Source organism: Stegostoma tigrinum, chromosome 1, assembly GCF_030684315.1.
Source record: "Stegostoma tigrinum isolate sSteTig4 chromosome 1, sSteTig4.hap1, whole genome shotgun sequence".
NCBI classification, from domain to species: Eukaryota; Metazoa; Chordata; class Chondrichthyes; order Orectolobiformes; family Stegostomatidae; genus Stegostoma; species Stegostoma tigrinum.
Window position 1 is genome coordinate 191,107,677 of NC_081354.1, and position 64,866 is coordinate 191,172,542.

At 48.7% G+C, this 64,866-nt stretch overlaps 1 protein-coding gene across 1 annotated transcript; it reads right to left on the bottom strand.

Moving 5' to 3' along the window:
- Positions 1–18,119: 18,119 nt before the first annotated feature.
- LOC132209521 (uncharacterized) lies at positions 18,120–60,670 on the bottom strand. The gene is made up of 10 exons (XM_059645120.1): positions 60,629–60,670; positions 59,378–59,449; positions 56,266–56,337; positions 54,888–54,959; positions 48,619–48,847; positions 43,958–44,029; positions 41,798–41,869; positions 35,226–35,382; positions 33,467–33,536; positions 18,120–19,228 (listed from the first exon to the last, which is right to left on the bottom strand). The coding sequence occupies exons 1-9, from the start codon at positions 60,668–60,670 to the stop codon at positions 33,479–33,481; spliced, it is 846 nt and encodes a 281-aa protein (XP_059501103.1). The 3' UTR covers positions 18,120–19,228; positions 33,467–33,478.
- Between the last annotated feature and the right edge of the window lie 4,196 nt (positions 60,671–64,866).

Genomic DNA, 64,866 nt, shown 5'->3' on the forward strand with positions numbered 1-64,866 from the left:
GAAGGATGGGTCAGCAAGTTTGCAGATGACACAAAGGTCGGAGGTGTCGTTGACAGTATAGAGGGCTGTTGTAGGCTGCAGCGGGACATTGACAGGATGCAGAGATGGGCTGAGAGGTGGCAGATGGAGTTCAACCTGGATAAATGCAAGGTGATGCATTTTGGAAGGTCGAATTTGAAAGCTGAGTACAGGATTAAGGATAGGATTCTTGGCAGTGTGGAGGAACAGAGGGATCTTGGTGTGCAGATACATAGATCTCTTAAAATGGCCACCCAAGTGGACAGGGTTGTTAAGAAAGCATATGGTGTTTTGGCTTTCATTAACAGGGGGATTGAGTTTAAGAGTCGTGAGATCTTGTTGCAGCTCTATGAAGCTTTGGTTAGACCGCACTTGGAATACTGCGTCCAGTTCTGGTCGCCGTATTATAGGAAAGATGTGGATGCTTTGGAGAGGGTTCAGAGGAGGTTTACCAGGATGCTGCCTGGACTGGAGGGCTTATCTTATGAAGAGAGGTTCACTGAGCTCGGACTGTTTTCATTGGAGAAAAGGAGGAGGAGAGGGGACCTAATTGAGGTATACAAGATAATGAGAGGCATAGATAGAGTTGATAGCCAGAGACTATTTCCCAGGGCAGAAATGGCTAGCACGAGGGGTCATAGTTTTAAGCTGGTTGGAGGAAAGTATCGAGGGGATGTCAGAGGCGGGATCTTTACAAGGAGAGTTGTGAGAGCATGGAATGCGTTGCTAGCAGCAGTTGTGCAAGCAAGGTCATTGGGGTCATTTCAGAGACTGCTGGACATGCATATGGTCACAGAAATTTGAGGGTGCATACATGAGGATCAATGGTCGGCACAACATTGTGGGCTGAAGGGCCTGTTCTGTGCTGTACTGTTCTATGTTCTATGTTCTATGTTCTATATCTTAAATGACGCTACCGTGTCTGCATCTACCACCTCCGCTGGCAATGCGTTCCAGGCACCCACCACCCTCTGCCTAAAGAACTTTCCACGCATATCTCCCTTAAACTTTCCTCCTCTCACTCTGAACTCATGACCCTGAGTAATTCAGTCCCCCACTCTGGGAAAATTAGTAGCCCACTGACCACAGCAAAAAACAAGGGTTGAGGGAAGTGCCTGGTGAGTAAAGTGCGAGTCTTTGGCTCAGGCGTTTTCGGCAAAGAGGCTCAGTGAGGAGATTATGCCGCTGTTGAAGAGGGTGAAGACATGAATGCCAAGCGGATTCAGTGTGCTGCGTGCATGATGTGGGAGGTCAGGGAAACTGATGATGTTTCTGGCTCCGATAGCTGTGGAAAGTGAGTACACATTCAGCTTCTGAAGGAGGTTGTTGCAGCACTGAAGAAAGAACTAGATGACCTCAGGCTCATCTGAGAGAACGAGAATTTTCTGGACAGGACCTTCAGCGAGGTTATTACACCGAGGATACCTGAAGAGAGAAGGGGAACGTCGATGAGGAAGGAAGACACAAATGAAATACTAGAGACCCCAGGGGAAGCACCGATTGTAAACAGGTTGACTCTCTTGAAAGCTGTTGAGGCAGACAACACTGCCAGTCCGAGAGGCGGACAGGTCTGCGAGTCAGAAATTGGTGTAGAGGCAGAGCCGAGGAGTCAGACATCACGGAGAGCTGTGGTAATAGGGGACTCCATAGTGAGAGGGACTGACAGTGGTTTCTGCGGCAACAGGCGAGATTTGAGGATGGTGTGTTGCCTTCCTGGTGCCAGGATCCAGGAAGTCACTGACAGAGTACAGGGAATACTCAAGGACGAAGATGAAGAGCCAGAGGTGGTGGTGTATGTCGGCACTAATGAAGTCGGGAAGAAAAGGAGGGGCATTCTACAGCGGGACTTCAGAGAACTTGGAAGACGGCTGAAAAGCACAACTTCCAGGGTGGTTATCTCTAGCTTGCTTCCAGTTCCTCAGGCTGGAGAGGGCAGGAACAGGGAGATAATGGACTTGAAGGTGTGGCTGAGAGACTGGTGCCAGAAGCAAGGATTTAAATTCTTGGATCACTGGGGTATGTTTTGGGGTAAGAATAAATTGTACCAGAGGGACGGTTTGCATCTTAATAGATGGGGCCCAGTATTCTGGCAGGCAGGTTTGCCACTGCAACACGGGTGTGTTTAAACTCAGTGATGGGGGGAGGGGCCAAACTGGAAATTTAAGAATCAAGTTAAAGGGAAAGTGAGAATAAGAGAAGTTAAGAAAGACAACAGAATCAACAGAAGCAGAAAACTCAAGAAGGGATCGTACAGTATGGCCAAGTGAAATAGGGATTGATAGGAAGGGTGAGGGGAGAAACAAATTAAAAATATTATATATGACTGCACGAAGCATAAGAAATAAGGTGGATGACCTTGAGGCTCAGTTGGAAGTTGGCAAGTACGATGTTGTGGGGATAACTGAGACGTGGCTTCAAGTGGACAGGGCCTGGGAAATGAATATTCAAGGCTATACGTGCTATCGAAAGGACAGACTGGTGGGCAGAGGGGGTGGGGTGGCCCTGTTGATGAGGAAGGATATTCAGTCCCTTGCAAGGGGGGACATAGAATCAGGAGATGTAGAGTCAGTATGGATAGAGCTGAGGAATTCTAAGGGTAGAAAGACCCTAATGGGAATTATCTACAGGCCCCCAAACAGTAGTCAGGATGTAGGGTACAGGTTGAATCAAGAGTTGAAATTGGCCTGTTGCAAAGGTATCGCTACAGTTGTAATGGGAGATTTCAACATGCGGGTAGACTGGGAGAATCAGGATAGTACTGGACCCCAAGAAAGGGAGTTTGTGGAGTGCCTCTGAGATGGATTCTTAGAACAGCTTGTACTGGAGCCTACCAGGGAGGAGGCAATTCTGGATCTGGTGTTGTGCAATGAACCGGATTTGATCAGGGACCTCAAAGTAAAGGAGCCATTAGGAGGTAGTGACCATAATGGAATACTGCGTCCAGTTCTGGTCGCCCTATTATAGGAAAGATGTGGATGCTTTGGAGAGGGTTCAGAGGAGGTTTACCAGGATGCTGCCTGGACTGGAGGGCTTATCTTATGAAGAGAGGTTGACTGAGCTCGGTCTCTTTTCATTGGAGAAAAGGAGGAGGAGAGGGGACCTAATTGAGGTATACAAGATAATGAGAGGCATAGATAGAGTTGATAGCCAGAGACTATTTCCCAGGGCAGAAATGGCTAGCACGAGGGGTCATAGTTTTAAGCTGATTGGAGGAAAGTCTAGAGGGGATGTCAGAGGCAGGTTCTTTACGCAGAGAGTTGTGAGAGCATGGAATGCGTTGCCAGCAGCAGTTGTGGAAGCAAGGGCATTGGGGTCATTTAAGAGACTGCTGGACATGTATATGGTCACAGAAATTTGAGGCTGCATACATGAGGATCAATGGTCGGCACAACATTGTGGGCTGAAGGGCCTGTTCTGTGCTGTACTGTTCTATGTTCTATTTTCTATGTTCTATAATATGATAAGTTTTAATCTGCACTTTGAGAGGGAGAAGGGAGAATCGGAAGTGTCAGTGTTGCAGTTAAATAAAGGGAACTATGGAGCTTTGAGGGAAGAGCTGGCCAAAGTTCAATGGCACAATACCCTCACGGGGATGGCAGTGGAACAACAATGGCAGGTATTTCTGGATATAATGCAGAAGGTGCAGGATCAGTTCATTCCAAAGAGGAAGAAAGATCCTAAGGGGAGGCAGGGGCGGCCGTGGCTGACGAGGGAAGTTAAGGTATAAAGATAAAAAAGAAGTACAATGCAAAGATGAGCGGGAAGCCGGAGGGCTGGGAAAGTTTTAAAGAGCAGCAGCGGATAACTAAAAAGGCAATACACAGAGAAAAATTGAGGTACGAAGGAAAACTGGCCAAAAATATAAAGGAGGATAGTAAAAGCTATTTTAGGTGTGTGATAAGAAAAAAAGTGGTTAAGACAAAAATTGGGCCCTTGAAGACAGAAACAGGTGAATTTATTATGGGGAACAAGGAAATGGCAGAAGAGTTGAATAGGCACTTTGGATCTGTCTTCACTTGGGAAGACACAAGCAATCTCCCAGGTGCAATAGTGACTGAAGAACTGAGGGTAATGGACACACTGAAGGGAATTTGTATTAGGCAGGAAATGGTGTTGGATAGACTGTTAGGTCTGAAGGCTGATAAGTCCCTGGAACCCGATGGTCTGCATCCCAGGGTATTTAAGGAGGTGGCTCTAGAAATTGTGGACACATTGGCAATCATTTTCCAAGGTTCTATAGATTCAGGATCAGTTCCTGCGGATTGGAGGGTGGCAAATGTCGTCCCACTTTTCAAGAAAGGAGGGAGAGAGAAAACGGGGAATTATAGACCGGTTAGCCTGATGTCAGTGGTGGGAAAGATGCTGGAGTCAATTATAAAAGATGAAATTACGAATCATTTGGATAGCAGTAACAGGACAGGTCAGAGTCAGCATGAATTTACGAAGGGGAAATCGTGCTTGACTAATCTTCTGGAATTTTTTGAGGATGTATCTATGAAGATGGACAAGGGAGAGCCAGTGGATGTGGTATACCTGGACTTTCAGAAAGCCTTTGATAAAGTCCCACATAGGAGATTAGTGAGCAAAATTAGGGCAGATGGTATTGGGGCAAAATACTGAGTTGGATTGAAAATTGGGCTGGCTGACAGGAAGCAAAGAGTAGTGATAAACGGGTCCCTTTCGGAATGGCAGGCAGTGACCAGTGGGGTACCACAAGGTTCGGTGCTGGGACCGCAGCTATTTACAATATACATTAATGATATAGACGAAGGCGTTAAAAGTAATATTAGCAAATTTGCTGATGACACAAAGCTGGGTGGCAGTGTGAAACGTGAGGAGAGGATGTTATGAGAATACTGGGTGACTCAGGCTCGGTGAGTGGACGGATGCATGGCAGATGCAGTTTAATGTGGATAAATGTGTGGTGATACACTTTGGTGGCAAGAACAGGAAGGCAGATTACTATCTCAATGGAGTCAAGTTAGGTAAAGGGGAAGTGCAACGAGATCTAGGTGTTCTTGTACATCAGTCAATGTAAGCAAGCATGCAGGTACAGCAGGCAGTGAAGAAAGCTAATAGCATGCTGGCCTTCATAACAAGAGGAATTGAGTATAGGAGCAAAGAGGTCCTTCTGCAGCTGTACAGGACCCTGGTGAGACCGCACCTGCAGTGTTGTGAAGAGTTTTGGTCTCCAAATTTGAGGAAGGACATCCTTGTTATTGAGGGAGTGCAGCGTAGGTTCACGAGGTCAATTCCTGGAATGGCGGGGCTATCATGTGTTGAAAGATTGGAGCGACTGGGCTTGTATACACTTGAGTTCAGAAGGATGAGAGGGAATCTGATTGAGACGTATCAGATTATTAAGGGATTGGACACTCTGGAGGCAGCAAGCATGTTTCCGCTGATGGATGAGTCCAGAACCAGAGGACACAGTTTAAAAATAAGGGGTAGGCCATTTAGAACAGAGTTGAGGAAAAACGTCTTCACCCGGAGAGTGGTGGATATATGGAATGCTCTGCCCCAAAAGGCAGTGGAGGCCAACTCTCTGGATACTTTCAAGAAAGAGATGGATAGAGCTCTTAAAGATAGTGGAATCAAGGGTTATGGGGATAAGGCAGGAACAGGATACTGATTGTGGATGATCAGCCATGATCATAATGAATGGTGGTGCTGGCTCAAAGGGCCGAATGGCCTACTCCAGCACCTATTGTCTATCGTCTATTGGAGATGTTCGCTGACAATCACACAATGTTCAGCACCATTGCCTAGCCAGTTTTTTTTATCCTTCTAGCTCGTACATCCTGGACCCCACACAACTTCACTTGCTCCATCAGCACAACATGAGTTTTTTATCCTGGTGAAAAACAACCTTAACTTCCCAGATAATAAAATGTGAGGTTGGATGAACACAGCAGGCCAAGCAGCATCTGAGGAGCACAAAAGCTGACTTTTCGGGCCTAGACCCTTCATCTGAGAGGGGGATGGGTACCTTCCCATCTGTGTGTGTGTATATGTGTGTGTGTGACTATGTGTGTGTATGTGTGTGTGTGTGCAAGTGTGTGTGTGTATGTGTGTGAAAGTTTGTCTGTGTTTGTGCTTGTGTGTGCGAGTGTGTCTGTGTCTTTTGTGTCCGTGTGTGTGGTTGATTGTGTGTGTCTGTGTGTGTTTGTGTGTCTGTGTTTGCGCATGTGACTGTGTGTGTGTGAGACTGTGTCTGTATGTGCGTGTGTGAGAGAGAGAAAGAGAGAATGTGCGTGTGTGTGTCTGTGTGTGTGTCTGTGTATGTGAGAGAGAGAGAGCAAATGTGAGTTTGTGAGACTGTGTGTGTGTCTGTGTGTGTGTGTGAGAGAGATAATGTGTCTGTGTGTGTGTGTGTGTGTGTGAATGTGTGTGTGTGTGTGAGAGAGAGAATGTGCGTGTGAGAGAGAGAATATGTGCATGTGTGCACATGCGAGTGTGTGTCTGTGTATGTGTGTGCGTGTGTATCTGAGTGTTTGTGTGTGTGTGAGAGAGAGAATATGTGTGCGTGTACATGCGGCATGTGTGCATGTGTGTGCATGTGTGCGTGTGTGTGTGCGTGTGTGTGTGCGTGTGTGTGTGTGTGTGTGTGTGGACATTGTGTTGAGTGGTCTCTGGGGCTGTTTTCGGGGGTGTAGGGGTGGTTCCTGGGGTTGGTGTGTGGGAGTGGGTGTCTGGCTTCATTGGTTGTAAATTATAGCAGCAAAAGGTTGAATGACGCTGTAACACGGAACACATTCTTGACATTTACTGAACCAATGATCATTTACTGCTTTTTAATCATTGATTCGACTCCTGTCTTCTCTCTGCAGTTCGGGCATTGCCAAATGGATAATAATGTCCTTGCGAATTATTCCAAATCCCCACAAGTCAATCAACGATTCCATCCAAATCCACTCCATCGACTTTCTCCCTGAACAATGCTGAAGAGGAGTGACAGCTGGAGAATTGATGCCTTCTCACGGAAACCCATGAAAGAAGTTCCAAAACGCTGATCTGATCATCCTCAACTCCACTTTCCTGCCTTTTCCCCATCACTCCCAATCCCCTTCCTGATTAACAGACTCTATCTCTGCCTGGAATATCCTAACAACACAGCCTCGACAGCCTGCTCTGGTAAAGAATTCCACAAATTCACTCCCATCTGAGAGAAGTAATTCCTCCTCATCTCCCCCCTCAGTTGGCGATCCCCTATTCTGGGCTGATGTCCTCTTATCCTTGACTCTCTCACAAGGGGAGGCAGCCTCTTTGCATCTACACCATCAAGTTCCTGCAGGATTTTCATTGTTTCAATAAGGTCGGCTCTCATTCGTCTCATTTCTGATGTGTACAGGCCCACCTTAATCTGCTTCATTGGGTAATCCCTCCCGACCCAGGATCAGCCAAAGTGAACCTTCTCCAGACTGCCTCCAATACCAGTCTATCTTTCCTTAGATATGGGGCCCCGAAACTGTTCACATTTTTCCAGCTGTAGAAATACTCCTATATCCCTCTGATCTGTCGCTTCTTTGCAGTCTTTGCCCATTTCAATAATATTCAGCTCAGATAGTCTTCGAGTCGTACAGCACAGAAACAGGCCATTCAACAAACACCAAACTGCACGAACCCCATGGACTTGCACGCGTCCTGTAGCTGGCTACACTCTGGCATTTTAAGTGGTCACCCAGAAGCTTCTAAAATGTTGGAGATAATGGGAACTGCAGATGCTGGAGAATCCAAGATAATAAAATGTGAGGCTGGATGAACAGAGCAGGCCAAGCAGCATCTCAGGAGCACAAAAGCTGACGTTTCGGGCCTAGACCCTTCATCAGAGAGGGGGATGGGGTGAGGATTCTGGAATAAATAGGGAGAGAGGGGGAAGGCGGACCGAAGATGGAGAGTAAAGAAGATAGGTGGAGAGAGTGTAGGTGGGGAGGTAGGGAGGGGATAGGTCAGTCCAGGGAAGACGGACAGGTCAAGGAGGTGGGATGAGGTTAGTAGGTAGATGGGGGTGCGGCTTGGGGTGGGAGGAAGGGATGGGTGAGAGGAAGAACAGGTTAGGGAGGCAGAGAGCCCAGTTCGTCCCCTCCCCCTGCTGCACCACACAACCAGCCCAGCTCTTCCCCCCCACCTACTACATCCCAAAACCAGTCCAACCTGTCTCTGCTCCCTAACCTGTTCTTCCTCTCACACATCCCTTCCTCCCACCCCAAGCCGCACCCCCATCTACCTACTAACCTCATCCCACCTCCTTGACCTGTCCATCTTCCCTGGACTGACCTATCCCTTCCCTACCTCCCCACCTACACTCTCTCCACCTATCTTCTTTTCTCTCCATCTTCGGTCCGCCTCCCCCTCTCTCCCTATTTATTCCAGAGCCCTCACCCCATCCCCCTCTCTGATGAAGGGTCTAGGCCCGAAACGTCAGCTTTTGTGCTCCTGAGATGCTGCTTGGCCTGCTCTGTTCATCCAGCCTCACATTTAATTAGCTTCTAAAATGTTGTTCCTCTGTACTTCCTGTGGAAGGGAAGGCAAGTGGTGAAGGTGGCACAAAGAGTTTGCAGAGGGATATAACGGGCCAAGTGAGTGTGAAAGGACATGGCAGGTGCAATGTGACGTGGGGGAAGTGTGAGGGCATGCAGCTTGAATTGTGATTATTCTGGTGTGAGTTAAGTGGCTCAGATAGTGGTAAAGGAAGGAAGCCGTTCATACTTCCTGGTATAAGGCAGTACAGACTCTCAGAATTGGTATAGTGCAGAAGGCTGCCATTCAGCCCATCATGCCTGTAACTGTTTTGTCCCCTCGAGCCAACGTCCTGTCTTTCCCCTTATACAGTGCACTGTAATGACCCAAATAATCACCCCATGTCAACTAAGTTTCCTTAACCGAGCTTGTCCCTTTTCCCCTCATTTGGTCCGTATTCCTCTAAACCTTTCCTATCCATGTACCTGTCCAAATGTCTTTGAAATGTTATAATTGTACTCACCTCTCCCACTTCCTCTGGCAGCTTGTTCCATATGTATAGCATGCTGTATGTGAAAAAGTTGCCCCTTCAGGTCCATTTTAAATTCTTCCCCCTTATCTTAAACCTATGCCCTCCAGTTTTCGAATCCCCTACCCTGGGGAAAAGATCTTGACTATTCTTCCAGCCAACATGCCTCACTCCACACTTCTCTGCATTGAACCCATCAGCCCCCTACAACCACCAGCCCCCAACTCCCCCAACCTGTCCATGACCTTTTGAAGTTCCACACAGTCCTTCTCACAGTTTACAATTCTTCCAAGTTCAATGTGATCTCGATGCAGCATGTGGGCACCGTGGTCCTTGTTATGGAGAGAAAATAGATTTTCAAGGAACTTCAACTCAATATCTGAGAAGTCCAAGGAAACAAAGCAGGCAGCAGAGGTCCAGAGAGTTTCCACAGTCAGGGAGGACAGTCTCCGAGCTAAGTCTAGTCGAGGTTTTTTGGGTACTTTGCTCTCCGTTGCTGAAAGAAGGAATGTCATCTTGTGTTCATTCTTGTTTGTTGTTTATGCTGAATAAACCTGATAAGTTTGCTCCAATGTGACAGTTTACTTATTTTTAACATCTGCTTCCTGTAAAGCTCCATCATACATTGTTAATCAAGGAAATTCAGATTGCATTAGATTAAAGGAAAACATCTGTAAAGTTGCCAGAAAAAGCTGTAAACCTGAGGATTGGGAGTTTTATAGGATACAGCAATGGAAGATAAAGAAACAAATAAGGAAAGGTGGAACACAGCATGAATGTAATCTAGTAAAACAGAAAAATGGACTGTAAAAGCTTCTATGGGTACATAAACAGGAAACATTTGGCTAAAATGAATGTGTGCCCATTACAGCAGAGTTAGGAAAGGTACCGTGGGGAATAGAGAAATGGCAGAGAATTGTAATAATTACTTCATGTCTGAAGGGGATACAAGAAACATTCCAGAATTAGAGGTCTAGGTGGCCAATGAGAATGAAGAGTTGAAGGAAATCAGCTTTAGGAAGAAGGTGTGCTGGGGAAATTAATGAGCCTGAAAGTTTAAAAATTCCCTGGACCGAACAGTTTACATCTGAGTGTGTTGCAGGAAGAGGCTGTGGAGGTAAACGCTGTTTTGGGGAATATCTTCCAAAATTCTTCTGATTCTGACATGAGTCCTGTAGATTGGAAGATAGTAAATGTCACTGTTTAATAAGAATACAACCACCTACAGGCCTGTTAGTCTTCCATCGGGAGGAGAAAATGCTGGAATCATCAGCGTGGATTTCTGAATGGGAAATTATTTTCAATGAACTTCTTCAAGATATTGTGGGCAAAGTTGATAAAGTACAGCCAATGAACATAAAACACTTAGATTTTTAAAAGGCTAATAATAAAGTCCCCATGAACGACTGGGTAGAAAGATTAAAGCACAAAGTACAGGAGGTAATGTATTGACAGAGGTTCATGATTGACTAACAGAGACAAGACAGCGAATAACTGGGTCATTCTCACGTAACAGTCTCTGATGAGTGGGACGTCACATCGATCAGTGTTTGGGCCCCCATGTTTCACAATATTAATCAGTGATAGAATTTGAATATAAGCTTGCAGAGAACATAAAAAGTGACTGCAAAAGCTTCTATAGATACATGAAGAGACAAACACTGGCGACGATAAATGTAGGCTCCTTGCAGTTCGACTCAGGTGAACCCATAATGGGCAACAAAGAAATGGTAGACCAGTTGAACAAATACTTTATTGTAAAGTGTGGAGCTGGATGAACACAGCAAGCCAAGCAGCATCTCAGGAGCACAAAAGCTGATGTTTCAGAGCTCTGATGAAGGGTCTAGGCCCGAAATGTCAGCTTTTGTGCTCCTGAGATGCTGCTTGGCCTGCTGTGTTCATCCAGCTCCATACTTTGTTATCTTGGATTCTCCAGAATCTGCAGTCCCCATTATCTCTGAACAAATACGTTAGATCGGTTTTCACTAAGGAGAAATCAAATACCTTTTTGGGATTGGTAGGGCACACAGGGTCAAAATGAAGGAGAAACTGAAGAAAATCTTTATTAGTCAGGAAATGGTATTGGGGAAATTGATGGGATTAAAACACGATAACTCTCCAGGGCCTGATGCTCTGCATCCCAGGGTACTTAAGGAAGTGGCCCTGGAAAAAACGGATGCATTGGTGAACATTTTCCAGTATTCTGTAGACTCTGGAAAAGATCCAATGGACTGGAAGATGGCTAATGCAACCGAGCCCTTTAAAAAAGGAGGGAGAGAGAAAAATAGAGAATTATAAGCCTGTTAACCTGCCATCAGTGGTGTGGAAAATGCTGAAGTCAACTATTAAGGATGTCATAACTGGGCATGTGGAAAATGGTGACAGAGTAAGAGTCGGAACTGAAATAAACAGGCCCTTTTCAGAGTGGCAGGCAGTAAGGCTGAGTTCAGCACTGGGACCCCAGCTGTTCTCAATACACATTAATAATTTGGATGAAGGAATTGAATACAATATCTTCAAATCTGCAGATGACACTAAGCCGGGTGGCAGTGTGTGCTGTGAGGAGGATATGGAGCAGGGTAACGTGGATAGACTGGCTGAGAGGGTAATTACCTGGCAAATGCAATGTACTGTGGATAAGTGTGAGGTCACCCATTTTGGTCACAACAACAGTGAAGGCAGATGATTATCTAAACGGTGGCAGGTTAGGAGAAGGTGAGGTGCAACGAGACCTGGGTGCCATGGTGGAACAGCCACTGAAGGTTGGTAAACAGGTGCAGCAGGCGGTGAGGAAAGCTAATGATATGTGGCCTTCATAGCGAGAGAATTTGAGTATCGGAGGAAGGATATCCTGGTACAGTTGTACAGGGCCTTGGTGAGGCAACAGTCTGAAGAAGGAGATTGATCCACGCCAATTTACTATGTTTCTTTGATATGGAGGTGAGGATCAAAATTAATCTTTTCCAATTTGTGAATGATACATAACTAATGGTGAATATATGTTATGTGGAAAACTGGTCAACTGGTTCAGGAGGATGTGGACAATTCAGTGAATGGTCCAGAACACGGCAAATGGAATATCATGTGAAAACGTGCGAGGTTATGCACTTTGCTTGGAGAAACAGATGTACAGAGTAATTCTTGCGAGGTGAGAGGCTGGAAAGAACGAAGAAAAAATGAAGGAAGAACAAAGAAAATTAAGCACAGGAACAGGCCCTTCCGACCTGCACCAACATGCTTCCCATCACAACTAAAACCCCCTCCCCTTCCAGGGACCATGTATTTGACAAGATGCCCTTTAGAAGTCACTACAGTATCTGCTTCCACTATCATCCCCGGCAGTGTGTTCCAGGCACCCACCATCACTGTGTGAAAAACGTGCCTCGTACATCACTTTTAAACTTTGCCCCTCATACCTTAAACCCATGGTTACTAGTAACTGACTCCTCCACCCTGGGAAAAAAGCCCCTGACTGTCCACTCTGTCCATGCCCTTCATAATCCTGTAGACCTCTATTGGGTTGCCCCTCAACCTCCATCATTCCAGTGAGAACAACGCAGGTTTCTCCAACCTCTCCTTATAGCTTATGCCCTCCATACCAGGCAACACCCTGATAAATCTTTTCTGTACCCTCTGCAAAGCCACCACATCCTTCTGGCAGTGTGGTGACCAGAATTGAACACAATATTCCAAATGCGGCCCAACTAATGTTCTATAAAGCTGTAACATTACCCGCCAATTTTTAAACTCAATACCCTGGCCGATGAAGGTAAGCATGCCTTATGCCTTGTTAACTACCTTCTCCACCTGTGTTGCCACGTTCAGTGACCCATGTACCTGTGCACCCAGATCCCTCTGCCCATCAGCTCTCTTAAGGGTTCTGCCATTTACTGTATATTTTCCATCTGGATGACATCTACCAAAGTGCATTAACTCATATTTTTCAGGGTTAAACTCCATCTGCCATCTCTCTGCCCAAGCCACCAACCGATCTATATCCAACTGTATCCTTTTACGGTCCTCATCGCTATCTGCAATTCCACCAACCTTTGTGTCATCGGCAAACTTACTTATCAAACCAATCACAATTTCCTCCTAATAAACAGCAAAGGTCCTAACTCTGACCCCTGAGGAATGCCACTAGTCACGGCCCTCCATTCAGAAACACTCTCATCCATTGCTACCCTCTGTCTTCAATGACTGAGCCAATTCTTTATCCATCTTGCAGCTCACCTCTGGCCCCAGATAACAAAGTGTGGAGCTGGATGAACACAGCAGGCCAAGCAGCATCTCAGGAGCACAAAAGTTGACATTTCGGGCCTCGACCCTTCATCAGAGAGGGGGATGGGTAGAGGGAACTGGAATAAATAGGGAGAGAGGGGGAGGCGGATAGAAGATGGAGAGAAAAGAAGATAGGTGGAGAGGAGAGTAAGGGTGAGGAGGTAGAGAGGGGATAGCTCAGTCCGGGGAAGACGGACAGGTCAAGGAGGCGGAATGAGGTGGTAGGTAGAAAATGGAGGTGCAGCTTGAGGTGGGAGGAAGGGATGGGTGAGAGGAAGAACAGGTTAGGGAGGCGGGGACGAGCTGGGCTGGTTTTGGGATGCGGTGGGGGGAGGGGAGATTTTGAACCTGGAGAAGTCCACATTAATACCATTGGGCTGCAGGGTTCCCAAGCGGAATATGAGTTGCTGTTCCTGCAACCTTCAGGTGGCATCGTTGTGGCACTGCAGGAGGCACAGGATAGACATGTCGTCTACGGAATGGTTTGGGGAGTTGAAATGGTTCGTGACTGGGAGGTGCAGTTGTTTATTGCGAACCGAGCGTAGGTGTTCTGCAAAGCGGTCCCCAAGGCTCCGTTTGGTTTTCCCGATGTAGAGGAACCCACAACAGGTACAGCGGATGCAGTATACCACATTGGCAGATGTTCAGGTGAACATCTGCTTGATGTGGAAAGTCTTCTTGGGGCCTGGGATGGGGGTGAGGGAGGAGGTGTGGGGGCAAGTGTAGCACTTCCTGCGGTTGCAGGGGAAAGTGCCAGGTGTGGTGGGGTTGTAGGAGAGTGTGGAGCAGACAAGGGATTCACGGAGAGAGTGGTCCCTCCAGAATAGGTAACAGCATGGATGGGTACCTCGGACTTTCATGTTGTGTCCATTTCGGAGACATGGATAGAGCAGGGTCAGGAATGGATGCTGGAGGTTCCAGGGTTTAGATCTTTCATTAAGAGCAGGGAAGGTGGTAAAAGAGGGGGAGGTGTGGCTTTGTTAGTCAAGGACAGTATAACGGTGGCTGAAAGAACCTTTGACGAGGACTCGTGTACTGAGGTGGTATGGGCTGAGGTCAGAAACAGGAGACGAGAGGTCACACTGCTGGGAGTTTTTAATAGTCCCCCGCAAAGTTCCAGGGATGTGGAGGAGAGGACTGGCAAAATGATTCTGGACAGGAGTGAAAGGAACAGGGTGGTCATTGTGGGAGACATTAACCTCCCCAACATTGACTGGAAATGCTATAACTCTAGTACGTCGGACGGATCAGTTTTTGTCCGATGTGTGCAGGAGGGTTTCCTGACTCAGTATGTCGAAGGGCCGACAAGAGGGGAGACCACACTGGGTCTGGTACTTGGTAATGAACCAGGCCAGGTGTTTGATTTTGTGGTAAGTGAGCACTTTGGAGACAGTGACCATAATTCAGTTATGTTTAGTTTAGCGATGGAAAGGGATAGGAACATGCCACAGGGCAAGAGTTATAGATGGGGGAAGGGCAATTATAATGCGATTAGGCAAGACTTAGGAGGCATAGAATGGGTAGCAAAATGCAGGGAATGGGGACAATCGAAATGTGGAGCTGGTTTAAGGAACAGATATTGCGTGTCCTTGATAGGTGTGTCCCTGTCAGGCAGGGAGGAAGCGATAAGGTAAGGGAACCGTGGTTTACTAAAGAAATTTTATCTCTTGTTCAGCGGAAGAGAGAGGCAGGTTCTTTACTCAGAGAGTGGTAAGGGTGTGGAATGCCCTGCCTGCCACTCTCCGCCGGCTGAAGGCATTCCTCCCCATCTCAGTTCAAAAGAGTTGTCCCTTCACTCCAAGGCCTTCGGGTCCTACTCGCTCCTGCTAGTGGAAATATCTTCAAACTCAGCCACATTAGGGGCATTTAAACAGTCCTTGGATAAGCATATGGATGATGATGGGATAGTGTAGGGGGAGGGGCTTAGATTAGTTCACAGGTTGGCGCAACATGGCCTGTTCTGCTCTATTGTTCTGTGTTCTATGAAAGCAGACTATGGTGGGGAGGGAAAATGTCTTTGGTGGTGGGGTCCTCCCCGGACACACCACCTCTGACCCCATGTGACTTTCCCTTCTGTATCAGCCTGCCGTGAGGGACCTTGTCGAAGAGTTGACGTGCAAAGGAACCAGGCTGAGCTGGTCGATAAGCCACTGCAGGGGCTGCAGGTTCCCAGGAAAGAGAAACATGACATAGTTTCAGATACGAAGTAAGATTGGACAAAATGGGATAACGTGCCTTGGAGCAGGGAATATTTAGAGGGCACATGATTGCAATGTATAAAATTATGAGAGATATAGAACACAGAACATTACAATGCAATACAGACCTTTCGGCCTCGATGTTGTGCCAACCTATGAAACCAATCTGAAGCCCATCTAACCTACACTATTCCATTATTATCCATATGTTTATCCAATGCCCATTTAAATGCCCTAAAACGTGGCAAGTCTACTACTGTTGCAGGCAGGGAATTCCACGCCCTCAGTACTATCGGAGTAAGGAACCTACCTCTGACATCTGTTCTATATCTATCACCCCTGTATTTAAAGCTATGCCCCCTCGTGCTCGCCATCTCTATCCGAGGAAAAAGGCTGTCACTGTCCACCCTACCTAATCCTCGGATCATCTTGTATAGACAGTGGAGACAGGAAAGAATCCTTTTCCCTTCATGGAGAGATGTCTTACTCCCCTATTCCAGAATCATCACTTCCATGATCTAGGTATTGCCCAGGCATAAAAACAAAGTTGTTGGAAAAGCTCAGAAGGTCTGGCAGCATCTGTGGAGGAGAAAGCAGCGTTAAAATTTCGGGTCCAGTGGCCCCTCCTCAGAACTGATGGTGGCTGGGAAAATGTCAGTCTATATGCAGAAAATAGGGAAGTGGGTGCGGTAGGGAGTAAACAATGGGATAGGGCCCAAAGAGAGAGAAAGTCAGTTGGACAGACAAAGGAGTTGCTGACGATCAGGCTGGGAGGGTGAATAGCTGTTAATGCGGATAGTTAGTGACTAACAATGTTGGGTGTGGAGTGGCAGGCTATGTGGTAACAAGGGCAGAAATGGCTAGCACGAGGGGTCATAGTTTTAAGCTGGTTGGTGGAAAGTATAGAGGGGATGTCAGAGGCAGGTTCTTTACGCAGAGAGTTGTGAGAGCATGGAATGCGTTGCCAGCAGCAGTTGTGGAAGCAAGGTCATTGGGGTCATTTAAGAGACTGCTGGACATGCATATGGTCACAGAAATTTGAGGGTGCATCCATGAGGATCAATGGTCGGCACAACATTGTGGGCTGAAGGGCCTGTTCTGTGCTGTACTGTTCTATGTTCTATGTTCTATGTTCTAAGGCCTAGTGTGTGGGGTAGGGGGCTGAGACATGGGGGATTTTAGGCCCAAAAATATTGAACTCAATATTGAGTCCGGAAGGCCGTAAGGTCCCCAAGCAGAAAATGGGGCGTTGTTCCTCCAGCTTGCACTAGGCTTCACTGGAATACTGTGGCAAGCCAGAGACAGAGATGTTGGCCAGGGAGCAAGGTGGTGCATTGAAGTGGCAGGCAACAGGTAGTTCAGGCCTTGTTTTGCGAGCAGAACGTAGATGTTCTGCAAAGTGGATGCCAAATCTATGCTTTGTTTCCCCAATGTAAAGGAGACTACATTGTGAGCAGCGAATGCAGTAGACTAGATTGTGGGAAGTGCAAGTGAAGTGTTGCTTCACCTGGAAGGTATGTTTGGGCCCCGGGATACTGGGAAGTGAGGAGGTAAATGTGCAGGTGTTGCACCTTCACAGGCTACAGGGGAAGGCACCGTACGGCTGTGAGGAAGTGTTGAGGGTGAAGGAAGCATGGACCATGGTGCCCCAGAGGGAAAGGTCCCTGCAGAAGGCAGACAAGGGAGGGGAGGGGAATATGTGTCTGGTGGTGGCATCCTGCTGGAGGTGGCAGAAATGGCGTCAGATGATCTTCTGGATGTGGATGCTGGTGGGATGGTAGGTGAGGATAAGGGGGGCCCTATCGCTGTTAGAGGAGGTAAGAGAAGGTGTAAGGGCAGAAGTGCGAGAGATGGGTCGGACCCGATTGAGAGCCCTGTCGACAACGGAGTTGGGGAGTCCTCAGTTGAGGAAGAAGGTGGACATTTTGGAGGCTCCCTTGTCAAAGTTGGCCTCATCTGAACATACGCGACAGAGACAGAGGAACTGAGAGAATGGGATGGAGTCTTTACAGGCAGTGGGGTGTGAGGATGTAAAGTCCAGGTAGCTGTGGAAGTCGGTGGGTTTGTAATGGGTATTAGTGGCCAGTCTATCCCCAGAAATGAAAACAGGAATGTCGAGGAAGGGAAGGGAGGAGTCAGAGATAGACCAGGTTCAAAGTGAGGGCAGGGTGGAAATTGGAGGCAAGATTGATGAACTTTTCCAATTTTTGATGAGGGAGGGAAGCAGCACCGATGATAGCGTCGATGTAGCTGAAAAAGACTTGTGGGTGGGGGCTAGAATAGGACTGGAACAAGGAATGTTCCACATACTCCACAAAGAGACAGGCATAATTCGGGCCCATGCGGGCACCTGTGGCAATCCCTCTTATCTGAAGGAAATGAGAGGAGTTGAAAGAGAAGTTGTTGAGGGTGAGGACAAGCTTGGCCAAGCAGAGGAGGGTGGTGGTAGGCGGGGATGGTTCAGGCTTTTGCTCCAGGAAGAAGCAGAGAGCCCTCAGATCCTCCTGGTGGGGAATGGATGTGTAAAGGAATTACATATCCATGGTAAAGAGGAGGTGCTGGAGCCAGTAAACTGAAAGCTTTGAAACCGGCGTAAGGCGTGTCGTGGAGAAACTACCAGGAGATGCGGAGAATTCTTCAGGAAGTTAAACTTTTATTTGCAAACAAAAGCTGTCACAATCAGAAAATGGTTTCTCGATCACCCCCGATCCTCGTGGCTCGTTTTTTTTATACCTTTTTGCTAACCTATTTTCTTCAAAATTATCAGCAAGCCCAATGATATTAACTGGTAAACAACTTATGTCACTACACTTAGATCATTTTTTTATCTTACGACAGAGAGCCACTGCACCTGCACTTGAAGGTCAGTTAGAGCGGTTAGTAATCCTCTATCTTATCAGGCTACTGCTGTATTCTGAAAGGCGCATTGTCTACTGTCTTCCTTTGCAGCAGTCTGAGGGTTAGTGATTTATGTAACTCTCGCAGAATTAATCAAGTTCGCAGCCTAGAAGCCATTTTGTTGCTAACTTGCATCGAGAAGCCATCTTGTGCCTGTATCCAAATTTCTTATTTATTACCACATCTGCCACAATGGTCCTTCGCCTCGGGTTGTCCCCATTACATCATGCTAGACCTTACTTCTATGTTACATGCTTTAATTAACCTAATTAGGCTGCCGTTAATAGCTAACCTGGGTGTCCTACCATTGTTTTACACTCCCTTGACCTATGCTCAAGCACTTCATTCTGTTAAGGTACAGCATTCTATTGATTATTGTAACACTCCACAAATCAGTACATCATCCTGCTGATCACTGTGAGATTTAACCCTTCGTCTGCCCCTATAATTTTATTTTGCATCATCCCCCGCTTTGAGAGCTTTTGGTCTCACTCAGAGGGAGAAAGAGTTAAGTACAGACCTCCTGTGTGCCAATGACAATCTTGCCGACCCCAACATGGGCCAAGTGAATTTCGAGGTCCGATGTTTAACGGGTTCCTCCCCTGATCCCGGAGTCCCCTGGGCCAAAAACCTGTCCCCCATAGCCTGAACAGGGGAAAAAGACCCATGGACCCTCACAGTCTAAGGACCGCGCATCCCACAGAAGTGGCTTTGGCGTCTTCTTTCGAACACACTTCCTGCACCGTTTCAGACGCTGGGTGGTAGTAGTGGAGTGGTGCATCGCTGGTAGAGGAGGGGGCTGGTCTGGGGGTTGTTGCCGTGTAGTAATGCGCACTAAAAGAGACTTAATAAAAGAGACTTAATAAAAGGTAAGGCACAACAAAAAACAAAAGCGACGAAAAGTAGTACAATACCTACAATAATTCCAACCTTGGCAAAACAAGCTCCCCATGCCCCCAGCATATTATCTAACCAGTCAAAAGCCTGATGACCAAGGCCTGCATTGTCCTTAAGCTCCTGCCTCAGTAAAAGACCCCTCTGGAGTGGTATTAGAACAAAGAACATTACAGCACAGTACAGGCCCTTCGACCCTCGATGTTGTGCCGACCTGCCATACCGATCTTAAGCCCATCTAACCTACACGATTCCATGTACGTCCATATGCTTATCCAATGATGACTTAAATGTACCTAAAGTTGGCGAATCTACTACCGTTGCAGGCAAAGCGTTCCATTCCCTTACTACTCTCTGAGGTATAAAGGTACAACAGTGCTCCCCAAGCATTACACAAACTCCTCCTTTCTCAGCTAATATCCAACACAGAACCTCGTCCTCACCCTCAACAACTTCTCTTTTGACTCCTCCCACTTCCTACAGACTAAGGGAGTGGCCATGGGCACCCGCATGGGCCCCAGCTATGCCTGCCTCTTTGTAGGGTACGTGGAACAGTCCCTCTTCCTCACCTACACTGGCCCCAAACCCCACCTCTTCCTCCGGTACATTGATGACTGTATCGGCGCCGCCTCTTGCTCCCCAGAGGAGCTCGAACAGTTCATCCACTTCACCAACACCTTCCACCCCAACCTTCAGTTCACCTGGGCCATCTCCAGCACATCCCTCACCTTCCTGGACCTCTCAGTCTCCATCTCAGGCAACCAGCTTGTAACTGATGTCCATTTCAAGCCCACCGACTCCCACCCACCCTCCTGCAAAAATTCCATCCCCTATTCCCAATTCCTCCGCCTCCACCACATCTGCTCCCACGATAAGACATTCCACTCCCGCACATCCCAGATGTCCAAGTTCTTCAAGGACCGCAGCTTTCCCCCCACAGTGATCGAGAACGCCCTTGACCGCGTCTCCCGTATTTCCCGCAACACGTCCCTCACACCCCGCCCCCGCCATAACCGCCCAAAGAGGATCCCCCTTGTTCTCACACACCACCCCACCAACCTCCGGATACAACGCATCATCCTCCGACTTTTCCGCCATCTACAATCCGACCCCACCACCCAAGACATTTTCCCATCCCCACCCCTGTCTGCTTTCCGGAGAGACTACTCTCTCCGTGACTCCCTTGTTCGCTCCACACTGCCCTCCAACCCCACCACACCTGGCACCTTCCCCTTCAACCGCAGGAAATGCTACACTTGCTCCCACACTTCCTCCCTCACCCCTATCCCAGGCCCCAAGATGACATTCCACATTAAGCAGAGGTTGACCTGCACATCTGCCAATGTGGTATACTGCATCCACTGTACCCGGTGTGGCTTCTTCTACATTGGGGAAACCAAGCGGAGGCTTGGGGACCGCTTTGCAGAACACCTCCGCTCAGTTCGCAACAAACAACTGCACCTCCCAGTCGCAAACCATTTCCACTCCCCCTCCCATTCTTTAGATGTCATGTCCATCATGGGCCTCCTGCACTGCCATAATGATGCCACCCGAAGGTTGCAGGAACAGCAACTCATATTCCGCCTGGGAACCCTGCAGCCTAATGGTATCAATGTGGACTTCACCAGTTTCAAAATCTCCCCTTCCCCTACTGCATCCCAAAACCAGCCCAGTTCGTCCCCTCCCCCCACTGCACCACACAACCAGCCCAGCTCTTCCCCCCCCACCCACTGCATCCCAAAACCAGTCCAACCTGTCTCTGCCTCCCTGACCGGTTCTTCCTCTCACCCATCCCTTCCTCCCACCCCAAGCCGCACCCCCATCTACCTACTAACCTCATCCCACCTCCTTGACCTGTCCGTCTTCCCTGGACTGACCTATCCCCTCCCTACCTCCTCACCTATAGTCTTCTCTCCACCTATCTTCTTTTCTCTCCATCTTCGGTCCGCCTCCCCCTCTCTCCCTATTTATTCCAGAACCCTCACCCCATCCCCCTCTCTGATGAAGGGTCTAGGCCCGAAACGTCAGCTTTTGTGCTCCTGAGATGCTGCTGGTCCTGCTGTGTCCATCCAGCTCCACACTTTGTTGTCCAGCTGTTGGTTGTTCTCACTGACTTTTCCAGGCACGTTCTGTTGAGTTATTTGTACCTTGCTTGGGTTCCCTACCATATCAATGTGTACTATAATTTTAACATAACCATCATCCCCAGATTTCCTAACTCCTGGTGCTATTATTTGCCAATCCCTAACTGTTGCTGCTTGTTTAGTCACAGGCCCGAGGCCTTTACATTGGTGCCCCCTCACTCACTCTTCGTGCCTCATGAGGTGCGGCTCCCGGCACGTGGTACAATTTTACAAAAAATTCGTTCTTCCTAACTTGTAGCGCTGCTCCTTGTTTTCCTATCATTGTAGCTTCACCCACTAAATGCTGCGGAGTGTCAACCCTACACCGCCCCATTTCTCCAATACTTCAGCCAGAGTCCCATCAAATATTACTGCACAGTGTAACTCAGAGTTCGGTGCTTTCGCCCTCAGTAACATTGTCAATCCTTCTGTCTCCCAATGTTCCCAAACACTCAATGTAACAGGCTATAATCACCCAGCCAATACGCATTGACGTCTCTAGCATCCTGCATCGCTAACTGTGCATTTGCTTTTCCTACACTGAAACCCTGCTGTGTACTTTCTAATCTCAATTCTAATTTCAGTAAAGCATCCCGACCTAACAAATGAATTGGTGTCCGTTTGGACACTAGTATCGGCAAGACTATCTCTTTGCCTTCCATTTCTAAATTCACTGGAGCCGTGAATCGAGTTAGCTGTGCTTTCCCCGAGAACCCTACAGTTTTCATAAATTTGCTTGACATGGGAAGGTGGGAGGCATAGTGTGGCTCCAGTATCTACCATCACCGGCGTCAGCCGTCCCTCGATACTAACCGGTTCAATTGGTTCTTGATCAGCCTCCCACGTAATCGCAGGACACAATGCCTTCCCACCCGGGTTCTCAGGGCAGCCCCTAGCACATCCCACAGGGATCTGTGGGTTCCGCTGGGCTGTCAGGTATTCCTGACGCCTAGGTCCATCATGTGTCGGGGCGGGGCAATTCCAAAAGGGGCAAATCCTTCCGAAGTAGCCCGGTTGGTAACATTCACAGCACATTAATTCGCCCCCTCCCCCTTGAATTTGGTTTCCTGCCGCGTTTTTCGCTCCCCCACCCCTGCGCCCCTCTCCTTGGGGACCCCAGCTCTGTCTGGGTTGCTGTTTAATTTTACCCGTGTCCTGGGTACAGTGTCTGTAGGAAACCTTCCCGAGGGACTTCTATTGTTGGCATGGAATTTCCCAGCCCTTGCCCAGCAATGTAAGGGCCCCCCCCCACCCCCTGCGTCCGGCTCATGTTTGCATCGACCATTGAGTCGGTTCTCACAGACAGTACCTGTTTGTCCTTTTCGATCTGCATTTGTGCAGGTTTTCTCGGCACCTCTTCCTGCTGCTCAGACAGTTTCTCGTTGTCTTTTCTGTACTTTTCAACTACATGGGCTCAGTGGTCTCTGAACACTTGGTGGCCACTGTCGTCAGTCCCACCACTTCCTCCAATTTAGACCTGACTTGAGAGGGCACTGCATCAGTGACAGCGTTTCGAAATATTGCAGTCAGCAACTTATTACTCTCCATGTCTAGTTCCGTGTCCCGCTTCCATTTTCTCAGCTGCTGCCCTAAATAGTCTGCCGGGTTTTCACTGTCTCCCATTTTTTCTCCTTTAGTGCTCGAGGGTCCAATTTTGGTGAATAACAGTGTCTGAGGACCTGCCATACCCTCTGTCTCACTTGATCAAACCCAACGCCGTCCACCTTCGGGTTGTCCACCACATTTTTCAAACCGGCTCGGTCCATTATTTCTTTTAACTTCGGGTACCCCACTATCCTTGACAGCAACACCTTCAAATCTCCCGTAGCCAACAATTGTCCTGTGGTCTCATCTTCAAAAGCTCTGATCCACTTCCCTGCTCCCTCATGTAAACTGGGGAGCGCATTCCTCAGCCCTTCCAGATCCTGGGCTCCCCGAGGAACATATTGTGACTGTTTCTTCCCCTTAATAAGTAATAGCAGCATCTTTCCTTCTGGGGGCTCTACAACGGCAGCATTGTGTTTCCTCCTCAGATGCAGATTCTGAATATGACTCTGTCTCCGATTCCTCCCATCCTTTACTCGCCTTTCCTGCTTCGATCCCTCCTTCCGCCTGTTTCTCTTCTTCCTCTTTAACCTTTATATCACTTCCACTCCCTCCCTGCCGTGCCCTCCTCTGACTATCCAGGAACTCCTCATACTCATTTTGTTCCCTTAATCTTTGCAATGTATTAATTTCTTGTCTTAATTCCTGCTGTTCATGCTGTACAGCTTTCATTTCTTCCTGCCTTATCTTTCTTTCTGCCTCTCTTTCTCCCTTAAGGTATTCTTTTCTTTTTCACCCCTTTCCCATTCTAGTTCTCCCTCTATCTCCACCATTCCCCTTTTTACAGGACATTGCCTCGCATTTTTTCGAGCAGGAGCCAGTCGGGAAGCCTGTGAGTCACGGTTTTTGAATCGTTAAAAAGCTTACCTCGTGAATAGGCGGAGGGACGCTGAGCAGGAGCAGACACGGGACTGGTGAGTGAGTGAGGTAATATATTTGTGTGGTTGTGTTACCCGAAACACTACCCGGGTATTGTCTCCCATCCATCCTCCTCCTCTAACCAAAAAAATGGTTCTGTGAGCCTGATTGGGAAGTAACAAGTTTATTTTTTATTCTTTTAAGTCTGGGGAATTTAGGATAATGGGAACGGAGGTCAGGGCAGTTGAATGTTCCTCCTGCAGAATGTGGAAGCTAAGGGTCACCACTAGTGTCCCTGCTGACTACATCTGGGGGAAGTGCACCCAACTCCAGCTCCTTGAAAACCGCGTTAGGGAACTGGAGCTGGAGCTGGATGAACTTCGGATCATTCGGGAGGCGGAGGGGGTTATTGAGAGGAGTTACAGGGAGGTAGTCACTCCTCAGGGACAGGAAAAAGGCAGATGGGTTATGTTCAGGGGACAGAAAGGGAACCGGCAGGCAGTGCAGGGATCCCCTGTGACCATTCCCCTCAACAATAAGTATACCGTTTTGGATAATGTCGTGGGGGACGACTTACCATGGGAAAGCAGTGGGCACAGGTCTCTGGCACAGAGTCTGTCCCTGCTGCTCAGAAGGGAAGGGGGAAGAGGAGCAGAGCATTAGTCATTGGGGACTCCATAGTTAGGGGGACAGATAGGAGGTTCTGTGGGGACGAGAGAGACTCACGGTTGGTGTGTTGCCTCCCAGGTGCCAGGGTGCGTGATGTCTCTGATCGTGTTTTTGGGATCCTTAAGGGGGAGGGGGAGCAGCCCCAAGTCGTGCTCCACAATGGCACCAACGACATAGGTAGGAAGAGAGATGGGGATTTAAGGCAGAAATTCAGGGAGCTAGGATGGAAGCTGAGAGCTAGGACGAGCAGAGCTGTTGTCTCTGGTTTGTTGCCCGTGCCACGTGCTAGTGAGGCGAGGAATAGGGAGAGAGAGGAGTTGAACACGTGGCTACAGGGATGGTGCAGGAGGGAGGGTTTTGGATTCTTGGATAATTGGGGCTCTTTCTGGGGTAGGTGGGACCTCTACAAGCAAGATGGTCTTCACCTGAACCAGAGGGTACCGATATCCTGGGGGGGAAATTTGCTAAGGCTGTTCGGGTGGGTTTAAACTAATTCAGCAGGGGGATGGGCACCAAATTTGTAGTTCGACTATAGAAAAGGTTGAGAGTAGGGTGGTCCGAAATAAAGTATCAGGGAAGCAAGATGGCACCGGCAAGTATTATGTTGGTTTGAAGTGTGTCTACTTCAATGCCAGGAGCGTCCGGAATAAGGTGGGTGAACTTGCAGCATGGGTTAGTACCTGGGACATCGATGTTGTGGCCATTCCGGAGACATGGATAGAGCAGGGACAAGAATGGTTGTTGCAGGTTCCGGGATTTAGATGTTTCAGTAAGAACAGAGAAGATGGTAAAAGGAGCGGAGGTGTGGCATTGTTGGTCAAGGACAGTATTACAGTTGCAGAAAGGATGTTTGGGGACTCGTCAACTGAGGTCGTATGAGCTGAGGTTAGAAACAGGAAAGGAGAGGTCTCCGAATAGTTCCAGAGATGTAGAGGAAAGGATAGCAAAGATGATTCTCGATAGGAGTGAGAGAGACAGAGTTGTGAGAGCATGGAATGCGTTGCTTTAAATTCCTAAGACTTAAAAATAAAGAATAAAAAATAAACTTGTTACTTCCCAATCAGGCTCACAGAACCATTTTTTGGTTAGAGGAGGAGGATGGGTGGGTGACACTGCCCGGGAAGTGTTTCGGGTAACGCAACCACACAAATATATTACCTCACTCACTCACCAGTCCCGTGTCGGCTCCTGCTCAGCGTCCCTCCGCCTATTCACGAGGTAAGCTTTTTAACGATTCAAAAACCGTGACTCACAGGCTTCCCGACTGGCTCCTGCTCCAAGCTCCTGCTCGCGCTGCTGTTGCAACCAGAAATGGAAGGCACTCGCACTCGAGATAAGCTTTTTAACGATTCAATAACAGTGGTTCCCCTGTTCAAGAAGGGGAGTAGAGACAACCCTGGAAATTATAGACCAGTGAGCCTTACCTCAGTTGTTGGTAAAGTGTTGGAAAATGTTATAAGGGCTAGGAATTACAATCATCTAGAAAAGAATAAATTGATTAGGGATAGTCAGCACGGATTTGGGAAGGGTAGGTCGTGCCTCACAAACCTTATTGAGTTCTTTGAGAAGGTGACCAAACAGTAGATGAGAGTAAACCGGTTGATGTGGTGTATATGGATTTCAACAAGGCATTCAATAAGGTTCCTCACAGTAGGCTATTGTACAAAATGTGGAGGAATGTGATTGTGGGAGATATAGCAGTTTGGATCAGAAATTGGCTTGCTGAAAGAAGACAGAGGGTGGTGGTTGATGGAAAATGTTAATCCTGGAGACCAGTTACTAGATGTGTACCGCAAGGATCAGTGTTGGGTCCACTGCTGTTTGTCATTTTTATAAATGATCTGGATGAGGGCGTAGAAGGATGGGTTAGTAAATTTGCAGACCACACTAAGGTCGGTGGAGTTGTGGATAGTGATGAAGGATGCTGTAGATTTCAGAGAGACATAGATAAGCTGCAGAGCTGGGCTGAGGGGTGGCAAATGGAGTTTAATGCAGACAAGTGTGAGGTGATGCACTTTGGTAGGAGTAACCGGAAGGGAATTTACTGGGCTAATGGTAAGATTCTTAGCAGTGTAGATGAGCAGAGAGATCTCGGTGTCCATGTACACAGATCCTTGAAAGTTGCCACCCAGGTTGACACGGCTGTTAAGAAGGCATACAGTGTTTTAGCTTTTATTAATAGAGGGATCGAGTTCCGGAACCAAGAAGTTATGGGGAAGCTGTACAAAACTCTGATGCAGCCGCACTTGGAGTATTGTGTACAGTTCTGGTCACCGCATTATAAGAAGGATGTGGAAGCTTTGGAAAGGGTGCAGAGGAGATTTACTAGGATGTTACCTGGTCTGGAGGGAAGGTCTTACGAGGAAAGGCTGAGGGACTTGAGGCTGTTTTCATTAGACAGAAGAAGGTTCAGAGCTGACTTAATTGAAACATATAAAATAATCAGAGGGTTAGATAGGGTGGATACGGAGAGCCTTTTTCCTAGGATGGTGACAGCGAGCACGAGGGGGCATAGCTTTAAATTGAGGAGTGAAAGATATAGGACAGATGTCAGAGGTAGTTTCTTTACTCAGCGAGTAGTAAGGGAATGGAACGCTTTGCCTGCAACGGTAGTAGATTCGCCAACCTTAGGTACATTTAAGTCATCATTGGATAAGCATATGGACATACATGGAATAGTGTAGGTTAGATGGGCTCGAGATTGGTATGACAGGTCGGCACAACATCGAGGGTCGAAAGGCCTGTACTGTGCTGTAATGTTCTATGTTCTATTTTCACTGTCTGCATCGGGAGGGGGTCTATCCATCCTCTCCAAGCTTGGGTATAGGGAGGATTTCTTTTCTGGGTGTTCTACTTCTGTAGTCTGATAACCTGTTCTTTAGCTCCCTTCCTGGTCACACCTGGTGCCTGGTAAGCATTTCTCAACTCGTCCCCTTCTTTGCTCAGTAGGTTTAATATTTCCATCTCTTGGTCCTTTTTTCTTTACTTCTTTTTCCCGATTTATCTGTTGATCTGTAGTTCTTAATTAACCCTTCCATTTCCTCGCATATGCTGGTATCAAAGGTACCATCTTTTGACCACTTAGTCAATAACTTCGTTCTTTATGGCCATTTCTGAGAAATTGTACATGTTATTTTTTAAAAATTTGATCACTGTCGAGGCTTTGTTATTAGTGGTTGGAAAGGCCTCACTCCATCTACTAAATGCGTCAACAGTAACAAGACAATACCTATAGCAGTGTACACATGACAATGCAATAAAATCAAGCTGAATGCACTCACATAGACCACCTGGCGAGAGTGTTTTCCTGTTACGCAGAGCACTCCTTGAGCAGTCAATAAGCATTGGTAACAAAGCAGCAGGTGTACACACTTGGCCAACTGGAGTGACCCAGTGGCCTGAGGACGCAAAGCACGAACACCCATGCGTCTTCCATAATCATGTTTCAGAGCCAGGGGCGTTCCCCCTGGAAACGCTGAACAGTGACAATATCTGGCACGCCCGTCGTGTTCGAAGGAGACAAGCAATTTATTGCCTGCTTGCTCATAGAGGGCACAAGAAAAGTTTGATCTGCGGCAGCCTGATCAGCCGGAATGTTACCCTAAGTAACTACAGAATCATCGGAGACATGGTGCAGCGTATTTGGTAATAGCCAATTGTTTCGGGAGGAGGATTGCCTGGAGAAGGGTTTTAACATACAGCGAATTCTGGGTGGGTGTAGCTGAGGAGGTTTTTTAAGGCCTCCCCTGTGAGTTTTAAAGGAATCCTGCACTGCCTCCTTTTGTCCACTCGCAGTCTGTTCCGTATCCTGTTTCCTGTTTCTCTGTTTAGTTTTAGACCTCGTACAACAGGAGGTAGGGTCTGTTCAAGCCGTGGGTTTGTATGCTTTATCTTGTGGCTTGTACCTAAAACGTGGTGTGCCAGGCAACAGCACAAATGCATTACTGATGTTCAATCCAAAAATGACCACATGAAGGAACAGTATTCCTCCAGTATCCCAACATGGGCAACCAAAGGCAGGTTACTGTATTCTTTTCAAATACCTTCTGCTAGGAAATAGCCCCGTGATGCTGTATTATAAGGTGCTTCTAACCCAGCTAAATCTCTGCATTGTTAACAGGGAGTTCAAACCAATTCATCCATCAGATCTGCAGCTCAGCTTTTTTTTTAGAACATAGAACATAGAACATTACAGCACAGTACAGGCCCTTCGGCCCTCGATGTTGCGCCGACCTGTCATACCGATCTGAAGCCCATCTAACCTACACTATTCCATGTACGTCCATATGCTTGTCCAATGTATCACATAATCTGCATTGCATGTAACACTTTATTGTATGTTGCCTACTTGCTTCGGCAGTCCTCCTTGTCTTACTTATTTATGTCATTACTTTGGAACAATATCGACAAGCCAGATACGTCAGGAGGTACCTCCTTTTTATTTCTGAACAGGCCGAGGCATATAAATAACAGGTGAGACAGAACACCAATCCTTCATGGGAGGTGCATTGATGATGTTACCTAGCAGAGTGACAAAACGTTTGCAACCAAATCCTCCAGCTCAGCGAGCAAGTCTACAAACTCATCCACAACCCAAGCTATAAATCTTCACAAAAAGTTTGAAATCATTTTTGGATGTTGATCGTTCTTTATTTTTAAGAGGGGAGGTGTGATGATGCTTTAAAAGGTTTTTCTTTGAAGAGAGGTGGTAAGGCAGAGGTAAGAGTAGTCAATGAAAATCTCTGGCGTAAACAATTTGTGAAGCCCGGGGTTTTTTTAAATGTTGGAACAATAGAAGCACCCTGGCTGGGTACGGCCATGTCTCACAGATCAGGATTGGTTGGGTTTTTTTCAGTTTTTAGGTTTAGCCTTAAGTAGCTGCTGTTGTGATCATGAAGAAGCAGATAATATCTTTTCCCTCTCTCGGTTACAGCGACGAGTGAGGTTTCTCTCTGTGCTGCTGGGTTACTGTGTGAGAAAAATCTATTTTCCTGAATTTGCCTGTTTGTCAGGGGCTGTGTTCATGGGATGTTACTACATTGGAACAGTTACCTCGCAATAGCCACTACATCTATTGTTTTACAATAGAGCTTAAGTAATTGTCGTTTCATCTCTCTTTTATTGTATTTTATCTGTACTGCTTAAAAAAATTGTGATCAGTGATAATGGGAGCTTTGTTATCTCTGCTTAAAAAAATTGATTGTGTTACATTGAGCAATTTGACCATTCGCAGTGCATCTGGAACATGGCGCTTCACTTCTATCTTTAAAATAAGAAAACATTAGGGTCCAGATTACCTTCCTAACATATCTTGAAGGGGTCTGGTCCACAACAGTACTTACCAACAACAGCCCAATACTGTCTCTCCAATCTGATTTCCATCACATCATAACACACCCATCTCAGAACTATTTGCTATCAGAGATAATGGGAACTGCAGATGCTGGAGAATCCGAGATAACAAAGTGTGGAGCTGGATGAACACAGCAGGCCAAGCAGCTTTCCTGCTCCTAAGATGCTGCTTGGCCTGCTGTGTTCATCCAGCTCCACACTTTGTTATCTTAGAACAATTTGCCACTCGGTTGACAGTGGCATCTGTTTTATTGATGCCACCTTCATAAGGTCACTATGCACCCACACAAGTCTTGGCATTCTGAAGCTGCTCTGTTTATTGATGGACAGCATCTCAGCCTCTGGGACAAGGGGAATAAGACACTGTGATTTCTCCCACTAGAACCTAGAGGTCCTGCTGAATGGACTGGTGCAATTGAGAGGGAGTAGCAGAGGAAGCAGTGCCATGAGATCCTGCCAGTCTGCTCAGAGACCTCTGTTCCCCAGCTAAGTGACAGACTCTTCTCTCTGCTACTTCACACTCACTCTATCTCATGCCCCATCCCTCTCACAGTTGTCAGCACACACCTGTTATCTCCCTTTCAGCCTCCCCACACCATTAGAAATTAGGAACAGCAAGGAGTAGTCACCTCGTTAGGGGTTTACTACAGGCCCCCCAATAGCAGCAGGGAGATTGAAGAAAGCACAGGTCGACAGATTTTGGAAAAGTGCGGATGTAGTAGGGTTGTTGTAATGGGTGACTTTAACTTTCCCAATATTGATTGGAACCTCCTTCGAGCAGAGGATTTGAATGGAGCTGTTTTTGTAAGGTGTGTTCAGGAGGGTTTCCTAACTCAGTACGTTGACAGGCCGACGAGGGGAGAGGCCATTCTAGACTTGGTGCTCGGAAACGAGCCGGGGTAGGTATCAGATCTTGTGGTGGGAGAGCATTTTGGTGATAGTGACCATAACTGCCTCACATTCTACATAGCTATGGAGAAGGAGAGGATTAGGCAAAATGGGAGGATATTTAATTGGGGAAGAGGAAACTATGATGCGATGAGACATGAGTTAGGAAGCATGGACTGGGAGCAATTGTTCCATGGTAAAGGCACGTGGAGACTGTTTAAGGAACAGTTGTTGCGAGTGATGAATAAATATGTCCCTCTGAGACAGGCAAGAAGGGGTAAGATAAAGGAACCTTGGATGACGAGAGCGGTGGAGCTTCTCATCAAAAGGAAGAAGGTCGCTTACATAAGGTGGAGGAAGCTAGGGTCAAGCTCAGCTCTAGAGGATTACAGGCAGGCGAGGAAAGAACTCAAAAATGGTCTGAGGATGGCCAGGAGGGGGCACGAGAAAGGCTTGGCAGAACGGATTAGGGAGAACACAAAGGCATTTTACACTTACGTGAGGAATAAGAGAATGGTCAAAGAAAGAGTAGGGCCGATCAGCATAGGGAACTTGTATGTGGAGTCTGAGGAGGTAGGGGAAGCCCTAAATAAGTTTTTTGCTTCTGTCTTTACGAAAGAAACGAACTTTGTAGTGAATGAAACCTTTGAAGAGGAGGTGTGCATGCTGGAATGGATAGAGATAGAGGAAGCTGATGTGCTGAAAATTTTGTCAAACATTAAGATTGACAAGTCACCAGGCCTGGATCAGATTTGTCCTCGGCTGCTTTGGGAAACGAGAAATGCAATTGCTTCGCCACTTGCGAAGATCTTTGCATCCTCGCTCTCCACTGGAGTCGTACCTGAGGACTAGAGAGAGGCAAATGTAATTCCTCTCTTCAACAAAGGAAATAAAGAAATCCCCGGCAATTACAGACCAGTAAGTCTCACGCCTGTCGTCTGCAAGGTGTTTGAAAGGATTCTGAGGGATAGGATTTATGACCATCTGGCTTGATTAAATGCAGTCAACACGGCTTTGTGAGGGGCAGGTCATGCCTCACAAACCTTATTGAGTTCTTTGAGGATGTGACTAGAAAAGTTGATGAGGGTCGAGCTGTGGATGTGGTGTATATGGACTTCAGCAAGGCATTTGATAAGGTTCCTCATGGTAGGCTTATTCAGAAGGTCAGGAGGAATGGGATACAGGGGAACTTAGCTGCTTGGATACAGAATTGGCTGGCCAACAGAAGACAGCGAGTGGTAGTAGAAGGAAAATATTCTGCCTGGAAGTCAGTGGTGAGTGGGGTTCCACAGGGCTCTGTCCTTGGGCCTCTACTGTTTGTAATTTTTATTAATGACTTGGATGAGGGGATTGAAGGATGGGTCAGCAAGTTTGCAGACGACACAAAGGTTGGAGGTGTCGTTGACAGTATAGATGGCTGTTGTAGGCTGCATTGACAGGATGCAGAGATGGGCTGAGAGGTGGCAGATGGAGTACAACTTGGATAAATGCGAGGTGATGCATTTTGGAAGGTCGAATTTGAAAGCTGAGTACATGATTAAGGATAGGATTCTTGGCAGTGTGGAGGAACAGAGGGATCTTGGTGTGCAGATACATAGATCTCTTAAAATGGCCACCCAAGTGGACAGGGTTGTTAAGAAAGCATATGGTGTTTTGGCTTTCATTAACGGGGGATTGAGTTTAAGAGTCGTGAGATCTTGTTGCAGCTCTATAAAACTTTGGTTAGACTGCACTTGGAATACTGCGTCCAGTTCTGGTCGCCCTATTATAGGAAAGATGTGGATGCTTTGGACAGGGTTCAGAGGAGGTTTACCAGGATGCTGCCTGGACTGGAGGGCTTATCTTATGAAGAGAGGTTGACTGAGCTCGGACTCTTGTCATTGGAGAAAAGGAGGAGGAGAAGGGACCTAATTGAGGTATACAAGATAATGAGAGGCATAGATAGAGTTGATAGCCAGAGACTATTTCCCAGGGCAGAAATGGCTAACACGAGGGGTCATAGTTTTAAGCTGGTTGGAGCAAAGTATAGAGGAGATGTCAGAGGTGGGTTCTTTACACAGAGAGTTGTGAGAGCATGGAATGCGTTGCCAGCAGCAGTTGTGGAAGCAAGGTCATTGGGGTCATTTAAGAGACTGCTGGACATGCATATGGTCACAGAAATTTGAGGGGGCATACATGAGGATCAATGGTCGGCACAACATTGTGGGCTGAAGGGCCTGTTCTGTGCTGTACTGTTCTATGTTCTATGTTCTCTTAACCCTGGACACTGCCTGCGCAGTTTGTGGCTAATGCCCACTGTCTTTCTCCCACCTGCACCAACAATGACAGTGATACCATCCACTGTCATCTCACTCATGCCCCTCCTCTTCCTCACGACAGGAAAACACAGCCCATGCCAGGCCAAAGAGAGCCTGTACAGATGGGGGTTTGCCCAGCAACCCCTTCACTCCCTATCCTGAGACAGGGGAAGTCGGGGCCTGATCCTGTGGGAATGCTGAGATACCCATACCCCATCAAACAAGGAAGTACCACGTGTACGTCACTGCCACTCTCCCATGAACCCTGCTGGCTCTCTCATGGCATCACAGAACCTTTGAGCTCCAACTCCAACATTTCTTCCCTGACTGGCTGATTACGGCCAACACATTGATGTGGGAAAGAATGATCATGTTTGAAAGGGGTTCATTCCTTACGTGTTCAGGCTGTCAAACTGTGCTCATCAGGGGTTGATTGTTCGATCCAGCAGAGGCATCTTTTTTAACTCTAAATGAAGAAGAAAGCGGTGAAAGTTTAACCTGCACTGCCCAGTACAGTTCTCTGATCTGCCTGACTAGTGGGAATGGCTGTTTTGGATGGGGTTGTTGAGGTCAGTGTGAACATTGGGCTTCACTGAGGAGGACAAGCAGCAGGCAGGTGCAGCAAGGCCAAGTCTTTTCCTTTTCTTTACTGAACAGGAGGTGATGGCACTTAGTGGAGCTCTGTGCTCCTGCCTGTAAGATATGGGAGTTTGGGGAGAAATCAAACATCCCTGAGAAGTGTGTGAACAGGAAGTTGAGCACCTGCAGCTCCTCTCAGACCACACGGGTTAGTTGGAACAGCAGTTACACTCACTGAAATGTGTCCAGGAGGCAGAATGTTTTATAGATGGCAACTTCAGGAAGTGGTCAAACCAAAAGTTCAGCCAGATCGACGGGTGACCACCAGGAGGGCCGGGCCAGTAGTGCAGGAGACCCTTTGGACTACTCCCCTCTTAAACAGGAATATCATTTTGGAGACAGTCTGGGGAAAAGGCTTCTCAGGGGAAGCAGCAGCCAGATCAGTGGCATTGCGACTGGCACAGCTGGATGGCAAAGTGGGTGGAAGTGTGGGTGAGCGGTCGTAACAGGGAACTCTGTAGTCAGGGGCACAGATAGGTGTCCTCATGATAGCATCAACATGGTCCGTGCCCCTCTATTCCCTGCCTATTGAGAAATCTGTCACGATGCATTGTAAACTTTGCTATTGTATCTGCCTCCACCATCTCCATTGGCAGCACATTCCAAGCACTTCATAGAAGAAGAATTGTTGCAGAAAGAGGCCATTCGGCCCATTAAGCTAATGGGGTATGGGTGTTTGTTTGCTCACACAGTGAAATACAATGGTACCTGTGAACAAAGCAGCTAGAAGGGCAGTGGAAGATTGCTCTCTGTTCCCATCCAAGTCGGTTCTGATAAAAGGTTGCCTTAGGACAGATGGATGGCCAGTTCCAGCTTTATTAATGAAAGGATGATTGTCCCAGTAAATGAACAATTTCAGGTGCGAAATGAGGTTCTTAAGCAGCTGCACGGATAACGGCTAAAGTTATTTTCTCGTAAATAGTTGCCTCTTTGAAACTACCAGCAATATCAAATAGTTTCCAGCTAAAAATGCTCTAATCATAGAAGTTGGTTTCAATACATAACCAGGATGTAATACAAGCCTAAAACAAAATTTAAGTTGAGATGGAAGGGCTAACTAGCCTTGGAAGGCACCTTCTCCTATGGCCCGAACAAGATCGATTAATCACAACCCATAAATTACAAAATGCTGGCAGGAGAAGCAGTTATATGACATTCCACTTATAACTAACTTTACAACAGAAGTTAACCTTATAGCAATTAGTTCAAACTAACTGACTTTTTATTTGTACATTATGTAAAGGGAGGCAATGGCCTAGTGGCATTATTGCTGGACTGTTAATCCAGAGACCCAGATATGTTCCTGGGGACCTGGGTTCGAATCCCACCAGGGCAGGGAGATACAACTGAGGCATTCTGGACGGTGTTGGATAGTGATGGCACACAGGGATATTGGGAAAAAGGCAGGAGATTGGCACTGGGTAATGATGTCTCTTTAAGGAACCGATATAGGTTCAGTGGTCTCTCTCCACGCTGTAATAATTGTGTGGTGCTGTGAATATCTGGTGATCTTTACCTGGTACAGGCCAACTGAGCAGCAGTCGATGCCCCGGGTCGTTTCCGGCAGACAATCCCCTTTCGTAGGAGCAGCTTGGAGAGTGTGTAAGTCATGACAGCTGAAGTTAAAATTGACATCAAAATTTGTGCCCATGCAACGTTTGAATCAGGCTCTTCTAGGGAGACAGAAGCATAAGGTCTGGTCAGAGTAGAGCTGGGCAGCCCAGGTACCAGCTCAGTTTGTAATTGAGCTGCTGAGAGTGGACAGAGCTCCTGCTCAAGAGGAAGAGACTCCTCATCCCATGTCAACCAGTGCCCCTCACCATGGACACAGTGCATCTCTGTTTCTATCACTGACTGCAGTTCAGGAGATCGCTACCTAGTACAACACCTACATCTCATTCCTGTCCAACACTCCATCCCATTAATGTGCACTATCACCCTGATTACACTTTGTACAATAGTATAATGTTATGTAGAATACTTACGAATTGGAAAGCAGGGAGCTGGATTTTGTTTGTAAAAAAAGACAGTCGCGGTCCCTTTATAAGATAGAATGTTTTCCTAAGCTTGCAGATTTAAATAGAACATGTTGAGCTCGGTCTCTTTTCATTGGAGAAAAGGAGGAGGAGAGGGGACCTAATTGAGGTATACAAGATAATGAGAGGCATAGATAGAGTCGATAGCCAGAGACTATTTCCCAGGGCAGAAATGGCTAGCACGAGGGGTCATAGTTTTAAGCTGGTTGGTGGAAAGTATAGAGGGGATGTCAGAGGCAGGTTCTTTACGCAGAGAGTTGTGAGAGCATGGAATGCGTTGCCAGCAGCAGTTGTGGAAGCAAGGTCATTGGGGTCATTTAAGAGACTGCTGGACATGCATATGGTCACAGAAATTTGAGGGTGCATCCATGAGGATCAATGGTCGGCACAACATTGTGGGCTGAAGGGCCTGTTCTGTGCTGTACTGTTCTATGTTCTATGTTCTATGTTCTATGTTATTTGCACAGAGAGTTCATTAATTGGAACATGTATTGAAGAGTTATATTAATCGTAGGCAAAGCAGTATTTTTACCAAGACAACAGGTTTTTGAATTCAGCCAATTAATTTAAACCAGGCCCTGGATACTGAAAGCCAATTGAATTTAAATCTGATGGTGTTGACAACCTGGAACCAATCCTGGTGTAAGAACGTGACAGGTCACCAAGGGGTTAAAAGGGAGGACATTTGGAAAATACACAGGGAGCCAACCGCCATCTGAGACATAAACCTGGCTTTCATGCAAAATCATCAAGCTCTCTAAAAAGTCCCATCAAAGGTACCATAGCTTCTTTAGTTCAAAGTCCTCAGAGAAGCAATTACAGAGAGATTAGCAGAAAGAGATGTTCCTGACAGATTATTGGAGGTAACTATTAGAAGGGAACATCTACTCCCGTCATAACAGGTTGGGCTTGTGTTTCGGCTTAATCATCAGAGGGGTTTGATTGATTTCCCCTTTGTAACAGGTTGGAGGCTCAAGTCAGGGATGTAGCTTTTTCATGTACAGGATCTGAACAGATTTGGACAGATTGGGTGGCACGGTGGCTCAGTGGTTAGCACTGCAGCCTCACAGTGCCAGGGACCCGGGTTCGATTCCAGCCTCGGGCGACTGTCTGTGTGGAGTTTGCACATTCTCCCCGTGTCTGCGTGGGTTTTCTCCGGGTGCTCCGGTTTCCTCCCACAGCCCAAAGATGTGCAGGCTAGGTGGATTGGCCATGCTAAATTGCCTGAAGTGCTCAGGGGTGTGTAGATTAGGTGGGTTATAGGGTGATGGATCTGGGTGAGATGCTCCAAGGCGCAGTGTGGACTTGCTGGGCTGAAAGGCCTGTTTCCACACTGTAGGGAATCTAATCTAATCTAATCTAAACAGATTTGAGGATTAGTATCCTAAATCTTGAAATAAAACATTAGTGAGAAAAATCTGTTTAATTTTTGTTACTTATTGTTGATTAAATTAAAAGTGACAGAAATGACTCTGAACATTGCTAAAGAGGTTTGAGGATTTGAGGATGCTTCTCAAATTTGCCAAGAAAGTTTAGAAAGACAGAGGAAGGATTGACTGTTAGAATTAGGAAATTAGTTAGTTTTGCTCATTTGGGTTTAACGAGGGTTAATAAGAAAGCTGAAATTGTAACAGTTGGTCACGCACCTGGCTAAATCTGAGAAATCAGCAAGTGCAGTGGAGTTTTAAAAAAGTGCTTTGCAAATGTGACTACTGGTGCTAGGGAATGAAAGGAAGATGAGGAAGTTTGAATTACAGGTAGGTTAGATTAGATTCCCTACAGTGTGGAAACAGGCCCTTCGGCCCAACAAGTCCACACTGCCCCTTGAAGCATCCCACCCAGACCCATCCCCCTATAGCCCACACACCCCTGAACACTACAGGTAATTTAGCATGGCCAATCCACCGAGCCTGCACGTCTTTGGGCTATGGGAGGAAACCGGGGCACTGGGAGAAAACCCCCGCAGACACAGGGAGAATGTGCAAACTCCACACAGACAGTCGCCCGAGGCGGGAATCGAACCTGCGTCCCTGGCGCTGTGAGGCTGCAGTGCAAACCACTGGTGGCAGTGGCAAGAAAAAAAGAAAATCAAAGAAAAGAAGAGTCAGGACAAAAGGGAGAGAAGGTTCTTAGGAGAGCAAAAAGTAAAATGAGAGAGAAGACAGGAAGAAAGAGAGAGAGTTTGAACTTTAAAAGGATGGAGATGAAGGTTAGGTTTAATGAGGAGGAGACTGAGAATGAGCAACCACTCATAGCCGAAGACAAACATTACCAAAATTTGATGAAAAGGATGTGGAAGTCTTTTTCATTTCATTTGAGAAACTGGCCAGGCAGATGAACTAGCCATACACTACGTGGGTAATTTGATTTCAGGTGAGATTGGTAGGCAGATCTAGCAAGGTGTTTGCAGCGCTGTCGGGGAGGTGTCAGGAGGCTATGAAGGAGTGGAACAGGCGATTTTGAGCACCTATGAATTGATACCAGAAGCATCTCAGTCTTCTCTGCTCTAAAGAAAACAGCCCAAACCTATCGAGTCTCTCCTTAAAGCTCAATTTGTCCAGCCCAGGCAACATTCTGGTGAACCTCTTTGGTACCCCATCTAGTGCTATTGCATGCTTCCTGTAGTGCGGTGCCCAGAACTGGACACAGTACTCCAGCTGTGGCCTGACCAACACTCTGTACAACACTAGCACTACCTCCTTGCTCTTATACTGTCTGCCACAACTGATGAAAGCCAGTGTCCCATATGCCTTCTTAACAATCCTATTCATGTGTCTGCAGGGATCTGTGAATAATCATTCCAAGATCCCTCTGTTCCTCTCAGTTACCCAGTGTCCTGCCATTCATTAAATACCGCCTCTTCTTCTTTCTTTTTCCAAAGTGCATCACCTTAAACTTTATCAGGGTTCAATACCATCTGCCACTGCTCTGCCCATCTGGCCAACACATCCATATCTTCCTGTAACCTACAACTATCTTCTCCACTATTAGCCACTCTAGCAATATTGATGTCATTTGCATATTTGTTGAACATTCCCTACATCTTCATCTCTATCGTTCACGTGTCTAACAAACAATAAGGGTCCGAGTACTGATCCTTGTGGTACACCACTAGACACTGGCCTCCAGCCACTCAAACAGCCTTCTCCCACTGCCCTTTGTGTCCTGTTACTGAGCCAGTTTCTGATCCATCTCTCCAGGTTTCCTTCAATTCCATGTGCTTTCACCTTCTCAACCAGTCTCCCATGTGGGACCTTGTCATAAGCTTTGCAAAAATCCATATAAGCTACATCAACTGCACTTCCCTCATGCACACATTTGATCGCATTTTTAAAAAGTTCTCAAAAATGAATTAGGCATGTACTCCCTCTGACAAAGTCATGCTGACTAACCCATGCCTTTCTAAGTGGGTATTAAGTTGCTCCTTCAGAATTTTCTCAAAGAATTTCCCTACCACTGACTGGTCTGCATTTTCCTGGTTCATTTCTACCACCCCTTTTAAAAAGTAGAACCACATTAGCTGTTCTGCAGTCCTCAGGCACTTCCCCTGTGGCCAGAAAGGAATTAAAAATTTGGGTCTGAGCCCCTGCGATTTCCTGCTTGCCTTCCACAGCAGCTTGGGATGCAATCCCACCAGGCCAAGGGATTTGTCTGTTTTTAAGTCCAACAGAGCCTCTAATACCTCCCTATTTCCTCTGTCAAACTGAGTGAGTTCATCACAGCCCTTTTTCCTGAATTCCATGCCGATGTTCTCCTTTTCCAGAGTGAATTATTAAATGAACAACCTTCCAATATCCAGCGACTTTACACACAGGTTCTCCCCTTGGTCCCAAATGGGCCTGACTCTTTCTCTGGTTAACCTCTTACCTTTAATGTATTTACAAAATATCTTAGGGTTCTCCCAAATCCTGTTCACAAATCCTTTTCCATGCCTCCTTTTGGGCCTTCTGATTGCTTTCTTAAGTTCCCATCTGCATTTCCTGTTTTCATCTAGAGCTGCAGCTGAAGTGCTCGCTTTGGACTTGCTGAATGTCTAACATTTCTTCTTTATCCAGTCCTGAACTGTGCTAGACATTTAGGGCTCTCAGAAATCATTCTTCCTCCATTTCTCCCTCAAGGGTACATGTTGGACCTGTATCCTCCCTAACTCCTTTTTGAATGGCCCCAATGCTCTGCTGTAGGCTTAACCACAAGGAGATCTTCCCAGTCTACTGTAGCAGATCCTGTGTTATTTTAATAACGTCGGCCTTCCCCCAATCCAGAGCCACCCTTTGCAGCCATCTGTTTCCTTGTCCACAACAAATTTAAATCGTACTGTGTTGTGGTCACTGTTGCTATCACTGATGTCCTTCAGGGAGGGAAACTGCCATCCTTACCTGGTCTGGCCTACATGTGGTTTCAGACCTATAGCAATGTGATTGACTCTGAACTGCCCTCTGGGCAATTAGGGATGGGCAATAAATGCTGCCCAGCCAGTGATACCCACATCCTGTTAATTAATTTTAAAAAATTCTCTGTCTCCTGCCGTTAAGCCAATTATGGCAAGCTCACCCTGTATCCCATGTGACCTAACTTTATTAATTAGTCTACCATGCAGAATCTTGTCAAAGGCTTTACTAAAGTATAAATAAACAATGACTACTATTCTTCCACCATCAATCCATTTGGTAACTTCCTCAAAAAGCTCAATCAAGGTTTTGAGACACAATTTTCCTCATACAAAACCATGTTGCCTATCCCTAATCAATGTTTGCCTCTTTGCATGTCCATAAATCCTATCTTTTATAATCACCTCCAACAATTTACCCACAACTGAAGTCAGACTCAGAGGTCTACAGTTCCCCAGTTCCTCCTTACAACCTTTCTTGAACAAAGAGACAGCATTAGCCACCCTCCAGCCTTCAGGCACCTCCCCACAGTTATAGATGATGCAAATATTTCTGCAAAGGATCTCATAATCTCCTCCCGTACTTCCCACAACATTCTGGGATATGTTAAATCAGTCCCAGGGATTTATCTACCTTTATACTCTTTAGGGCCTCCTGAACTTCCTTTTCTGTAATGCAAACTGTTTTAAAAAACATCAAAGTTTAGTTCTCTGCATTCACTAGACTCCATTTCTTTCTCTACAGTAAAAACTGACACAAAGTACTCCTTTAGTGTCTCTCTCATTTCCTGGGGTTGACACAAAGCGCAACATGTCCCTCACACCCCGCCCCCGCCACAACCGCCCCAAGAGGATCCCCCTCGTTCTCACACACCACCCCACCAACCTCTGGATACAACGCATCATCCTCTGACACTTCTGCCATCTACAATCGGACCCCACCAGCCAAGACATTTTTCCATCCCCACCCTTGTCTGCTTTCCGGAGAGACCACTCTCTCCGTGACTCCCTTGTTCGCTCCACACTGCCCTCCAACCCCACCACACCCGGCACCTTCCCCTGCAACCGCAGGAAATGCTACACTTGCCCCCACACCTCCTCCCTCACCCCCACCCCAGGCACCAAGAAGACTTTCCACATCAAGCAGAGGTTCACCTGCGCATCTACCAATGTGGTTTTCTGCATCAGCTGTACCCGTTGTGGCTTCCTCTACACTGGAAACGAAGCAGAGGCTTGGGGACCGCTTTGCAGAACAGATACGCTTGGTTTGCGGTAAACAACTGCACCTCCCTATTGCGAACAATTTTAACTCCCCCTCCCATCCCAAAGCCAGCCCAGCTTGTCCCTGCCTCCCTAGCCTACCCTACCTCCCACTTATCCCCTCCTCCCACCCCCATCTTCTACCTATGAGGTTCATCCCATCACCTTGACCGGTCCATCCTCCCTGTACTGACCTACAGGCTCCATCCCCACCTCATTGACCTGTCTGTCTCCTCTCCACCATTCTTCTCCTCTATCCATCTTCTACCCGCCTCCTCCTCTCTCCCTATTTTTTCAGATCCCACTTCCCCTCCCCCATTTCTGATGAAGGGTCGAGGCCCAAAATGTCAGCTTTCCTGCTCCTAAGATGCTGCCTGGCCGGTGATATTGAGTTACACCATTTACCTGCAGTACTAGTGATTTCTAACTGTGCAGCTGTGGACGGTAGTTCAGCTTCTGTCGTCTCTGGCCCAGCACCTGTGGAAAGTAAAGAACAGAACAACTCACAATAAAAGTGGTTCTCTGGAAACAAGCGCAGGGGCATTTGGAGTTTCAGAGACAGGCTGAGCTGGGTACAATAGTAAATGGGTCTGTCAGTACCTGGTACAGTCTGGCAGGAGGAGGAAGTGTCACTCTGTGTGTATGTGATGGTGAGAGACACTGAGAGAGCATCAGTCAGTGTTCACAAACAGCAATGAGAGCCATTGTCAGTCAGTGTGAGTTAGTGTGTGTCAGTGTGAGTTAGTGTGTGTCAGTGTGAGTTAGCGTGTGTCAGTGTGAGTTAGTGTGTGTCAGTGTGAGTTAGCGTGTGTCAGTGTGAGTTAGCGTGTGTCAGTGTGAGTTAGTGTATGTCAGTGTGCGTTAGCGTGTGTCAGTGTGAGTTAGTGTGTGTCAGTGTGAGTCAGCGTGTGTCAGTGAGTCAGGGCGTGTCAGTGTGAGTTAGTATGTGTCAGTGTGAGTGAGCGTGTGTCAGTGTGAGTGAGCGTTGTCAGTGTGAGTCAGCATGTGACAGTGTGAGTCAGCGTGTGTCAGTGAGTCAGCGCGTGTCTGTGAGTCTGCGCGTGTCTGTGTGCGTTAGCGTGTCAGTGTGAGTCAGCGTGTGTGTGCGTTGGCATGTCTCTGTGTGAGTTAGCGTGTATCAGTGTGAGTTAGCACGTGTCAGTGTGCGTTAGCGTGTGTCAGTGTGAGTTAGTATGTGTCAGTGTGAGTGAGCGTGTGTCAGTGTGAGTGAGCGTTGTCAGTGTGAGTCAGCATGTGACAGTGTGAGTCAGCGTGTGTCAGTGAGTCAGCGCGTGTCTGTGAGTCTGCGCGTGTCTATGTGCGTTAGCGTGTCAGTGTGAGTCAGCGTGTGTGTGCGTTGGCATGTCTCTGTGTGAGTTAGCGTGTATCAGTGTGAGTTAGCACGTGTCAGTGTGCGTTAGCGTGTGTCAGTGTGAGTTAGTATGTGTCAGTGTGAGTGAGCGTGTGTCAGTGTGAGTGAGCGTTGTCAGTGTGAGTCAGCATGTGACAGTGTGAGTCAGCGTGTGTCAGTGAGTCAGCGCGTGTCTGTGAGTCTGCGCGTGTCTGTGTGCGTTAGCGTGTCAGTGTGAGTCAGCGTGTGTGTGCGTTGGCATGTCTCTGTGTGAGTTAGCGTGTATCAGTGTGAGTTAGCATGTGTCAGTGTGAGTTAGCGTGTATCAGTGTGAGTCAGCTTGTGTCTGTGTGAGTCAGCGTGTGTCTGTGTGAGTTAGCGTGTGTCAGTGTGAGTCAGCGTGTGTCAGTGTGAGTTAGCGTGTATCAGTGTGCGTTACCATGTATCAGTGTGAGTCAGCATGTGTCAGTGTGAGATAGCGTGTGTCTGTGTGAATCAGCATGTATCAGTGTGGGTTAGCGTGTGTCAGTGTGAGTCAGCGTGTGTCTGTGTGAGTTAGCGTTGTCTGTGTGAATTAACATGTGTCTGTGTGATTTAGTGTGTGTCTGTGTGAATTAGTGTGTCTGTGTGAGTTAGCGTGTCTGTGTGAGTTAGCGTGTGTCTGTGTGTGTTGGCAAGTGTCTGTGTGAGTTAGCGTTGTCTGTGTGAATTAGCATGTGTCTGTGTGAGTTAGCGTGTGTCTGTGTGAGTTAACGTGTGTCTGTGTGAGTGTGTCAGTGTGAAGATGACTGTGTGTCAGTGATAATGGGAACTGCAGATGCTGGAGAATCCAAGATAATAAAATGTGAGGCTGGATGAACACAGCAGGCCAAGCAGCATCTCAGGAGCACAAAAGCTGACATTTCGGGCCGAGACCCTTCATCAGAGAGGGGGATGGGGTGAGGGTTCTGGAATAAATACGGAGAGAGGGGGAGGCGGACCGAAGATGGAGAGAAAAGAAGATAGGTGGAGAGGAGAGTTGCAATGGGAGAGAGATTCCCTGAGGTTGGTCCGGAGGCAGGAGGGTAACTTGTCTGTTTGAATTAGTGTGTGTCAATATGACAGTTCCAGTGTGTCTCTCTGTGTCAGTGCCTCTGTATTATTTAATCAACATATTCTCTGCTTCACATTATAATTAGACAAGACCGAGCGCGATATTGCGTTAGACTGCTTACTTGCAGCAGAGTTGTTTGGAAAATGTGCAGCTGTGGACGGTAGTTCAGCTTCTGTCGTCTCTGGCCCAGCACCTGTGGAAAGTAAAGAACAGAACAACTCACAATAAAAGTGGTTCTCTGGAAACAAGCGCAGGGGCATTTGGAGTTTCAGAGACAGGCTGAGCTGGGTACAATAGTAACTGGGTCTGTCAGTATCTGGTACAGTCTGGCAGGAGGAGGAAGTGTCACTCTGAGTGTATCTGATGGTGAGAGACACTGGGAGAGCATCAGTCAGTGTTCACAAACATCAATGAGAGCCACTTTCAGTCAGTGTGAGTTAGCGTGTGTCAGTGTGAGTTCGCGTGAGTCAGGGTGTTTCTGTGCGAGTGACAGTGTGTCTGTGGAAGCCGAGGCCAGACGCCAACTCTCCGACACCACCTCCTACCGCCCCCTCGATCATGACCCCGCACCCGAGCACCAAACCATCATCTCCAACACCATTCATGACCTCATCACCTCAGGGGACCTCCCACCCACCGCCTCCAACCTCAATGTTCCCCAACCCCGCAAGGCCCGTTTCTATCTCCTTCCCAAAATCCACAAACCTGCCTGCCCTGGTTGACCCATCGTCTCAGCCTGCTCCTGCCCCACCGAACTCATCTCCACCTATCTGGACTCCATTTTCTCCCCTTTGGTCCAGGAACTCCCTACCTACGTCCGTGACACCACCCACGCGCTCCACCTCCCTGGCCCCCAACACCTCATCTTCACCATAGACGTCCAGTCCCTATACACCTGCATTCCGCATGCAGATGGCCTCAAGGCCCTCCGCTTCTTCCTGTCCCGCAGGCCCGACCAGTCCCCCTCCACCGACACCCTCATCCGCCTAGCCGAACTCGTCCTCACCCTCAACAACTTCTCTTTTGACTCCTCCCACTTCCTACAGACTAAGGGGGTGGCCATGGGCACCCGCATGGGCCCCAGCTATGCCTGCCTCTTTGTAGGTTACGTGGAACAGTCCCTCTTCCGCACCTACACAGGCTCCAAACCCCACCTCTTCCTCTGGTACATTGATGACTGTATCGGCGCCGCCTCTTGCTCCCCAGAGGAGCTCGAACAGTTCATTCACTTCACCAACACCTTTCTCTCCAACCTTCAGTTCACCTGGGCCATCTCCAGCACATCCCTCACCTTCCTGGATCTCTTAGGCTCCATCTCAGGCAACCAGGTTGTAACTGATGTCCATTTCAAGCCCACCGACTCCCACAGCTACCTAGAATACACCTCCTCCCACCCACCCTCCTGCAAAAATTCCATCCCCTATTCCCAATTCCTCCGCCTCCACCGCATGTGCTCCCACGATAAGACATTCCACTCTCGCACAGCCCAGATGTCCAAGTTCTTCAAGGACCGCAACTTTCCCCCCACAGTGATCGAGAACGCCCTTGACCGCGTCTCCCGCATTTCCCGCAACACATCCCTCACACCCCGCCCCCGCCACAACCGCCCAAAGAGGATCCCCCTCGTTCTCACACACCACCCCACCAACCTCTGGATACAACGCATCATCCTCCAACACTTCTGCCATCTACAATCCGACCCCACCACCCAAGACATTTTTCCATCCTCACCCCTGTCTGCTTTCCGGAGAGACCACTCGCTCCGTGACTCCCTTGTTCGCTCCACACTTCCCTCCAACCCCACCACACCCGGCACCTTCCCCTGCAACCGCAGGAAATGCTACACTTGCCCACACACCTCCTCCCTCACCCCTATCCCAGAGGTTCACCTGCACATCTGCCAATGTGGTATACTGCATCCACTGTACCCGGTGTGGCTTTCTCTACATTGGGGAAACCAAGCGGAGGCTTGGGGACCGCTTTGCAGAACACCTCCGCTCGGTTCGCAACAAACAACTGCACCTCCCAGTCGCAAACCATTTCCACTCGCCCTCCCATTCTTTAGATGACATGTCCATCATGGGGTCCTGCAGTGCCACAGTGATGCCACCCGAAGGTTGCAGGAACAGCAACTCATATTCCGCTTGGGAACCCTGCAGCCTAATGGTATCAATGTGGACTTCACCAGCTTCAAAATCTCCCCTTTCCCCACGGCATCCCTAAACCAGCCCAGTTCGTCCCCTCCCCCAACTGCACCACACAACCAGCCCAGCTCTTCCCCTCCACCCACTGCATCCCAAAACCAGTCCAACCTGTCTCTGCCTCCCTAACCTGTTCATCCTCTCACCCATCCCTTCCTCCCACCCCAAGCTGCACCCCCATCTCCTACCTACTAACCTCATCCCACCTCCTTGACCTGTCCGTCTTCCCTGGACTGACCTATCCCCTCCCTACCTCCCCACCTATACTCTCCTCTCCACCAATCTTCTTTTCTCTCCATCTTCGGTCCGCCTCCCCCTCTCTCCCTATTTATTCCAGAACCCTCACACCATCCCCCACTCTGATGAAGGGTCTAGGCCCGAAACGTCAGCTTTTGTGCTCCTGAGATGCTGCTGGGCCTGCTGTGTTCATCCAGCTCCACACTTTGTTATCTTGCATTCTCCAGCATCTGCAGTTCCCATTATCTCTAAGTTACTGTGTGTCTGTGTGAGTCAGCGTGTGTCAGTGTGAGTCAGCGAGAGTCTGTGTGAGTCAGCACGTGTCAGTGTGAGTCAGCGCGTGTCAGTGTGAGTTAGCGCGTCAGTATGAGTTAGCGCGTCTCAGTGTGAGTTAGCTCGAGTCTGTGTGAGTTTGTGCGAGTCTGTGTGACCTAGCGCGTGTCAGTGCGACTTAATGTGTGTCTGTGAGAGGTAGAGCGAGTTAGCCTGTGTCTGTGTGACGTAGCATGTGTCAGTGCGACTTAGCATGTGCCTGCGTGAGTTAGCGTGTGCCTACGTGAGTTAGCGCAAGTCAGTGTGAGGTAGTGCGAGTCTGTGTGAGTTAGCACGAGTCAGTGTGAGTTAGCGTCACTGTGTGAGTCAGTGCGTGTCAGAGTGAGTCAGCGCGTGTCAGAGTGAGTTAACACTTGTCAGTGTGAGTTAGCGCGAGTCTGTGTGAGTCAGTGAGAGTCTGTGTGAGTCAGCGCATGTCTGCCCAAGTCAGCAAGTGTCTGCATGAGTCAGTGAGTGTCTGCCTGAGTCAGCGAGTGTCTGCCTGAGTCAGCGAGTGTCTGCCCGAGTCAGCGAGTGTCTGCATGAGTCAGCAAGTGTCTGCCTGAGCCAGCGAGTGTCTGCATGAGTCAGCGAGTGTCTGCCTGAGTCAGCGAGTGTCTGCCCGAGTCAGCGAGTGTCTGCCTGAGTCAGCGAGTGTCTGCCTGAGTCAGTGAGTGTCTGCCCAAGTCAGCAAGTGTCTGCCTGAGTCAGCGAGTGTCTGCATAAATCAGTGAGTGTCTGCCTGAGTCAGCGAGTGTCTGCCAGAGTCAGTGAGTGTCTGCCCGAGTCAGCGAGTGTCTGCCCGAGTCAGCGAGTGTCTGCCTGAGTCAGCGAGTGTCTGCATGAGTCAGCGAGTGTCTGCCTGATTTAGCGAGTGTCTGTGCAAGTCAATGTGAGTCAATGCCGTGTCTGACTGAGTCAGCACGTGTCTGTGTGAGTTAGCGAGTGTCTGTGTGAGTCAGCGAGTGTCTGTGTGAGTTAGCGAGTGTCTGTATGCGTTAGCGTGTGTCTGTGTGAGTTAGCGCATATCTGTGTGAGTTAGCGAGTGTCTGTGTGAGTCAGCGAGTGTCTGTGCAAGTTAGCGTGTGTCTGTGTGAGTTAGCGCGTATCTGTGCAAGTCAGCGTGTGTCTGTGCGAGTTAGCGTGTGTCTGTGTGAGGTAGCACGTATCTGTGTGAGTTAGCACGTATCTGTGCGAGTCAGTGTGTGTCTGTGTGAGTTAGCGAGCGTCTGTGTGAGTCAGTGTGTGTCTGTGTGAGTCAGCGTGTGTTTGTGCGAGTCAGCGAGTGTCTGTGAGAGTCAGCGAGTGTCTGTGTGAGTTAGCGTGTGTCTGTGCGAGTTAGCGTGTGTCTGTGCGAGTTAGTGTGTGTCTGTGTGAGTTAGCGAGTGTCTGTGTGAGTCAGCGAGTGTCTGTGTGAGTTAGCGAGTGTCTGTATGCGTTAGCGTGTGTCTGTGTGAGTCAGCGCGTATCTGTGCAAGTCAGCGTGTGTCTGTGCGAGTTACCGTGTGTCTGTGTGAGGTAACACTTATCTGTGTGAGTTAGCGCGTGTCTGTGTGAGTTAGCACGTATCTGTGCGAGTCAGCGTGTGTCTGTGTGAGTTAGCGAGTGTCTGTGCGAGTCAGTGCGTGTCGGCGTGAGTCAGCGTGTGTCTGTGTGAGTTAGCGAGTGTCTTGGGTGTTAGCGTTTGTCTATGTGAGTTAGCGTGCATCTGTGTGCGTTAGCGAGTGTCTGTGTGAGCTAGCGTTGTCTGTGTGAATTAACATGTGTCTGTGTGATTTAGTGTGTGTCTGTGTGAATTAGCGTGTCTGTGTGACTTAGCGTGTGTCTGCGTGAGTTAACGTGTGTCTGTGTGAGTGTGTCAGTGTGAAGATGACTGTGTGTCAGTGTGCGTCAGTTTGAATTAGTGTGTGTCAATATGACAGTTCCAGTGTGTCTCTCTGTGTCAGTGCCTCTGTATTATTTAATCAACATATTCTCTGCTTCACATTATAATTAGACAAGACCGAGCGCGATATTGCGTTAGACTGCTTACTTGCAGCAGAGTTGTTTGGAAAATGTGCAGCTGTGGATGGTCGTCCAGCTCCTGTTGTCTGTGGCCCAGCACCTGTGGAAAGTAAAGAACAGAACAACTCACAATAAAAGTGGTTCTCTGGAAACAAGCGCAGGGGCATTTGGAGTTTCAGAGACAGGCTGAGCTGGGTACAATAGTAACTGGGTCTGTCAGTATCTGGTACAGTCTGGCAGGAGGAGGAAGTGTCACTCTGAGTGTATAGAACATAGAACATAGAACAGTACAGCACAGAACAGGCCCTTCAGCCCACAATGTTGTGCCGACCATTGATCCTCATGTATGCACCCTCAAATTTCTGTGACCATATACATGTCCAGCAGTCTCTTAAATGACCCCAATGACCTTGCTTCCACAACTGCTGCTGGCAACGCATTCCATGCTCTCACAACTCTCTGCGTAAAGAACCTGCCTCTGACATCCCCTCTATACTTTCCACCAACCAGCTTAAAACTATGACCCATCGTGCTAGCCATTTCTGCCCTGGGAAATAGTCTCTGGCTATCAACTCTATCTATGCCTCTCATTATCTTGTATACCTCAATTAGGTCACCTCTCCTCCTCCTTTTCTCCAATGAAAAGAGACGGAGCTCAGTCAACCGCTCTTCATAAGATAAGCCCTCCAGTCCAGGCAGCATCCTGGTAAACCTCCTCTGAACCCTCTCCAAAGCATCCACATCTTTCCTATAATAGGGCGCCCAGAACTGGACGCAGTATTCCAAGTGCGGTCTAACCAAAGTTTTATAGAGCTGCAACAAGATCTCACGACTCTTAAACTCAATCCCCCTGTTAATGAAAGCCAAAACACCATATGCTTTCTTAACAACCCTGTCCACTTGGGTGGCCATTTTAAGGGATCTATGTATCTGCACACCAAGATCCCTCTGTTCCTCCACACTGCCAAGAATCCTATCCTTAATCCTGTACTCAGCTTTCAAATTCGATCTTCCAAAATGCATCACCTCGCATTTATCCAGGTTGAACTCCATCTGCCACCTCTCAGCCCATCTCTGCATCCTGTCAATGTCCCGCTGCAGCCTACAACAGACCTCTACACTGTCAACGACACCACCGTCCTTTGTGTCGTCTGCAAACTTGCTGACCCATCCTTCAATCCCCTCATCCAAGTCATTAATAAAAATTACAAACAGTAGAGGCCCAAGGACAGAGCCCTGTGGAACCCCACTCACCACTGACTTCCAGGCAGAATATTTTCCTTCTACTACCACTCGCTGTCTTCTGTTGGCCAGCCAATTCTGTATCCAAGCAGCTAAGTTCCCCTGTATCCCATTCCTCCTGACCTTCTGAATGAACCTACCATGGGGAACCTTATCAAATGCCTTACTGATGGTGAGAGACACTGAAAGAGCATCAGTCAGTGTTCACAAACATCAATGAGAGCCACTTTCAGTCAGTGTGAGTTAGTTTGTGTCAGTGTGAGTTCGCGTGAGTCAGGGTGTATCTGTGCGAGTGACAGTGTGTCTGTGTAAGTTACTGTGTGTCAGTGTGAGTCAGCGAGAGTCTGTGTGAGTCAGCGCGTGTCAGTGTGAGTCAGCGCGTGTCAGTGTGAGTTCGCGTGTGTCAGTGTGTATCTGTGCGAGTGACAGTGTGTCTGTGTAAGTTACTGTGTGCCTGTGTGAGTCAGCACGTGTCTGTGTGAGTCAGCACGTGTCGGTGTGAGTCAGCGCGTGTCAGCGTGAGTCAGCGCGTGTCAGTGAGAGTTCGCGTGAGTCAGGGTGTATCTGTGCGAGTGACAGTGTGTTTGTGTAAGTTACTGTGTGTCTGTGTGAGTCAGCACGTGTCTGTGTGAGTCAGCACGTGTCAGTGTGAGTCAGCGCGTGTCAGTGTGAGTCAGCGCGTGTCAGTGTGAGTCAGCACGTGTCAGTGTGAGTCAGCGCATGTCAGTGTGAGTTCGCGTGAGTCAGGGTGTTTCTGTGCGAGTGACAGTGTGTCTGTGTAAGTCGAAGCCAGACGCCAACTCTCCGACACCACCTCCTACTGCCCCCTCGATCATGACCCCACACCCGAGCACCAAACCATCATCTCCAACACCATTCGTGATCTCATCATCTCAGGGGACCTCCCAGCCACAGCCTCCAACCTCATTGTTCCCCAATGCCGCACGGCCCGTTTCTATCTCCTTCCCAAAATCCACAAACCTGCCTGCCCTGGTCGACCCATCGTCTCAGCCTGCTCCTGCCCCACCGAACTCATCTCCACCTATCTGGACTCCATTTTCAACCCTTTGGTCCAGGAACTCCCTACCTACGTCTGTGACACCACCCACGGCCTCCACCTCCCTGGCCCCCAACACCTCATCTTCACCATAGACGTCCAGTCCCTATACACCTGCATTCCGCATGCAGATGGCCTCAAGGCCCACCGCTTCTTCCTGTCCCGCAGGCCCAACCAGTCCCCCTCCACCGACACCCTCTTCCGCCTAGCCGAACTCGTCCTCACCCTCAACAACTTCTCTTTTGACTGCTCCCACTTCCTACAGACTAAGGGGGTGGCCATGGGCACCCGCATGGGCCCCAGCTATGCCTGCCTCTTTGTAGGTTACGTGGAACAGTCCCTCTTCCGCACCTACACAGGCTCCAAACCCCACCTCTTCCTCCGGTACATTGATGACTGTATCGGCGCTGCCTCTTGCTCCCCAGAGGAGCTCGAACAGTTCATCCACTTCACCAACACCTTCCACCCCGACCTTCAGTTCACCTGGGCTATCTCCAGCACATCCCTCACCTTCCTGGATCTCTCTGTCTCCATCTCAGGCAAGCAGCTTGTAACTGATGTCCATTTCAAGCCCACCGTCCCCCACAGCTACCTAGAATACACCTCCTCCCACCCACCCTGCTGCAAAAATTCCATCCCCTATTCCCAATTCCTCCGCCTCCGCCGCATCTGCTCCCACGACAAGACATTCCACACACGCACATCCCAGATGTCCAAGTTCTTCAAGGACCGCAACTTTCCCCCCACAGTGATCGAGAACGCCCTCGACCGCGTCTCCCGCATTTCCCGCAACACGTCCCTCACACCCCGCCCCCGCCACAACCGCCCAATAAGGATCCCGCTCGTTCTCACACACCACCCCACCAACCTCCGGATACAACGCATTATCCTCCGACACTTCTGCCATCTACAATCGGACCCCACCAGCCAAGACATTTTTCCATCCCCTCCCTTGTCTGCTTTCCGGAGAGACCACTCGCTCCGTGACTCCCTTGTTCGCTCCACACTGCCCTCCAACCCCACCACACCCGGCACCTTCCCCCGTAATCGCAGGAAATGCTACACTTGCCCCCACACCTCCTCCCTCACCCCTATCCCAGGCCCCAAGATGACATTCCACATTAAGCAGAGGTTCACCTGCACATCTGCCAATGTGGTATACTGCATCCACTGTACCCGGTGTGGCTTCCTCTACATTGGGGAAACCAAGTGGAGGCTTGGGGACCGCTTTGCAGAACACCTCCGCTCGGTTCGCAACAAACAACTGCACCTCCCAGTCGCAAACCATTTCCACTCCCCCTCCCATTCTTTAGATGACATGTCCATCATGGGCCTCCTGCAGTGCCACAATGATGCCACCCGAAGGTTGCAGGAACAGCAACTCATATTCCGCTTGGGAACCCTGCAGCTTAATGGTATCAATGTGGACTTCACCAGTTTCAAAATCTCCCCTTCCCCTACGGCATCCCTAAACCAGCCCAGTTCGTCCCCTCCCCCCACTGCACCACACAACCAGCCCAGCTCTTCCCCCCCACCCACTGCATCCCAAAACCAGTCCAACCTGTCTCTGCCTCCCTAACCTCTTCTTCCTCTCACCCATCCCTTCCTCCCACCCCAAGCTGCACCCCCATCTCCGACCTACGAACCTCATCCCACCTCCTTGACCTGTCCGTCTTCCCTGGACTGACCTATCCCCTCCCTACCTCCCCACCTATACTCTCCTCTCCACCTATCTTCTTTTCTCTCCATCTTTGGTCTGCCTCCCCTTCTCTCCCTATTTAGTCTAGAACCCTCACACCATTCCCCTCTCTGATGGAGGGTCTAGGCCCGAAACGTCAGCTTTTGTGCTCCTGAGATGCTGCTGGGCCTGCTGTGTTCATCCAGCCTCACACTTTATTATCTTGCATTCTCCAGCATCTGCAGTTCACATTATCTCTAAGTTACTGTGTGTGTCTGTGTGAGTCAGCGAGAGTCTGTGTGAGTCAGCGAGAGTCTGTGTGAGTCAGCACGTGTCAGTGTGAGTCAGCGCGTGTCAGTGTGAGTCAGCGCGTGTCAGTGTGTGTCAGCGCGTGTCAGTATGAGTTAGCGCGTCTCAGTGTGAGTTAGCACGAGTCTGTGTGAGTTAGCGCGAGTCTGTGCGAGTCTGTGTGACCTAGCGCGTGTCAGTGCGACTTAGTGTGTGTCTGTGAGAGGTAGAGTGAGTTAGCCTGTGTCTGTGTGACTTAGCGTGTGTCAGTGCAACTTAGCATGTGCCTGCGTGAGTTAGCGCGAGTCTGTGTGAGGTAGCGCGAGTCTGTGTGAGTTAGTGTGAGTCTGTGTGACCTAGCGCGTGTCAGTGCGATTTAGTGTGTGTCTGTGTGAGTTAGCGCGAGTCTGTGTGAGTTAGTGTGAGTCTGTGTGACCTAGCGCGTGTCAGTGCGATTTAGTGTGTGTCTGTGAGAGTTAGAGCGAGTTGAGCCTGTGTCTGTGCGACTTAGCATGTGCCTGAGTGAGTTAGCATGAGTCGGTGTGAGGTAGTGCGAGTCTGTGTGAGTTAGCGCGGGTCAGTGTGAGTTAGCGTCACTGTGTGAGTCAGTGCCTGTCAGAGTGAGTCAGCGCGTGTCAGAGTGAGTTAACACTTGTCAGTGTGAGTTAGCGCGAGTCTGTGTGAGTCAGTGAGTGTCTGTGTGAGTCAGCGCATGTCTGCCCAAGTCAGCAAGTGTCTGCCTGAGTCAGCGAGTGTCTGCCCGAGTCAGCGAGTGTCTGCCTGAGTCAGCGAGTGTCTGCCCGAGTCAGCGAGTCTCTGCCTGAGTCAGTGAGTGTCTGCCTGAGTCTGCGGGTGTCTGCCTGAGTCAACGAGTGTCTGCCGGAGTCAGTGAGTGTGTGCCTGAGTCAGCGAGTGTCTGCATGAGTCAGTGAGTGTCTGCCTGAGTCAGTGAGTGTCTGCCCGAGTCAGCGAGTGTCTGCCTGAGTCAGCGAGTGTCTGCCCGAGTCAGCGAGTGTCTGCCTGAGTCAGCGAGTGTCTGCATGAGTCAGCGAGTGTCTGCCTGATTCAGCGAGTGTCTGTGCAAGTCAGTGTGAGTCAATGCCGTGTCTGCCTGAGTCAGCACGTGTCTGTGCGAGTTAGCGTGTGTCTGTGAGAGTCAGTGCAAGTCAGCACGTGTCTGCGTGAGTCAGCGTGTGTCTGTGTGAGTCAGTGTGTGTCTGTGTGAGTTAGCGAGTGTCTGTGTGAGTTAGCGAGTGTCTGTGAGAGTCAGTGCGTGTCAGCCAGTGTCTAAGTGAGTCAGTACGTGTCTGCATGAGTCAGTGTGTGTCTGTGTGAGTTAGCGAGTGTGTGTGCGAGTCATCGTGTGCCTGTGTGAGTTAGCGAGTGTCTGTGTGAGTTAGCGCGTGTCTGTGTGAGTTAGCGAGTGTCTGTGTGAGTCAGCGAGTGTCTGTGCGAGTCATCGTGTGCCTGTGTGAGTTAGCGCGTATCTGTGTGAGTCAGCGAGTGTCTGTGTGAGTTAGCGTGTGTCTGTGTGAGTCAGCGAGTGTCTGTGTGAGTTAGCGTGTGTCTGTGTGAGTCAGCGAGTGTCTGTGTGAGTTAGCGTGTGTCTGTGTGAGTCAGCGAGTGTCTGTGTGAGTTAGCGCGTATCTGTGTGAGTCAGCGTGTGTCTGTGTGAGTCAGCGAGTGTCTTGTGTGTTAGCGTTTGTGTGAGTTAGCGTGCATCTGTGTCAGTTAGCGAGTGTCTGTGTGAGCTAGCGTTGTCTGTGTGAGTTAACATGTGTCTGTGTGATTTAGTGTGTGTCTGTGTGAATTAGTGTGTCTGTGTGACTTAGTGTGTGTCTGTGTGAGTTAGCGAGTGTCTGTGTGAAGATGACTGTGTGTCAGTGTGCGTCAGTTTGAATTAGTGTGTGTCAATATGACAGTTCCAGTGTGTCTCTCTGTGTCAGTGCCTCTGTATTATTTAATCAACATATTCTCTGCTTCACATTATAATTAGACAAGACCGAGCGCGATATTGCGTTAGACTGCTTACTTGCAGCAGAGTTGTTTGGAAAATGTGCAGCTGTGGATGGTCGTCCAGCTCCTGTTGTCTGTGGCCCAGCACCTGTGGAAAGTAAAGAACAGAACAACTCACAATAAAAGTGGTTCTCTGGAAACAAGCGCAGGGGCATTTGGAGTTTCAGAGACAGGCTGAGCTGGGTACAATAGTAACTGGGTCTGTCAGTATCTGGTACAGTCTGGCAGGAGGAGGAAGTGTCACTCTGAGTGTATTTGATGGTGAGAGACACTGAGAGAGCATCAGTCAGTGTTCACAAACATCAATGAGAGCCATTGTCAGTCAGTGTGTGTTAGTGTGTGTCAGTGTGAGTTCGCGTGAGTCAGGGTGTATCTGTGCGAGTGACAGTGTGTCTGTGTAAGTTACTGTGTGTCTGTGTGAGTCAGCAAGAGTCTGTGTGAGTCAGCACGTGTCAGTGTGAGTCAGCATGTGTCATAGTGAGTCAGCGCGTGTCGGTGTGAGTCAGCGCGTGCCAGTGTGAGTTAGCACGAGTCTGTGTGAGTTAGTGCGAGTCTGTGTGTGGCGCGTGTCAGTGCGACTTAGTGTGTGTCTGTGAGAGTTAGGCGAGTTAGCCTGTGTCTGTGTGACTTAGCGTGTGTCAGTGCGACTTAGCATGTGCCTGCGTGAGTTAGCGCGAGTCGGTGTGAGGTAGTGTGAGTCTGTGTGAGTTAGCACGAGTCAGTGTGAGTTAGCGCGTCTGTGTGAGTCAGTGCGTGTCAGAGTGAGTCAGTGCGTGTCAGTGTGAGTCAACACGTGTCAGTGCAAGTTAGCGCGAGTCTGTGTGAGTCAGTGAGTGTCTGTGTGAGTCAGCGCATGTCTGCACAAGTCAGCAAGTGTCTGCCTGAGTCAGCGAGTGTCTGCCCGAGTCAGTGAGTGTCTGCCCGAGTCAGTGAGTGTCTGCATGAGTCAGCGAGTGTCTGCCTGAGTCAGCGAGTGTCTGGGTGAGTTAGCGTGTGTCTGTGAGAGTCAGTGCGAGTCAGCACGTGTCTGCGTGAGTCAGTACGTGTCTGCGTGAGTTAGCGAGTGTCTGCACGAGTCAGCGAGTGTCTGCACAAGTCAGCGAGTGTCTGTGCGAGTCAGCGTGTGTCTGTGTGAGTTAGCGCGTATCTGTGTGAGTTAGCGAGTGTCTGAGTGAGTTAGCGTGTGTCTGTGTGAGTTAGTGTGTGTCTGTGTGAGTGTGTCAGTGTGAAGATGACTGTGTGTCAGTGTGCGTCAGTTTGAATTAGTATGTGTCAATATTGCAGTTCCAGTGTGTCTCTCTGTGTCAGTGCCTCTGTATTATTTAATCAACATATTCTCTGCTTCACATTATAATTAGACAAGACCGAGCGCGATATTGCGTTAGACTGCTTACTTGCAGCAGAGTTGTTTGGAAAATGTGCAGCTGTGGATGGTCGTCCAGCTCCTGTTGTCTGTGGCCCAGCACCTGTGGAAAGTAAAGAACAGAACAACTCACAATAAAAGTGGTTCTCTGGAAACAAGCGCAGGGGCATTTGGAGTTTCAGAGACAGGCTGAGCTGGGTACAATAGTAACTGGGTCTGTCAGTATCTGGTACAGTCTGGCAGGAGGTGGAAGTGTCACTCTGTGTGTATCTGATGGTGAGAGACACTGAGAGAGCATCAGTCAGTGTTCACAAACAGCAATGAGAGCCACTTTCAGTCAGTGTGAGTTAGTGTGTGTCAGTGTGAGTTAGTGTGCGTCAGTGTGAGTTCACGTGAGTCAGGGTGTATCTGTGCGAGTGACAGTGTGTCTGTGTAAGTTATTGTGTGTCAGTGTGAGTCAGCGCGTGTCAGTGTGAGTCAGCGAGAGTCTGTGTGAGTCAGCACGTGTCAGTGTGAGTCAGCGCGTGTCAGTGTGAGTCAGCGAGAGTCTGTGTGAGTTAGCGAGTGTCAGTGTGAGTTAGCGCGTGTCAGTGTGAGTCAGCACGAGTCTGTGTGAGTTAGCGAGTGTCTGTGTGAGTCAGCGCGTGTCAGTATGAGTTAGCGCGTGTCAGTATGAGTTAGCGAGAGTCTGTGTGAGTCAGCACGTGTCAGTGTGAGTTAGCGCGTGTCAGTGTGAGTCAGCGCGTGTCAGTGTGAGTCAGTGCGTGTCTGTGTGAGTTAGCACGAGTCTGTGTGAGTCAGCGCGAGTCTGTGTGAGTTAGTGTGAGTCTGTGTGAGTCAGCGCGTGTCAGTGTGAGTCAGCGCGTGTCAGTGTGAGTCAGCGAGAGTCTGTGTGAGTCAGCATGTGTCAGTGTGAGTTAGCGCGTGTCAGTGTGTGTCAGCGCGTGTCAGTGTGAGTCAGTGCGTGTCTGTGTGAGTCAGCGCGTGTCAGTATGAGTTAGCACGAGTCTGTGTGAGTTAGCGCGAGTCTGTGTGAGTTAGTGTGAGTCTGTGTGACCTAGCGTGTGTCAGTGCGATTTAGTGTGTGTCTGTGAGAGTTAGAGCGAGTTGAGCTTGTGTCTGTGTGACGTAGCATGTGTCAGTGCGACTTAGCATGTGCCTGCGTGAGTTAGCGTGTGCCTACGTGAGTTAGCGCGAGTCGGTGTGAGGTAGTGCGAGTCTGTGTGAGTTAGCGCGGGTCAGTGTGAGTTAGCGTCACTGTGTGAGTCAGTGCGTGTCAGAGTGAGTCAGCGCGTGTCAGTGTGAGTTAACACTTGTCAGTGTGAGTTAGCGCGAGTCTGTGTGAGTCAGTGAGTGTCTGTGTGAGTCAGCGCATGTCTGCCCAAGTCAGCAAGTGTCTGCCTGAGTCAGCGAGTGTCTGCCCGAGTCAGCGAGAGTCTGCCTGAGTCAGCGAGTGTCTGTGTGTGTTAGCGAGTGTCTGTGTGAGTTAGTGTGTGTCTGTGTGTGTTAGCGAGTGTCTATGTGAGTTAGCATGTGTCTGTGTGTGTTAGTTTGTGTCTGTGTGAGTCAGCCTTTGTCTGTGTGAGTTAGCGAGTGTCTGTGTGAGTTAGCATGTGTCTGTGTGAGTTAGCGAGTGTCTGTGCGTGTTAGCGAGTGTCTATGTGAGTTAGCATGTGTCTGTGTGTGTTAGTTTGTGTCTGTGTGAGTCAGCCTTTGTCTGTGTGAGTTAGCGAGTGTCTGTGTGAGTTAGCATGTGTCTGTGTCAGTTAGCGTGTGTCTGTGTGAATGAGTGCGTCTGTGTGAGTTAGCGTGTGTCTGTGGGTGTTAGCGAGTGTCTGTGTGAGTCAGCGTATGTCTGTGTGAGTTAGTGTGTGTCTGTGTGCGTTAGCGAGTGTCTGTGTGAGTTAGCGAGTGTCTGTGTAAGTTAGCGAGTGTCTTGGATGTTAGTGCATGTCTGCGTGAGCCAGCGTGTGTCTGTGTCAGCTAGCGTTGTCTGTGTGAATTAACATGTGTCTGTGTGATTTAGTGTGTGTCTGTGTGAATGAGTGCGTCTGTGTGAGTTAGCGCGTGTCTGTGTGAGTTAGCGAGTGTCTGTGAGAGTTAGTGTGTTTCTGTGTGAGTTAGCGAGTGTCTGTGTGAGTTAGCGTGCGTCTGTGTGAGTTAGTGTGTGTCTGTGTGAGTTAGCGTGTGTCTGTGTGAGTTAGTGTGTGTCTGTGTGTGTTAGCGAGTGTCTGTGTGAGTTAGTGTGTGTATGTGTGAGTTAGTGTGCGTCTGTGTGAGTTAGCGTGTGTCTGTATGAGTTAGTGTGTGTCTGTGTGAGTCAGCGAGTGTCTGTGTGAGTTAGTGTGTGTCTGTGTGTGTTAGCGAGTGTCTGTGTGAGTTAGTGTGTGTCTGTGTGAGTCAGCGTGTGTCTGTATGAGTTAGTGTGTGTCTGTGTGAGTTAGTGTGTGTCTGTGTGATTAAGCGAGTGTCTGTGTGAGTTAGTGTGTGTCTGTGTGAGTCAGCGAGTGTCTGTGTGAGTTAGTGTGTGTATGTGTGAGTTAGCGTGTGTCTGTATGAGTTAGTGTGTGTCTGTGTGAGTCAGCGAGTGTCTGTGTGAGTTAGTGTGCGTCTGTGTGAGTTAGCGTGTGTCTGTATGAGTTAGTGTGTGTCTGTGTGAGTCAGCGAGTGTCTGTGTGAGTTAGTGTGTGTCTGTGTGTGTTAGCGAGTGTCTGTGTGAGTTAGTGTGTGTCTGTGTGAGTCAGCGAGTGTCTGTGTGAGCTAGTGTGTGTCTGTGTGAGTCAGCGAGTGTCTGTGTGAGTTAGTGTGTGTCTGTGTGAGTCAGCCTGTGTCTGTGTGAGTTTGCATGTGCAGTGTGAGTTAGCGTATGCATGAGTTAGCATATGTCTGAGTGAGTTCGCGTGTGTCAGTGTGAGTTAGAGAGTTTCTGTGCGAGGTAGTGTGTTTCTGTGTGACAGTTTCAGTGTGAAGATGACTGTGTGTCAATGTGAGTTTGTGTGTGTCAGTTTGAATTAGTGTGTGTCAATATGACAGTTCCAGTGTGTCTCTCTGTGTCAGTGCCTCTGTATTATTTAATCAACATATTCTCTGCTTCACATTATAATTAGACAAGACCGAGCGCGATATTGCGTTAGACTGCTTACTTGCAGCAGAGTTGTTTGGAAAATGTGCAGCTGTGGATGGTCGTCCAGCTCCTGTTGTCTCTGGCCCAGCACCTGTGGAAAGTAAAGAACAGAACAACTCACAATAAAAGTGGTTCTCTGGAAACAAGCGCAGGGGCATTTGGAGTTTCAGAGACAGGCTGAGCTGGGTACAATAGTAACTGGGTCTGTCAGTATCTGGCACAGTCTGGCAGGAGGAGGAAGTGTCACTCTGTGTGTATGTGATGGTGAGAGACACTGAGAGAGCATTAATCAGCGTTCACAAACATCAATGAGAGCCACTTTCAGTCAGTGTGAGTTAGTTTGTGTCAGTGTGAGTTCGCGTGAGTCAGGCTGTATCTGTGCGAGTGACAGTGTGTCTGTGTAAGTTACTGTGTGTCAGTGTGAGTCAGCACGTGTCAGTGTGAGTCAGCGCGTGTCAGTGTGAGTCAGCGAGAGTCTGTGTGAGTCAGCGAGAGTCAGTGTGAGTTAGCGCGTGTCAGTGTGAGTCAGCGCGTGTCAGTGTGAGTCAGCGCGTGTCAGTGTGAGTCAGCGAGAGTCTGTGTGAGTTAGCGAGTGTCAGTGTGAGTCAGCGCGTGTCAGTGTGAGTCAGCGCGTGTCAGTGTGAGTCAGCGAGAGTCTGTGTGAGTCAGCGAGAGTCAGTGTGAGTTAGCGCGTGTCAGTGTGAGTCAGCGCGTGTCAGTGTGAGTCAGCGCGTGTCAGTGTGAGTCAGCGAGAGTCTGTGTGAGTTAGCGAGTGTCAGTGTGAGTTAGCGCGTGTCAGTGTGAGTCAGCGCGTGTCAGTGTCAGTCAGCGAGAGTCTGTGTGAGTAAGCACGTGTCAGTGTGAGTCAGCACGTGTCAGTGTGAGTCAGCGCGTGTCAGTATGAGTTAGCACGTGTCAGTGTGAGTTAGCACGAGTCTGTGTGACCTAGCGCGTGTCAGTGCGACTTAGTGTGTGCCTGTGAGAGTTAGAGCAGGTTAGCCTGTGTCTGTGAAACAAAGCGTGTGTCAGTGCGACTTAGCATGTGCCTGCGTGAGTTAGCGTGTGCCTACGTGAGTTAGCGCGAGTCGGTGTGAGGTAGTGCGAGTCTGTGTGAGTTAGCGCGAGTCAGTGTGAGTTAACACTTGTCAGTGTGAGTTAGCGCGAGTCTGTGTGAGTCAGTGAGTGTCTGTGTGAGTCAGCGCATGTCTGCCCAAGTCAGCAAGTGTCTGCCTGAGGCAGCGAGTGTCTGCCTGAGTCAGCGAGTGTCTGCCCGTGTCAGCGAGTGTCTGCCTGAGTCAGCGAGTGTCTGCATGAGTCAGCGAGTGTCTGCTTGAGTCAGCGAGTGTCTGCTCGAGTCAGCGAGTGTCTGCCTGAGTCAGCGAGTGTCTGCATGAGTCAGCGAGTGTCTGCCTGAGTCAGTGAGTGTCTGCATGAGTCAGCGAGTGTCTGCATGAGTCAGCGAGTGTCTGCCTGAGTCAGTGAGTGTCTGCATGAGTCAGTGAGTGTCTGCATGAGTCAGCGAGTGTCTGCCTGAGTCAGCGAGTGTCTGTGTGTGTTAGCGATTGTCTGTGTGAATTAGCGAGTGTCTGTGTGAGTTAGCGAGTGTCTGTGCGAGTCAGCGTGTGTCTGTGCGTGTTAGCGAGTATCTGTGTGAGCCAGCGTGTGTCTGTGTGAGTTAGCGAGTGTCTGTGTGAGTTAGCGAGTGTCTGTGTGAGTTAGCGTGTGTCTGTATGAGTTAGCGTGTGTCTGTGTGAGTTAGCGATTGTCTGTGTGAGTCAGCGAGTGTCTGTGTGAGTTAGTGTGTGTCTGTGTAAGTTAGCATGTGTCTGTGTGAGTTAGCGAGTGTCTGTGTGAGTCAGCGAGTGTCTGCATGAGTTAGCGAGTGTCTGCCTGATTCAGCGAGTGTCTGTGCAAGTCAATGTGAGTCAATGCCGTGTCTGCCTGAGTCAGCACGTGTCTGTGCGAGTTAGCGTGTGTCTGTGAGAGTCAGTGCGAGTCAGCACGTGTCTGCGTGAGTCAGTACGTGTCTGCGTGAGTCAGCGTGTGTCTGTGTGAGTTAGCGAGTGTCTGCACGAGTCAGCGTGTGTCTGTGTGAGTTAGCGTGTGTCTGCGTGTGTCAGCGTGTGTCTGTGTGAGTTAGCGAGTGTCTGCACAAGTCAGTGAGTGACTGCACAAGTCAGCGAGTGTCTGTGTGAGTTAGCGTGTGTCTGTGTGAGTTAGTGTGTGTCTGTGTGAGTTAGCGTGTGTCTGTGAGAGTTAGTGAGTGTCTCTGTGAGTCAGCGAGTGTCTGTGTGAGTTAGCGTGTGTCTGTGTGAGTTAGCGTGTGTCTGTGTGAGTTAGCGAGTGTCTGTGTGAGTCAGCGAGTGTCTGCGTGAGTCACCGAGTGTCTGTGTGAGTCAGCGAGTGTCTGTGTGAGTCAGCGCGTGTGTGTGTGAGTTAGCCTGTGTTTGTGTGCGTTAGCGAGTGTCTGTCTGAGTCAGCGAGTGTCTGTGTGAGCTAGTGTTGTCTGTGTGAATTAACATGTGTCTGTGTGATTTAGTGTGTGTCTGTGCGAGTTAGCATGTGTCTGTGTGTGTTAGTGTGTGTCTGTGTCAGTCAGCGTGTGTCTGTGTGAGTTAGCGAGTGTCTGTGTGAGTTAGCATGTGACTGTGTGAGTTAGCGTGTGTCTGTGTGAGTTAGTGTGTCAGTGTGAGTTAGCGTGTGTCTGTGTGAGTTAGTGTGTCTGTGTGAGTTAGCATGTGTCTGTGTGAGTTAGTGTGTGTCTGTGTGAGTTAGCGCGTGTCAGTGTGAGTTAGCGAATGTCTGCATGAGTCAGCGAGTGTCTGCCTGATTCAGCGAGTGTCTGTGCAAGTCAATGTGAGTCAATGCCGTGTCTGCCTGAGTCAGCACGTGTCTGTGCGAGGTAGCGTGTGTCTGTGAGAGTCAGTGCGATTCAGCACGTGTCTGCGTGAGTCAGTATGTGTCTGCGTGAGTCAGCGTGTGTCTGTGTGAGTTAGCGAGTGTCTGCACGAGTCAGCGTGTGTCTGAGTGAGTTAGCGTGTGTCTGCGTGAGTCAGCGTGTGTCTGTGTGAGTTTGCGAGTGTCTGCACAAGTCAGTGAGTGTCTGCACAAGTCAGCGAGTGTCTGTGTGAGTTAGCGTGTGTCTGTGTGAGTTAGTGTGTGTCTGTGTGAGTTAGCGTGTGTCTGTGTGAGTTAGCGAGTGTCTGTGTGAGTTAGTGTGTGTCTGTGTGAGTTAGCGTGTGTCTGCGTGAGTCAGCGAGTGTCTGTGTGAGTCAGTGTGTGTCTCTGTGAGTTAGCGTGCGTCTGTGTGCGTTAGCGAGTGTCTGTCTGAGTCAGCGAGTGTCTGTGTGAGCTAGTGTTGTCTGTGTGAATTAACGTGTGTCTGTGTGATTTAGTGTGTGTCTGTGCGAGTCAGCATGTGTCTGTGTGCATTAGCGTGTGCCTGCGTGATTTAGCGCGTGTTAGTGTGAGTTAGCACGTTTCTGTGTGAGTTAGTGAGTGGCAGTGAGTGTCTGCCTGAGTCAGCGCATGTCTGCCCGAGTCAGCGAGTGTCAGCCTCAGTCAGCGAGTGTCTGCATGGGTCAGCGAGTGTCTGTGTGTGTTAGTGAGTGTCTGTGTGAGTTAGCGAGTGTCTGTGTGAGTTAGCGAGTGTTTGTGTGAGTTAGTGTGTGCCTGTGTGAGTTAGTGTGTGTCTGTGTGTGTTAGTGTGTGTCTGTGTGAGTCAGCGCGTATCAGTGTGAGTTAGCGTGTGTCTGTGTGAGTCAGTGTGTCTGTGTGAGTCAGCGAGTGTCTGTGTGAGTTAGCGAGTGTCTGTGTGAGTTAGCGCATGTCAGTGTGAGTTAGCGAGTGTCTGTGTGAGTTAGCGTGTGTCTGTGTGAGTTAGCGTGTGTCTGTGTGAGTTAGTGTGTCTGTGTGAGTTAGCATGTGTCTGTGTGAGTTAGTGTGTGTCTGTGTGAGTTAGCGAGTGTCTGTGTGAGTCAGCGTGTGTCTGTGTGAGTTAGCGAGTGTCTGTGTGAGTTAGCATGTGTCTGTGTGAGTTAGCGTGTGTCTGTGTGAGTTAGTGTGTCAGTGTGAGTTAGCGTGTGTCTGTGTGTGTTTGCGAGTGTCTGTATGAGTTAGCGCGTGTCAGTGTGAGTTAGCAAGTGTCTGTGTGAGTTAGCGTGTGTCTGTGTGAGTTAGTGTGTCTGTGTGAGTTAGCATGTGTCTGTGTGAGTTAGTGTGTGTCTGTGTGAGTTAGCGCGTGTCAGTGTGAGTTAGCGAGTGTCTGTGAGAGTTAGCGTGTGTCTGTGTGAGTCAGTGTGTCTGTGTGAGTCAGCGAGTGTCTGTGTGAGTTAGCATGTGTCTGTGTCAGTTAGCGTGTGTCTGTGTGAGTTAGTGTGTCTGTGTGAGTTAGCGTGTGTCTGTGTGAGTTAGCGAGTGTCTGTGTGAGTTCGCGAGTGTCTGTGTGAGTTAGCGCATGTCAGTGTGAGTTAGCGAGTGTCTGTGTGAGTTAGCGTGTGTCTGTGTGAGTTAGTGTGTCTGTGTGAGTTAGCGTGTGTCTGTGTGAGTTAGTGTGTGTCTGTGTGAGTCAGCGAGTGTCTGTGTGAATTAGCGAATGTCTGTGTGAGTCAGCGAGTGTCTGTGCGAGACAGTGTGAGTCAATGCTGTGTCTGCGTGAGTCAGCGAGTGTCTGTGCGAGACAGTGTGAGTCAATGCCGTGTCTGCGTGAGTCAGCACATCTGTGCAAGTCAGTGTGTGTCTGTGTGAGTCAGTACGTGTCTGCGTGTATCAGTGCGTGTCTGTGTGAGTTAGTGAGTGTCTGTGTGAGTTAGCGAGTGTCTGCGTGAGTCAGCGAGTGTCTGCGCGAGTCAGCACGTGTCTGTGTGAGTCAGCCTGTGTCTGTGTGAGTTTGCATGTGCAGTGTGAGTTAGCGTATGCATGAGTTAGCATATGTCTGAGTGAGTTAGCATGTGTCTGTGTGAGTTAGAGAGTTTCTGTGCGAGGTAGTGTGTTTATGTGTGACAGTTTCAGTGTGAAGATGACTGTGTGTCAATGTGAGTTTGTGTGTGTCAGTTTGAATTAGTATGTGTCAATATGACAGTTCCAGTGTGTCTCTCTGTGTCAGTGCCTCTGTATTATTTAATCAACATATTCTCTGCTTCACATTATAATTAGACAAGACCGAGCGCGATATTGCGTTAGACTGCTTACTTGCAGCAGAGTTGTTTGGAAAATGTGCAGCTGTGGATGGTCGTCCAGCTCCTGTTGTCTCTGGCCCAGCACCTGTGGAAAGTAAAGAACAGAACAACTCACAATAAAAGTGGTTCTCTGGAAACAAGCGCAGGGGCATTTGGAGTTTCAGAGACAGGCTGAGCTGGGTACAATAGTAACTGGGTCTGTCAGTATCTGGCACAGTCTGGCAGGAGGAGGAAGTGTCACTCTGTGTGTATGTGATGGTGAGAGACACTGAGAGAGCATTAATCAGCGTTCACAAACATCAAAGAGAGCCATTGTCAGTCGGTGTGAGTT

Coding starts and splice junctions, on each gene's coding strand:
- LOC132209521 (XM_059645120.1), bottom strand. CDS start 60,670: ATGCAGACACTCGCTGACTCAGGCAGACACTCGCTGACACGG. Junction 41,870..43,957: donor TCCAAACAACTCTGCTGCAA/GTAAGCAGTCTA, acceptor TACTTTCCACAG/GTGCTGGGCCAGAGACGACA. Junction 33,537..35,225: donor GCTCAGTTGGCCTGTACCAG/GTAAAGATCACC, acceptor TTCTTCATTTAG/AGTTAAAAAAGATGCCTCTG.